General features: G+C 43.5%; 1 protein-coding gene across 1 annotated transcript; it reads left to right on the plus strand.

Moving 5' to 3' along the window:
* Positions 1-15,007: 15,007 nt before the first annotated feature.
* Positions 15,008-54,881, plus strand: LOC311232099 (uncharacterized protein). The gene is made up of 4 exons (XM_084318786.1): positions 15,008-15,066; positions 26,846-26,959; positions 48,286-48,500; positions 53,310-54,881. Exons 1-4 carry the CDS (start codon positions 15,021-15,023, stop codon positions 54,096-54,098), a joined length of 1,164 nt encoding a protein of 387 aa, XP_084174912.1. The 5' UTR covers positions 15,008-15,020; the 3' UTR covers positions 54,099-54,881.
* Positions 54,882-72,089: the final 17,208 nt, after the last annotated feature.

The raw sequence follows: 72,089 nt of genomic DNA on the forward strand, positions 1-72,089 counted from the left end.
AAATGCATTATATTGATGATGAAATACAGTTTGATAGGAATCTGCGCGAGATAAAAAATGTCAAATGGACATGCTTCTAGAAGTTACTACTGATAATCTGATGTTGACCGGATGGGGCGGGGGTCGTTTATAATTCCGTGGCCAACGTTAGATGATTCATCTAGTGTGGGTGATATGATCATTAGAGCAGTTAGTATCGAACACGTTAAAAAATAATGCTGAATCTTACCGTAGCTTCCTCATAGCGTTGGGCGATGAGCGTGGAACAGAAATATTCCTATTATGGGATGTAGAAATATGCGATCCATTTCCAGGTTGTATAATAGTATATACGTCCAAATCATGTTGTTTATCGAGTTATTGGTAACGGATTGCTATCCGTTGTCTAGCTCGAGTCCTGGGACTATTACCGAGTGATCGGACCGAATTGAAATGAGCACCAGCTTCCATTTCCTGTTTCCGCTCTGGGCGATCCGCTGGAGAGTTGATAGGGGCTCAACAGTAGATCTCAAGTCTCCGGGGGAGAAATATGATTTCGATAACAGATTTTTGAAATATTGATATCAAAGATGTGGTACGGCGTCTTTGGCAGAATGAGCATGGCGGGGAAAGACGTCCTACGGCGTTTTTGGCGATTAAAGTGTTAAGAGGTAATTATATAGTTTACACTGTTTATTTTTCTCATAATTCTCATATAAGCTGTGGGGTCATCTGACCCCTTCCGGCGGGAATCAGTGACATTTTCTCCATGGCTGTTCTAGTGGTAAAGTAAATCTGAAGATTATTATATAGCAGATGCCTTGGATAAGTCGTGGACAACTGTAGCGTGTGCTTGTTTATACAGAGCTGGTATGACTTGCTGGCTGAAATACAGACGAAAGGGAACTAGCTAGCGGGGCTCTATTACCTTTAACATGTGCTTAAACCCGGTGTTCTCGACAACGGAGTATGGTCGCAGATCTGCTGCTATAAAAACACCTATGGTGTTTGTTATTGCTTTGGCCCGGTCTGAATTAATAGCGAGATGCTGCTTGAATGCCACAGGGAGCTGGGTTTGCACTAGGGTCTGTTTCTTCCTTGTACCAGTGATATTCAAATTCGGGTGATGCCGTTTCAAATGCGTGATAAAGTTCGCAATAAAGTTGAACAATGCTGGCACGTAGCCCCTTTCGTGACTGTGTTGCAAGGCTTGCATCACAGTCACGAAAGGGGCTAACCGGCACGTAGCTTTAGTGCGATCCACCCGTCTTTGTCCATTACTGTGGTTAACTGGGAATCCGAAATGATCCCAAACGGGAGACTTGAATGTTGTGGGAGCATCTTCTAGCTCTGGCTTGTCAGTTAGTAATATGCTATGCTGAATTACAGCTCTCGTTCAGCGTGGCTGCGTGCTGAGTGGGTTGAACAAACAACATCCGGTTAGTTGTGCACGTTATATTTGGGACGGGGGGATTTAAGTTCCGCAAAAAAAGGTTTCGTACCGTTGCAATCGTTCGGTGCACAGCACGTACTGTACCGGAGGACCACATTGAGGTGGTACAGTACGGATATGCGTACCGGTACACCCCTAGAAAACACTCATAAACCAGCAGCCAATTAATTAATTTGAGTAAATCAGGATGGACTCACCACTTCACTGTTAGATGAACGTCGGCAACAAAAACGTCTTGCGTTGAATAACTTTAACAAAACTCACAAATCTTCGCCAACCGGCTAAATCCAAGAACAATCACGCAAAACTTTGTACAGTTTATTCCACTCTGCTGTACATTCGCGGGCGCTCTGAAAGAAAAGAATGGCATCCACTGTTGATGGCTTCAGCGCTGTTCTCCTCTCCTCCAGCGTTCTCCCTGCGCTGCTGAAATATCGCTCGCTCAGGCTGCTGCTTGCGGGTATACTCAAAGTACACGAGTCCAGCTAGCAAAGGCAGCTTCTCCATCTCCGACACGCATGCTCTCCGCGGTCTAGCTTGTTGCTTTGATGGACACACTACGTGACGGCGCGATTGTGTGTGTAAAATTAAGCGAGACAAATAAAAGGAGCCCGAGCCCTACCCGAACCCCATCTATGCATAAATAAATTGTCCCCGGCCCTAATCTGTCCATGGTGTCGGGCTCCCCAAACCACCTTTTCAAGTGGTCCCGGTTATCCGTCCCGGGGACTGAACGCAGTGTTCTCATTACACTACTTTTGGGGCAATCGTGCTCGGAAACGGCCCCGGATGCCTTGTGAGAAAGCACCCTCAGATTCCTTTACCAAGAGCTTGGTGTAGAGCAGGAGGAATCCTAATTCCCAGGAGAACGAGTCCTCACTGCCAGTTTCTAACCATATCCCTCTTGAATGTAGAAGGTAAGATTTTCTTTAGTATAGTTGTCCAATTATCTAGCGGTCTCAGTCAATGAGTCAACTAAATGTCCCCATTGGAAGGGTGTAGGCGAACAACTTATAAATTGAACCAAAAGAAACAATTCGGACTTTGCAAGAATGTTAATTTATTGGGACTCCATGTCCAAACATTCCGTTATTTGGATAACTGTCATGCCATCATCACCAGGTGATAAGCCGCAGCAGCTAAATTGAATGATGTGTACATATATAAGCCGCACTGGACTATAAGCCGCAGGTGTTTTAATGTTTAATTACCATATGTAATTAGCATTGGGACACAATACTGTTGGACAAATAACAAGAATTAACTCATTTACAAGTTGTATTAAGTTTAGCAAATAAGGGAACAGATAAATAACATTTCAATGCAGTCAAAAAAGCAATATTTAGATTTTAACATTTTCGGGTTTGGTCACGTCGAGTCACATATAAGCCGCACTGTTATATAAGCCGCAGGGTCTGCCTGGTGTAGGCTCCTTTCCACTCGGGGTCCCTCTTGGGGCGTTTTTGGACCAGTGTCTTTGGTTTGGCTTCTGTGGCGTTACACCTCCCACCTTGACCAGACCGGGCCTGTCTGGTGTAGGCTCAACGCCAATGCGAGGTCCCTCCTGAGGCTTTCTCCGTTCTCAGGAGTGCCGACTGTGAGATTCTATGGTCGTTAGGGAGTGATGCTGGTTGCTCCTTCGCTCCAGGCGGGCGGCCACTCTCGGTCAGGTCTACCACGAGGTGCTACTTCACTTCGACGGCTTTCGTCCCCATGGAGTGCGCGAAGTGGGTCAATGATTAGCGTGCCGTCAACTCTACCCCCTCAAAGAGGTCTGGATGCGCACCACTCACAGTCTTGCCCAGCGGGCCGTCCCACAGCACCAGATCGCAGACTCTCCCCACTCTTTGTGGGACTAAGCGACCTTCCTGGGCGCTGATGAGCAGGTCGATGGTCTCGGGTCGGGTCAGTTCTCCTGGCTGGACACGTGGGAAGAACAGCTCCAGCTGCTCAGAGTCCACCACTCGGTCCACCTTGGCAATGTCCTCAAGGCCATAGCAGAGCATCTCATGGCACCTTGAGGTCCCCTTCGGCAGGGCTGTACGCTAAGCTTTTTCACTAGGGGCACACTTGCCCCTAAATGAGAAATTTAGGGGCAAAAAATATTTTTTAGGGGCAAATTTTTTAATAACAATTTTACCATTATTAAAAAAATATGTTCCTCCTGCCTCATTACTGTGGTCCTTTTATTGAACATTTAAATGCGTTTGTTTTCAGGTTTGTATCTTTTATAATGAACCAACTGAGAAAGTGTGTAAATCACTAATAGAACAAAAACAATGTGTGTGTGCGCGCTTGTGTAGTGCTCCTTGAATGAGATCACCACAACACACACACCATTGCATTAATCAGGAGGACAAGAAACTCTGCATACATTTGTTTCACAATGAAAAGTGCTTTAGAAATCAAATGAATTATTATTGTAAATAACCCCATGAAAGGTTTATTATTTGTATGGGTAATTACCTGCTTCATATTTGTGATGTTACTGGTTTCAGTGTGTGCCTAAAGTGATCAATGTGTTGGGCCGTTTATAGAGATCTATGCCAATTAATGTTTATGTATATCCGGGACTTTTTTTAATAAGAATTGAGAGGTATTTGTATATGTGACCTTTATTTTGAAAACCGTGTTGCGACGCAACCTTATTTACATTTGCGCTTTTGACAGTGAAATGTTCAGTCCAACTTAGCTCGAAGGAAAGACTAATCAAAAAGGTTTAATTGACCCGTATGAGGCTCTTACGGTAGGACTTTGATTGTTTATAGAAGTGGAATGTAATACTATGCTGAACGAGAAATAAACTGATTTTACCAGCAGTAAAGTTGCAAGCCACTTTCATTTCATATAGGGGAACCGTGACAATTATTAGTATTATCTTATTTGCATATTGTCTCATTATTAGATAGATAGATAGGTTGATATTTTATAAATTTAAGTAGACAGTATTTCACGTCCTAATAGTGGGCTACTACTACTCACCTAATGCATGGCTGAACCTGAACGTTAGAAGTGTCCGTGTCCCAAAGGGCGGCTAGGTGGTGTAGTGGGCAAGGCACTCGCCACCAGTGTGGAGACGCTAGGATTCGCGTGTTCGAATCCAGCTCTCCACATTGTTTTCAGTTTAAGCTGGTCGTCCGCAGTAATACACATTGGCCGTATTACGGGGAGGGAAAACTGAAGGGTGGGGATCGAACGTTGTGAACAAGCGACTCCTACAAATCGGTTGGTGCGCCTGCGCAGTAGAATCAGGAAGTGTCGGGGGCAGCGTGAGCCTCCCACGCGTTACTCCTCGACACTGAGAGATCGAGCTGCGCAGGTGAAAAGATGCGACTGCTGTTACCTCAAGTACCGGAGGGGACTTGTGCTATGTATGACTTAGTCCACATTGCAGCCGGCTTGTGGGAGGCAAGAAATAGCGTTCGTGACAGGGGAGGGTTGAATTGGATGATACGAAATTGGGATGGGAGAAAAATATAGAAAAATGGGAGAAAAAGTGGATCAAAAAAAAGAAGTGTCCGTGTCCCCGTCAATCAATCATCACATCATCACGTCAATCATCATCATCTTATCATCTCTCCACATCGGACGTGGTTGTCATAAGATGGACTGATATCCACTCCGTTGTTCTTGCAGAGCAAAATTTGCGTCTTAAATGTATTGAAAGGAGGTGCTTCTTTGGCGATGCAATAGCCCATATTGAAAGGAAGAGAGGCCACATTCAGTTTCGTTTTGCTAGGAATTATGGGATTTGGTGTTGGATGTATAGACTACGCAGATAGGGACATGGTCTTTAATCGCACGATAGACTACAAGTACCAAGTATATAGCGTGACCCAGATTCACTCCACACGCAAATCTTTTTTTTCACTCAGGCTATCGGTGATTGCAGTAAGTTCATTCATTGCCGACAGATTCTTTCATAGCACCACGACATTGTGTCGCACTGTACAGCCTTGGTTGTAGGCTAATGTTTTTAAAAAAATGTATCCAATTTGTATGGATTAATTTAAGAGTGAAATGCGAATGAAGGGTTGAAATCACAACTCGCAACGTTGCTCCCAAATAATATTTCCAACTCGCAACGGCCAAATTAAGGGGCAATTTGCGACGAGATCGTCGCAGTGTACAGCCCTGCCCTTCGGGGTCCATACCTTGATCGCTACCACATACCTCTTGGTATCGACTTTGACTGCCATCTTCCCAACACCGTACACGACCAGTGTGATTGGCTCGCCGGTCAGCCCGAGTCTCTTGGCGGCTCTGTGAGTGATATAGTTGGTGTCGGAGGCGAGGTCCATCAACGCTCCAACACAGTCTCCTCCTCTTGTTGTGACATCCATGAGCATCATGAGGACTGGGTATTCTTTCATGCCGCTTTTGTCCAACAGGCTCTTGCTGGCGCACACTTTGGAGGTCGTTTTGTTCGTGAAGGCCTTTTTGAATGCTTCCATTTGGAGCGCAAACCCAGCGATGACTTCCTCCTGCTTCTCTGTCAGGCCTTGGGGTCCTCTCCTAGCTCGTGGCTCCTCGGTTGCTTCACTCCTCCCTTGCGTCTTGGGGCAGAGAAGGAAATGATGCTCGACAGGGCCGTCCTCTTCCACACACTCTTCCTCATGGCAGAAGAATCTCTCCCTGCACCCGCTGTCAACCCCGTGATAATCGAGACATTTGGCACACATCCCTGCCTTTTTCACCTGGGCTCTCTTCTCCGTCAATGAAGCCTTCTTGAAGGCCGGGCAGAAATAAAGTCTCCCTCCATGTGCTTTGTCTCCACACATGGTGCACGGGTCCCTCTGGGACTACCTCCTGACATCACTCACTGTTGTTCTGGTGAATGACTGTCTTTCACTACCTCTGTCGCTCAGCATCTCACGCTGGGTTGATCTATCGCCAGCGTGGGTGGTTCCGATCTCCAGCTGTGCTAGCCTCTCGAGGATCCTTTCCGGTCCTTTCAGGAATGACAAGAGCCTGTCGAAGTAGCTTCTGGGCGTGACGCCATTTGCGGGGTCACGCTCGTAGGAGATCCACTTCTCTCTCATGCCTATAGGCAGCTTCCTCTCTATGGCGGCGACAGTTAAGTGGTTCTTGATAACATCCTCCATTCCAAGGTCCTTCAGGTCATACAGTGCGGTTTCCACTGCCTGGACCAGGTCTATCATCGGCCTAGGCTGGCTGCTTCGCACTGCAGGCACTTCTTCCAGGTCCTTGAGGATCAGGCTTGCGGTCACGCTCCTGTCCCCAAAGCGGTTGTCTAGGAGCCTGAAGATGTCATCCGCGGTTCTGCAGCGATCCAGCCCAAGCTTCTTCCTCAGTGGCTCTTCCACACTGTCCAGTAGGTGATACAGTTTACACACTGGTAAACCTGAGGGTTCTGCCGGCGCCTGGAGGTCCTCCCAGTTATCCCGCCAGCGCCAATAGGTCCTTCTGTCCCCACAGAATTTGGGTAGATTGATGGCGGCGAGCTTGATCCTAGGTCGGGCCCCCTGGTGGTCTCTGTGGTGAACGAGACCTTCCTGCGTTGCGCCCTCATCACCTGGTGGCGTGGCGCGGTCACCTCGTGACTGAGGCGTGTCTGTGGGGTTGGCATGAATATAGATGGTAACTGATGAACTGAAACGGGGTTCCCTGCTGGGTTGTCTTACCCGTGGGGGTGAGTGCCTTCCAACATGATGGAGAGGCTCACTTCCTGCGGTCCCTACTCCATACTGGAGATGGACGGCGTTGGAGGCCTCCTCATGGCTGCCGGGAGGCAAGGGAGGGCTTCCATAAGCGCCCTCTGCTTGACCGCTGTTACACTGGGGAGGTGAATGGGCATGAGCGACCGCACCTTTATCGTCGGCGGACGGGGAGGGGTCAGCTTCAGTGGCATGTTGAGGAGCGTCCCTGGCGACGCCGGGTGGGCTGGTCACGTCGCCATCCCTTTCAACGTTGTGTACCTTTTCCTCCTCGTCGTCCAGCTCAACACCGCCCTTTCCTCCAGGCTCTAGGAGGGTCGACCACCTGTCCATCAGTGCTGCTCTTTCCTCGTCTAGGTGCCTGTACCGCTTCCCCAATTCAGCTATGTTGGGAGTTGGAAGAAAGTATCTCCACTCTCTCACCATCTGTTCGAAGGCGTTGAGTCTCCTCTCCAATTTGTTCCCCTCCAACGCTCTTTTGTCTTTGGGTGCCCATTGGGTGCTGAGTCTCTTTGTCTCTTCCAAGGCCTACTTGAACTCCACTTCAAGGGGGCCTAACTCTGGCTGAACGAAGTGGGACCATACCTCCGAGAAGATCTTCTTCTCCAGTGCCGCTTTCCTCTGCTTGCTCGCGTCTTTCTTTGCTGTGGCGTCGGCTATCACGGTAGCATGTGCGGCTCCGTCGGCCTCCTCCAATGCTCCAACATAGTCTCCCGTCGTGTCAACGAGCTTAGCAAACTCTACTTGAAGAGCTTTCTTGTCGTTGACCAGCTCCGCTGGCGATGCGGTGTCAACATTGTCAGCTACCTGGTTGGCTCTCCTTGTGAAAGCTGTCTGCGCCGCAGTACGCCTCTTCTTTAGCTCTTCCACATCTACACCCTCCATCTTGTCCCAGTCAGCCGTTGCCCCAACTGGAGCTCCTTTTGCGGCTGAGTCACTGGTCACAGGCAGTAGTAAACAATGGGGTTAACAGTCAGAAGCACAGTTGTACAGTTGGCGTGTAGCAGTGTGATTACAATGACACTGTTCCCAGCAGGGGATAATGACGGGACCGTATAGTGCAGGGCTATTCAACTAAATTGTTCAGGGGGCCACATTGTCAGAAACCCAAGGGGCCAGGGGCCGGACTGCCACGGCGCCTCCCCGTGCTATGAATATATGTACACTTGACACAACACGCAACCACATTTTCACAACTTTTATTTAACTACATTGCAAAAGTAGTATGCTTTTCAAAAAAAGTGCTTCATTTATGTGCCACATCTGCAACATCTCCTGCAGAAAGTGCTTCATTTATGACTGTGCAACAACTGCAACATCTCCTCTTCAACATTTCAATATAAAAATAAAATAAAAAACAAACAAGTGCATGATGTGCATCTGAACATTCTAACATCAACACTTGAACAAAAAAACACATTTATAGTGCAGCTGAGCTTATGAAAAAGTGCTTCATGTCTGTGCAACAACAGCAAATCACAGCATCTTATTAGCACTTATTGTCCACTCTTAACTCTCAAACATCAGGGGGGTGGGGGGCAGACGGGATAGCCTACATACACACATCTAATGAGAGCGATTGCACTTCTTTGACTGGGCAATGGCAGAGAAAGAGGGTTCATAGGAAGTGAGGGCTACCCGCAAACAGTGATGCAAATGCTCAAATGCCAGCGTTTTTATTTTGGGGAATGTCTTGACATGAATACACTTTATCCAAAATGTTGTGGTGGATTCATTCTCAAGTGCCTGCTTCAGAGCAGATGATGCTTGCATGTCAATTATTTCAAGTTGCAGGAGACCTTCATCAATGTGAAGTGATGCAAGGAACTCTTGTCCTTTTGTGGAAATAGCAGCTACATTGGCAAATGGGTTGCTCACAAAATGCATCAATTCTCTGGACATGTCAAATTCATCAAATCGACTTGCAAAGTTTTCCCTCAATTTATCAATGAAATCTGTCATTAATTGAGTGACTCAATTGAATTTGGCTCAATTGTGCGTGTTAACGTTGACATGAAAAAAAAATTAATTTTTATTTTATTTTTATTATCATGTAATCTTTGGCGGGCCGGTCAGAATCATCCCGCGGGCCGGATCTGGCCCGCGGGCCGCCATTTGAATAGCCCTGGTATAGTGGGTCAACGTAGCTTCGCTTCACTCACTTGAAACCTGGTAATGACCACAATGTGAGTGAGCAAGTAGGATAGAGTTGGTGAGCACCGTTACAGCTTTTGGTTAATTCATTAATAGTACAGTTCACGACGTGAAGAGCAATTTGAAAACGGTCGGATGAAACGTAGTTACTTTAGGTCAGTTCATCAATAGTAACGTTCACGGCGTTTGGAGCAACAATATAATAGCAAGGTTCAACACAGCCAAGGCATAGGTGTGTCAATGATAATGTTCACAGCGTTTTGGAGCAACAACGTAATTGCTTGGTTCAACACAGCCAAGGCATAGGTGTGTCCATGATAATGTTCACAGCGTTTGGAGCAATAATATAATTGCTAGGTTCAACACAGCCAAGGCATAGGTGTGTCAATGATAATGTTCACTTAGCTAGCATTGGATGGCTAGCAGTGTTAGCATTGGTTGGCTAACAGCATTAGCATTGGTTAGCTAGCAGTGTTAGCATTGGTTGGCTAACAGCATTAGCATTGGTTGGCTAGCAGTGTTAGCATTGGTTGGCTAACAGCATTAGCATTGGTTGGCTAGCAGTGTTAGCATTGGTTGGCTAACAGCATTAGCATTGGTTGGTTAATGGCTAGCAGCGTTAGCATTTGGTTGGCTAACAGCGTTAGCATTTGTTGGCTAGCAGTGTTATCATTTGGATGGCTAGCGGTCTTAGCAGATAGCACTTTGGATGGCTAGCGGTGTTAGCAGTTAGCATTGGATGGAATTCGGCGACTCCACCACTTCAAGCAGTCAGCATGTGGGCGGAATACGACGATTCCAACCCAGTAAGCAGTCAACATCAACGTTATCACTTCCCTTGAGCTGACTGCGTCCTCTCGATGTGCCCCGTCGTGTGTATCCACTCCGTCCTGGTTCCACCTTGACGCTGAGATGGTATCTCACGCGGGCACTTGCTTCTGCGTTCCGTCAGTCCCGTCTCATAGCGGGGCGCGTACGGTAAATAATTGTCCAATTATCTAGCGGTCTCAGTCAATGAGTCAACTAAATGTCCCCATTGGAAGGGTGTAGGCGAACGACTTATAAATTGAACCAAAAGAAACAATTCGGACTTTGCAAGAATGTTCATTTATTGGGACTCCATGTCCAAACATTCTGTTATTTGGATAACTGTCATGCCATCATCACCAGGTGGTCAATCAAGCAAGCGGTTAGCTGGTAGCAGCTTAAGTCTGTAGATAGTAGTACTTGTTTAGCAGTTAGCCAGCAGTAGTAGCATTTAGCCAGTAGTAGTAGCATTTAGCCAGTAGTAGTATCACTTAGCCAGCAGAGTCGATACAGTCAGTAGCATTTAGCATCGGTCAGTAGTCAGATTATTTACCTATACAAAGGAAAGGAAATAAACGGCATCAATTAGTAACTAGATATATGAATCAAAGGATAAATGCGGATATTAACGGCGCATACAATGCAACGTACCGTTGGCCAGTCCGAGTTCGCCCACAGGGCTTTTCACCTTACAGCCTATGGTCAAGAGTGTCTCTTAAATAGTGCCTCACACAGACGCTGATTCAGTCTCACCTGTCCACATCTCAGTCCCCTGGCGTCCTACAGTTGCAGTAAACGCCCACTAGGTGGCACCAGATGATAAATAATACTTGTATAATAAGTGCCCCTATAATAATGATAATAATAATAATATCTCTGTAGGAAAGGCGCTGGATAATTCTCCAATAGTGGCACAGAGGCTAGCAAACCACCTAGAAAAGAATAGTTTAATAGATACCATACTGCAGAAAGCACACAAGTATGATATGGTGCCAGATTCACCCAAGATGGAGAAAAGAGATTAGCAGGTGAAATGAATGAATGAAGGAGGAATCAGACCAGCAGGACCTCTGTAAATCAGAACAAGCCTTCCTACTGAAGATACTTTATTTCAGTGTTTCTCAACTGGTGGGTCATAGGGCCATTTTGAGTGGGTCGCGGATGTGTGTGTAATTTTAGTTTATTTTTTTGCACTACCTATCTTTGTGAAAGTGGCTTCTCAGCTCTGGTCCAGCTGAAGACAAAGCAGAGGAACAGATTGGACATTGAGCATGACCTCAGAGTTGCTTTGTCTACCATCACCTCAGACGTTGAGACTCAGCATCGACGGGGCACCGGTTGAGAGAGTGAACAGTTTCAAGTACCTCAGAGCCCACATATCCGAGGACTTGACATGGACCACACACATTGACAGTGTTGTGAAGAAGGCACGACAACGCCTCTACTTCCTCAGGCGCCTAAGGAAGTTCCAAGTCAGTCAGAAGATCCTTAGGAACTTCTACTCATGTACAATAGAGAGCGTCCTGACTGGCAACATCACCTCCTGGTTTGGGAATAGCACTGCACAAGACCGTAGCAGACTACAAAGAGTGACACGTTCAGCCGAACGCACAATTGGAGGGGGGCTTCCCACCCTCCAGAACATTTACAACAAGCGGTGCAGGGGGAAGGCTAAGAGAATTATTAAGGACTCAAGCCACCCGAACAACTGCCTCTTTGAACTGCTGCGGTCAGGCAAGCGATACCGGAGTCTTAAGGCGAGCACAGAAAGACTCAGAAGAAGCTTCTATCCCCAGGCTATCGGGCTGCTAAACGAACAATAAACACTATGCAACAACCATCAAATGCACACAGCACACACACCCACACGCACACACTCACTTAAACCACACAAACACACTTTATATTTATTGATAAAGGATTTGCACTACAACTCGTACACCCACTGGAAATTGTACCTAAATTGCACCTCATCCCATTTCTGCCTTGCACTATATAGTATTGTATTAGTACACTGCACAGTATTGTATATTATATGGTAACTCAGTTACGTCTATTCTGCATCGAACATTGTACATATGTCTATACTGAACACTGTGACCTAATTTTTTTTACTTCTAATTTACATGCTATACTATGTTATTTTATTTCATACTTATCTTGTCTTGCACAGTCTCTGGAGCGTAACAGTAAGAAGCATTTTGTATAAAAGTATTCTGTACTTCTGTATGACAACTATTAAAGAAACTTGAGACTCTTGTCTTTGACTTTGAGACTCTTGTCTTTGACTTTGAGACTCCTCTCTGGTAAACAAGAATACCCTGAAGACTCTGGCAGGAGCACTCATTCAAGGGTACTACGACTATGCTTGCACCTCATGGTACCAAAGCACCTCAAAGGCGCTAAAAACAAGATTACAAACATCACAAAACAAACTGGTCAGACTTCTACTTGACCTTACCCCTAGAACCCACCTCACCCCTGCCCACTTTGACAACCTAGGATGGCTTAGAGTAGACGACAGAGTACAGCAACTTGCAATGGGCCTGGTCTACAAGATACACTATACGACTAAGGTACCCATGTACATGTCAAAATACTTCCCAAAGGTCAGTGAATACCACGACCACAACACCAGAGGAAGCTCAACAAATCATGTTAAACCCAGATTCGGCTCAAACAAGGGACTAAACACGTTTCGCAATTATGCCACATCAATGTGGAATGCCCTACCCAAAGCTGTAAAGGAATGTGAATCACTACCCACTTTCAAAAACACTCTCAAAGAACACCTACGGGAGGCTGCAATTCGAAACTGGCCACCGTAAATGTCCAAACCCCCCACCCCCTCCTAATAGACAGTCTCCTCCCCACCGCATGTATATATTCTCTCCCCGCCATATGTATATTTCTCTCCCACCTACCCCCTCCAAATGTACAGTCTCCTCCCCACCGTTTGTATATTTCTCTCCCACCAACCCCCTCCTAATGTACAGTCCCCTCCCCATCATATGTATATACTCTGTCAGGATATATGGGTAACAGTACTGCATATTTGAATATCTTATATGTCACAAATGTAACAGTACTAAATACCTGTATGTCCCTATGCCATAAATGTCATGTATGTTGAGTGTCATAAATGTTATGATGAATTGAAAATGGGGGACCCTGATGTAAACAAGACAAACGTCTTTCTCTGGTTTGCATCCCCTTAACAATTGTGTGTATTGAGCCATACTGTATTTTACCCATACTGTATTTTACCCATTCTGCAATCTGTTAAATAAAGTTTCATTCATTCATTCATTCATTTTCAGGAGCAAACAACATCCCCAGTTATCCCATTAGTTCCCTGGGAAGAAGTCTGCTAAGAAGGATATATTATTTATTATTATTATTATTTTATTTCATTGTGTTTTTAGCCCGAGTTGCACTTTTGTTGCAACCCCAGTTATCTCTTTAGTTCCCCCAAACTTAATGTAGGTCTGTTATGTTAAGCTAAGAAGTCTGCTAAGAAGCATTATTATTATTATTATTATTATTATTATTATTATTATTATTATTATTATTATTATTATTATTATTATTATTATTATTATTTTATTTCATTGGGTTTTTAGCCCTAGTTGCACTTTTGTTGCAACCCCATTTATCCCATTAGTTCCCCCAAACTTAGGTATGTTATGTTAAGCTAAGAAGTCTGCTAAGAAGCATATATTATTTATTATTATTTTATTTCATTGGGTTTTTAGCCCTAGTTGCAACCCCAGTTATACCATTAGTTCCCCCAAACTTAGGTCTGTTATGTTAAGCTAAGAAATCTGCTAAGAAGCATATGTTATTTTAGCCCTAGTTGCACTTTTGTTGCACTTTTTTGTGTTTATTTCATATTTTAACAGTGCATGAAAGATTGTGTATTACTGCAACACTTTTTTTTTAATAAATCATAGTGGTTAAAAAATGTGGGTCGCGACTTAATAACTAAGGAAAATGTTGGGTCCCGACTCCCGAGACTAGACCAGTTGAGAACCACTGCTTTAGTTTACTCTCCAGACCCAGACGTAAATAAAGACTAGTATGTTGAGTTGTGTTTCCCTCTGTCCCAGATCCACCCAGAGACCTACTGATTATTAAAGAAGAAGATCAGGACGCGCTAGAGCCGCCCAAGGAGACTTCCTTTGAGATGAAGGAGGAGCCCACAGACCACCAGGATATCAGTATGTTGTTTCTTTCTCTTATCTTGATTTAGTCTTCTCCTTCCTCTGCTCCAACATGTTTGTATGTCTCGGTCTTTGTCGCCATTGCTTTCTCTCCTCTCATTCTTTAATTTGATCAAACTCTTGTTCACATTCAGCCTAACTCTTTGGAGCACTTTATTCTGGTATCTCTTTTATAAATGGAACACCTTTGTCCTGGTTCCCTGCTGGATTGAATAGCAACCAGGAGAACTAAGCTGATGGAAGGGATCCCAACTGTGATGTATTAAGCCTTAGCTAAAGGGGTCAGTGTTCTTGTTTAACTTAAATAAATGTAATTGAGGAAAAGGACGTATATGTTTGATAAATAAAGTTCAGTATAGAAATATAATAATTTGTCAAATAAGACCGTAAATACTGGAGTATTTCCTTAGTTGCTGTCTCCCTCTGCTCCAGATCTACTTCCAACTTCCTATCAATCATGAAAGAAGAGGCTCAGGACTCAATTACATCCTGTATTAGATTTTGTATAAAGATAAAAAAAAAAAGTGACAAATCTGTAATTACAGAAGAAATCAGAAAGTGGGCAAATACTTTTTCATGCCACTGTAAATACTTTTTCCTGGCACTGTAAATACTTTTTCATGGCACTAAGTACTTTTTCTGTCTCCCTCTGTTCCAGATCCACCCAGTGACCTACTGATTATTAAAATAGAGGAGGTTCAGGACACGCTAGACCCACCCACGGATATGTCCACTGGGCTGAAGGAGGAGCTCACAGACCACCAGGAGACCAGTATGTTACTTTTATTTTTCTTGTCATCTTTCTTTCTTTTTCTTGGACATGTTTTTAAGTCTCTAGATGTGAGGTTAAGAATTTACCTATGCGAATTCTTAAAAATGAATATTTTTTGTCTGCCCCAGCCCGGCCCAAGCCTGTAGCATTCCCTAGCCTACTCTAGCCCGCAAAGTTAAGCAATTATTCTGGTATCTCTTTTATAAATGGAACACCTTTGTCCTGGTTCCCTGCTGGATTGAATAGCAACCAGGAGAACTAAGCTGATAGAAGGGATCCCAACTGTGATGTATTAAGCCTTAGCTAAAGGGGTCAGTGGTAGGGCTGGGAGATTAATGGATTTGATCAATTAATTCGAATTCATGATTAATGACTATTTAATAAAAATAATTTTTTCTTTTTCAAGAGTCGCCTTTTATTTGACAAGAAGTGATGTTTGGTGAAGTTAGATTTGCACTTTATTAATCCCAATAGGGAAATTCATTCTTGTTTGATGATCAAGAGGCACCTTTTATTTGTTTTAAGTGAAGTTTGATGAAAGTTATTGCACTATTAATCCCAATAGGGACATTCATCTTTGTTTGATCAAGAGTAACTAGGACTGGGCGATGTGGCCTAAAAATAAAATCTCAGATTTCTTCACACCACATCCGATTTACGATTTGAATCGATTGTTTTCTCTTAACACTGTCCCGGCCAACCACGTATACGTTATTGGGATCCGCCCGTTGGAGGCCAACCACGTATATATACGTTATTGACTCGTTTTGGATTTTATACCATTTTAATATCCTACTCAATGTCACGGAGCTGTATGTTGGCTGGAAAATGCCTGTTGGGATTCAGAAAGTGCAGTACCGGCCAGATCCTGGTAGTGGCGCTGTCTCAATAATGCAGTGTTCCCTGTTGCAGACCGGGTGTAACTTTTTTTTCATCCCGGGTTAATCTTTCTGTTAGCCTGAAGCTATGGCTTCAGCCGATCGCCTGGAATACTTATTGCGACGCCGAATACAGTATGCAGTAAAGGAATATAGCATCAGCCAATGGACATATCGATCTACCAGATGGCGATCAATAACTGGGAAATTATTTTTGGAATCCAACCGGCCACAGGTAAGATCGATTTGATGTCAATTTTTGCCTGATCTGGCCTTGTTCTTATAGTCAACCCTCTCATCAGCGTATGTTGTTGTAATAACGAATGCCGTTATTGGTAATCAATAATCAGAAACGACTTCCCCCTTTTCATGCATTCATGGTGGACCATGATACCGATCATATGCATTTTGATTTTTAACTCTAGCTTGTGTAGGGCCGAAACGCCATTAACGTTTTTAGCTTAGCGCCCTATAACTAGCTTTGCAGAAATTACCCTAGACCAGGGGTTCCCAAACTTTTTCAGCTCGAGACCCAAAAGAGAATTTTGGTGTTTCCCCGGGACCCAAACTTACAAAAATACATCATGAATTGCCATAACATACATTTATAGGGCGGCCGGGTAGTGCAGCGTACTAAGCGTCTGTCTACCACCACAGAGACAGTGGGATCGAATCCAGCTGTGGTGCTTCCGGGTTGGCCGACCGTCCATACTAACACAATTGGCAGTGTTAGCGGGTGGGAAACCCGGCGAGGGTGGGTGCTGGTCGTTGTAAACAGAGACTCCTACAGTTCGGTCGGGGCGCCTGCACAGCAAGGGAAGGATCTAGGAGAGGTAGTGTGACCTTCCACACGTTACACTCTCCCAGTGAGAGTCCGCACTGCCAGGTGAAAAGAAGCGGTGGGCTGGGTACACATGTGTCGGAGGAAGCATGTGATAGTCTCCGCCCCCTCCCGGACGCGTCAACATGTTAGGCATCCGACTTGCGCTAATCCCCCCTCTTTTAACATCGACGGTTAGCTCAACTCGTTCGCCGCCTTGCTGTCGAACCTGCGGTGCGTTGGTGACAAGTTCGAATCACTTCAATTTATTTTTTTTGTTTTTTAACATGCATTCTTTCGCCGGTTAAGTTTAGGCATTGTTTCGGAGTTGGTTAAGGTTAGGGTGAAGTTTAGGCATTGTTTCGGAGTTGGTTAAGGTTAGGGTTAAGTTTAGGCATTGTTTCGGAGTTGGTTAAGGTTAGTTTGTCGCAGAGCATGGCAATAGAATGCAGCCTATTTCCGCACTGCCGCTCTCTCGCGCTGCCGCGGTCACATGGGCGTCGTGGCCAATCAGAGAAACGCTGAACGCAAGTTGGTTGCCTAAAATGTTGACGCCTCCCGGACCGACGGTAGGGGGTAGAGTGCGCAACGACTAGGAAGGGGATTGGGAATTGGCATGACAACTAACATTGGGATGAGAGACAAAACAGAAAAAGAAGCGGGGAAAAGATCATTAAAAAAATATATACATAAATCCTCAAATATAGGACGGGGCTTCTATTTACCTCAGCTGCAAAGAGCACCAGGCCTTTATTAGAGAGAGGCTTATATAAGAGGCAGGCCTTAATTTCTAAAAATGACACTCATGGACATAATCCCTTCATTTTCAGACTTTGATTGCATTATTATTATTATTATTATTATTATTATTATTATTATTATTATTATTATTATTATTATTATTATTATTATTATTATTATTATTATTATTTAAATCTTTTAATACGTACATTGTCTGTCTACATTTATTTAGACTAGCATTGGTATTTAAATATTGAGTGCAGTTGAGTAATTGTGGGATTAATGTAATTCACACTGAAGTTGGAACTGTCTATACTAGGTGGTGGGGTCTGGGGACGGTTTAGCGTGTGGTACCTTCTCGACTTCCTCAATCGAATCAACTTGTTGACATGCAGTAGCTTTAGCTACTAACGTTATCATAGCCATCATGGTCTGTAATGTGTCAACTGGCCTGTGTTTGTCTAAATGCATCAACACCCCCGTCCATTATAAGAGGCCCCTCCTTTATTGGAGGTCCCTCCTCTATTTCAGTGGTTCCCAAAGTTGGGGTCGCGACCCAAAAATGGGCCGCGAGCAGCCACGGGAGGGCCGCGAGATGATTTAATTTTTTTTTCAGGCCACTGAACTTAGAAGCAGGCCAGGACAGTGTTTTCTAGTTGTATTCTAAAATTCTATTCTAATGTATTCTAAAATGTGACTATATGGTTTTATATTAACTTAATAAATAAACAAAAACGAAAAATCTACTTATTTCAACAAACATTTCAAACTAAATAACAGATTATGCACATAAAATGCTGAAAACAATCGAAGCAACAATAGTATTTTAATGAGGCTATTATTATTATCATTATTATTTAGTTAGCCTTCTCATAAATAGCACATATAAATGAATAACTAACTTGAACTAACTTAATAGGATTGAAGTGATATTTGGCTTAAAAAATCGGTCGCCTGGCAAAAAAAATAAATAAAAAAAGCCTGACGATGTGCATTGGGCCGCGGCTCTCTGACGCCTTATTTTCTGGGTCCCGGCCTGAAAAGTTTGGGAACCCCTGCTCTATTTGAGGATTTACGGTAAACTACTGATAAAGAACACAACAAACCATGAATTTCAAATGTATATGAAATGTATTTATTTAATTATAAAAGTACATCACAGCAATAATCAGAGTGTAATGTTAAGTTGCTCACCACCTCATAACATATGTACATACAATTTTGTAATACTTTTAAAAACAAACCTGTTCTACTCTCCTTTCTATTTCTCACCCCTTTTTCATCTCTCCATTTCTTACCCCCTCCCTCCATCCCTCAACCTTAAACCCCAACATTGAGCAACATTCTGATTAATTTGTACTGACTTATTTAAAAATTATACTGACCTGACTTGCTAGAAGGGGTATAATATTTCATCTATGGCACAATGAAATCTAATGAGAGGTATGTGGCTGGTTGAAGTTTTCAACCAGCAGATCTATTCTGGGCTTGGTTTTTGAAAGTGCTATTATGAGGTCATGCTGAGCATTTAGTCTGTTTCTGTATTTGTTTTTCAGGTATGCTAGAGAAAACCCAGATTCACATAAGTATGTGGTGCCAAACTGAATCAACACATCTACAGCTTTAAGAAGATTTTTTTTTTTTTTTTACTTTTTCCCTTTTTTTTTAAAAAAATTTTGGCGACCCAATAAAAACGGGTCCGCAACCCATTTTGGGTCGCGACCCAGACTTTGGGAAACACTGCCCTAGACCATTGCGGTATAATGTTCATATTCACGACGCTATAAATGGGAACGTATTGATGAAACAATTATTTCTTTATGGCATATTGAAGGGAAGGTTTATACTGTCAATTGACAATGACAATGGACACATGGCAATAATATAAAATATAGATTTAGCTCTACAAACAACCTCACACACAGTGTAACGTTATGAAAGCTGGCCTTATAGAGTGATATTAGACGGCGCCCAATGGCCGCGAAAGTGTTAAACTAGAAACGCCAAGGAAATCATTCAAATAAGCTTTATTTTTATTTGACACAAAAAAATTATCAAACCAAGAGGATATTGGGATTGAAGTGCAAACCTAACTTTCACCAATATTCACTTGAAAAAATAAATAATAATAATAATAATAATCTATATATATATATATATATATATATATATATATATATATATATATAAAAGGTTACTCTTGATCAAACAAAGATGAATGTCCCTATTGGGATTAACACTTTGAGCGCCTAGAGGTCGCTGTTTATCTTGTGGTAAGAAGGCCAGCGCTTTATATAATAGGGGTGGGTGCAGTGTTTGCAGGGCTAAAAACTATATTAAATAGTATAGCTATGGATCTAATAAACATGTCGATTTGTCAGTGAGTTTCTTCTGGTCAACATGCAAAAAAACAGATAATTTTTTCATACATTTCCGTTATATTATCATACTGGCCAATCGCGTCTCGCTCTTCGCCATTATGAGATATCTCTTATCTCCTAGCACCTACTGTGCTCACGAACAAACAAATGCACTCGCATGCACGTGACCAGGCCACGCCCCCGCGTCCTACTATATGACGCCGGACATGGTCACACTCTACCTTCCTCTTTTTTGTTTCCAACACGGACATAGCAGTGCACTCCGTGAACTAGCTGTTATGAAACGCAGGGAGAAATTACACAATGTTTGGTATTCGCCGGAGGTTCACCAGCCCCTGGAATCTTCTCGGCACATCCTAACAGCGCATCGGGCCTGTCCTGGGGTTTCCTCATCTCGTGACAGCGGAACGAGGGACATCGCGCGACGGTTAGCAGTCGAGCTACGTCGCGCACAGGTAGGGCCTGCGTTAACAGGCATTGATACTAGCATGAGTGATACTGCTCGTTGTCCCCCGTGAGACAGCCGAGTTTATGTATTGGCGCGAGGGGCAGGATATTTGGGAAAACATGGTCGTCATGACTCTATCCTAGAGCGCGCGGCTAATGCTAATGCTACAATGCTAGGACGCTGTTCCTTTGTTCCCTGCCGAGGGATGTCTTTACTAAAAGGTCTTCCCTCCTCTTAACCGTGCATGCTGCCGGTCAATCGGTGTCTAATGTTGGGGGTTTAACGGGGGCTTGTTTACCATTTACATGGGTGGATGGGCTGAGGCTCAGGGCTGGTGTGCTTTTTGTGAATCTATGAATTGTGTGGACGGGACTGGTGTTTTTCTCTGGTCTGCATCCCCTTAACAATTGTGTGTAACTATGGGCTAGCCCATTCTGCAGTGTGTTAGTGGAGTTTTCGTTCATTTATTCATTTATATTGTCAGACAGGGAGAAGTGCGCTCCCCCCGTCTGCACCGGGCGGCGGTCGGGCTCTGGCTATGGGCGTTCTCCACATCCCCGGCAGGGAGAATGTGGGTGCAGGTGTGATATCGCGGGGCGGTCCTCACCCTGACGAGTGGCGACTACGTCCAGACATAGTCGGACAGGTCTGGGACTGATTCCGTGGCCATCCGGGATTCTGTACGCATTCCCCCCCTTACACCTGATAGCTCAGCTGTTCGGGCGGGTACGTCGGGAGCGCGGGATTTGGTCCTGATCGTGCCCGGCCGGGGCTCAGCTGTGTGGTCCCCGGCCCTGATTCAGCTCTTGGTGGCCCCGCCGTGGCCTGTTCCGTGGTCACTGCGGGCCCTCTTTCAGGCACGCAGAACTCTGTTCTGCCTCCTGTTCTGGGGCTGCCTCTAGGCTTGACTGCTGACAGTGTGAATCTGGTGGGGATGCGTCTTGACTATTCTGTGGTTAACGCTATCCGGTACGTGCACGCTCCGTCCTCTACCGCGGCTTATGCTGGGGAGTGGCGTATGGTCGAGTGTGGGGGCAGAACGTTGTTCAGCCACCCTCTCGTGGAACATTCCTGCTTGGCGCTCGGCGTCTCGAGCCTGTGGAACGTTCTCTGTCTCCGAGTGGGACCTCCAACTGGTCTTGGGCCGGTCGTCGGAGGCCCCGTTTGAGCCTCTTGAGCAGGCACCATTGGATCGGCTGTCTTGAAGACCGCGTTATTTTTGGCCATCACCTCCGCTTAGCACGTGGGTGAGCTGTGTGCTCTCTCGGTGCGGCCTGAGTGCCTGTCTATTCGGCCGATAGCGGTGTGACTCTGAGGCCTAGTCCAGTCTTCGTGCCAAAGAATGTCCAGAGCTCCGGGGATATTGTGGTTCAGGCGTTTGTCCGCCTCCTCACGCTAGTGAGTTGGAGGCGGGCCTTCACCTGTCGTGTCCTGTCCGTGCACTGGGGGTTTACCTCAGGACTCGGGCTCTCGGGGCTTCCGTTCAACTGTTTGTTTGTTACGGTGGCCCTTGCACTTGTCACATTGGTTGTGCGGGGGCATTGCCTTTTGTTGCACGTTGGCTGGACAGGTCCCCCCTCAGGCTGCTGCCCTGTTAGGGGGGGCCTCGGTGGAGGACATCTGTGCTGCGGCCTTCTGGTCCTCCCCGGGTCCCTTCGTTAGGTTTTACCTTGTGGATGTGACTGGGGGTTCTGTCTCCCAGGCGGTTCTGAGGTCTGGGACCTCTCCTGCGTCCCAACATTGGTGGGCTAGCAGGCTGTGTGGGTGTATGCCACAGGGTGCTGTGTCACACGTGGTCCCGCCTGTGCTGTGCGTTTTCAGGGGTGTCTGGTTCCCCCTATTTTCGCACTTTGTTGGAGTTGACTGCCTCCCCCCCTTCGTTAGGACGGGCGGGTGGACGGGACTCCCCTCCTCCCTGATTGGGGCTTACGGGCCCTCAGGGGGTACACTTGTCGGGCCAAGCGCCTGCTCTGCCCAATATCTCATAATGGCGAAGAACGAGACGCGATTGGCCAGTATGATAATATAACGAAAGGTTATCCTATAACCTAGTTATATGAATACTGGCTGAGCGTCTCACTCTTAGCGCCCTGAGGTCCCTTGGATGGGTTTTCAGTGTTGGAAACCTTTTCTGAGGAAGGTAGAGTGTAACCATGTCCGGTAGGCCTGCCGTGATAAGCAATAAATCTATTAATTGCTGCGATAATTCTCATTCCATGCTAACAACATTAGCTAAATAGCTAACAAACGAAATACAACGTATAGCATAGCTACAAGTACAACACAGAATAACGTTAATACAATTACATGCATCATTGTTTACAATGAACGGGTGGGGCTAGTCAAAGGACTGGACACGGGGACAAGTTAAACATGAATTAATTTATTATAACACTCCGGTAGTTTCGAGTCGTGCTGCAGTGCTTACGCACCACAGCTATTCTATTATATACTGCTTTGACGCTTCCTCCTCATCGTTGATTGCCTGTAGTAGCTGCATCTAACGTTAGTAGCTAACGTTAAAACTAACCTAAAGTTAGTTGTTCACCAACAATTTGTTTTATCATTAGCTCAAAAACAGAACCGGACGAGACAAGTTGTCGGCTCATAGGTTCTGCTTAGGATAATCACAACAATACTTCCGGTCCGGTCGGTGGGCTTCAAAATAAAAGTCTAAAACACCGGAAAAGACGGAGCGGTGGGCTTCAAAATAAAAGTTTTGGGAAATAAATTTCTCAAAAAAAATTCTCTAACCGGTCGGTCGCAATAATATCGCTTATCGCGATATTTTCGGGGGCAATTAATCGCCCAGCAAAATGTGTTATCGTGGCAGGCCTAAAGTCCGGCGTCATATAGTAGGACGCGTGGGTGTGGCCTGGTCACGTGCATGTGAGTGCATTTGTTTGTTCGTGAGCACAGTAGGTGCTAGGAGATGAGAGATATCTCATAATGGCGAAGAGCGAGACGCTCCTCCAGTATTCATATAACTAGGTTATAGGATAACCTTTCGTTTTATACCGTGGTGGATATGAGTATAGTTTTAGAGTGCTCCTGTCGAATCCCAATAAACCCAGCAAACGGCACTTCAATGCATTTCCTTAGAAATCGTGCTATTTGTCGCTTGATTTATGAATCGTTCTGAAATAAACACTAGATTATCTGTATTATATTTCATCATGCATGCACGGAAGCGGGGGAGGAAAAGTCGCCCCTCCGTGCTTTGGTCGGCGCCAACGGCACGCACACACACACAGACACGTTGTGATTGTTATGAAAAAAACATCGGATTAACCCAAGATTGGTAACATAGAGTCCTTACCTCACATCTGATGTACTGCAAAAAGAATAATCCAATTCCTGATCACTATTCCAAATATTGATCGGTCGTCTTTCCAACGTTTCTTAACCGCTCCCCTTGCCCAAGAAGGAAAACCTGGACCGGACTTCTTAGATCACTGCACAGCCCCAGCCAGAGGGATGCCAATGATGTGCAATACCGGTCGCAAGGCGTTAGGCGGCGGTATTGGCCGCTTGCAATCTCAGAGCCATTCCCAATGATAACATCAGGCTGGATGGATGAATTATGAATGGATATAGCGAACAAAAGAAATAACGATTAAAACCCGACTTTTCTCATCATTGGCGCTCAAACGATGGTGAGTTAACCCGACTTATCTTGGGTCTGGCGTCCAATGTGTCAATAGTGCAATAACTTGCTTTTTCACCAAACTTCACTTAAAACAAATAAAAGGTGCCTCTTGATCATCAAACAAGAATGAATTTAATAATAAAGTGCAAATCTAACTCTCACCAAACATCACTTTTTGTAAAATATAAGGTGACTCAAAAAGAAAAAAGAATACGTTTTTTTTTGTGGAAAATCGATTTTTTTAAATCGTCCTAAATCATGAATTTGCATTAATCGATAAAATGTATTAATCGCCCAGCCCTACTTTTATATATATATATATTATATTTTTTTAAGTGAAGATTGGTGAAAGTTAGGTTTGCACTTCAATCCCAATGGGGAAATTCATCTTGGTTCGATAATTTTTGTGTCAAATAAAAACAAAGCTTATTTGAATGATTTCCTTGGCGTTTCTAGGGGGACCCTGCTTTTCTTTATCATAAATCGATCAATAGAGACCATATTAGATCCCCAATTATCATATCATGGGGTATCATTGGAAAGCCACACGCATTGGCTACAACCCTGTGCAAATATTTTCGAGATTGCGAAATGATTGACGGAGCTAGAGCCCGGCGAGTCGGGGGTGGTAATGTGTACTTTTGCGTACGTTGGGGCACGCCTCACATATCGGCATGTAACTCGAGAACCGCTGAACGGATTTTGTCACCTGAAAGGGCAATCGACAGGCAACAAATAGGGCTTTAATTCTATCTATATATTGTATTAAAAGAAATGCACACCCGAGCCACTAGAGGTCGGCAAAGAATCGTCCACATGTAGGCCCTTTGATGTTAAGAGGTTAATGTTTAAAAAAAAAAATTGTAGCCAAGAGTAAAGACCATAACCCTATCAAAAACAGTAGTCAAAGTGTATATTTTCATTTTTACCGATGTTTTATATGATTTATCGGAAATAAGAATTTATCGGAAAAATGCTAATTATCGTAAAAACCGCAAGGAAATGACTAAATCCAGATTAAACCCTGCCATTGGAAAGAGGAGCATTTTCCCTATCCATAGATGTATGATTTGGCCATAATAAGGTCAAGGTCAAGTTCAAGGTCAAATATGTATTTATAATTAAAATCGATTATCATTAATTACTGTATCTACAAATCCTTCTGTTTAATCATCTTCCCACGGTTCATTTGCTTAGATTTTTTGTACACATGATCTCAATAAGGTGGTGAATGAGCTCAGTGAGCATTTTCTCGTGCCCCGCAGATTTAATATGATCAAAGATGCAAAAATCATAAATCATAATTTATATTCTCCTTTTCTTCATTACAATTTACTCGGCCTAGTAACAGACACAATATTTCTGACACTGGAAATACATAGAAGTGGAGAAATCTTCCATTTACTTAGGCATGTACCTTTAGGTGAAATACAGCCTACAGGTTAAGAGACGTTTTTTTATTAAAATCGTAAATCGGATGTTGTGTGAAAAAATCTGAGATAAAATTTTTAGGCCATATCTCCCAGCCCTAGTCAGTGGTCTTGTTTAACTTAAATAAATGTAATGGAGGAAAAGGACGTATGTTTGATTTAAAATAAAGTTCAGTATATAAATATAATAATTTGTAAAATAATACTGTAAATACTGGAGTATTTCCTTAGTTGCTTGCTGTCTCCCTCTGCCCCAGATCTACCTTCAACTTCCTATCAATCATGAAAGAAGAGGCTCAGGACTCAATTACATCCTGTATTAGATTTTGTATAAAGATGAAGAAAAAAAAACATAGTGTGACATATCTGTAATTTAGGGCTGTCCCCGACTAAGGATTTGGATGGTCGACTATGATTGGCAAAAATTTGTCGTTAGTCGACTATTGGTAAAAAAAAAAAAAAAAAGTATAATTAGAAAAAAATATTACTTTTTTTTGTATCATTCCATGTCTGAAGGAGTCGACTGAAGGCTTCTTGTCCTCTGCAAAAGCATGCAATTGGTCCACTGATGGATACATCTTGATATTTGTCTAGTCTAGTGCGTTCATTAGATGGGTGAAATCCTCTTTCAGTGCCTCTGTGCCTGTTTTCGTAGGCAGTTAGCCTCTGGTATGTGTGCCATTCGCGTTAGCCACGCTTCTAGGCCCCTTTTCTTTTGGAAAGTGATAAAAATAAATATTATAATTCTGTAATTTTATTTTTTATTTTTGTATTGATCTTTTCCCCCCTCCTTTTTCCTCCGATTTTCTCCCATCCCAATGTTAGTCGTTGTGCCAATTCCCAATCCCCTTCCTGGTCGCTGCGCACTTACCCCCCACAGTCGGTCTGGGAGAGTGGAGGCTATCACGTGCTTCCTCCGACACACGTCTAGCCAATCAACCGCTTTTTTTCACCTGGCAGCGCGGACTCTCACTGAGAGGGTGTAACGTGTGGAAGGATCACACTACCCCCCTTAGATCCTATCCAGGCTGAGCAGGCGCCCTGACCGAACTGTAGGAGTCGCTGTTTACAACGACCCGGACCCACCCCGCCAGCTTTCCCACCCTCTAATACAGCCAATTGTATTAGTGTGAACGGCCAGCCAAGCTGGTGACAACCCCGGAGCTGGGAGCTGGATTCGAACAGGCGAATCCAGCGTCTCCGTGGTTGGTGACAAACGCAATCTCCGCTACGCCACCTGACCGCCTTAATTCTGTAATTTTGTATATTTGACTAAGAGGTTGGCTAGTCGACTACGGCTCCTTTCGACCGATTAGTCGACTAATCGACTAATAGGGGTCAGCCCTACTGTAATTACAGAAGAAATCAGCTTAATCGGAATAATACTTTTTCATGGCACTGTAAATACTTTTTCTGTCTCCCTCTGTTCCAGATCCACCCAGTGACCTACTGATCATTAAAATAGAGGAGGTTCAGGACACGCTAGACCCACCCATGGATATGTCCACTGGGCTGAAGGAGGAGCCCACAGACCACCAGGAGACCAGTATGTTACTTTTACTTTTCTTGTCATCTTTCTTTCTTTCTTTTTCTTAGAGATCTTTTTAAGTCTCTAGATGTGAGATCTTTTTAAGTCTTTAGATGTGAGGTTAAGAATTAACCTATGCGAATTCTTAAAAATGAATATGATCATTTTTATTCTGTCACCTATTGATTAAGGCTGTAGGGTAGACGTCTGCCGGGGCCTGACATGTCTGCCCCAGCCCGGCCCAAGCCTGTAGCATTCAGGCCCGGCCCTACCCTAGCCAATTATTCGGCCCTAGCCCGACTTAAGCCTGAGGCCAATATTACAATGTGATGACAGACAACACACACACACGCTACCTACGTTACACACACAAATGCTACATTACGACAAAAAATGCACAATGCAATAACGACATAGCTTTGAAGGAAAAGAATGGCATCCACCGTTGATGGCTTCAGCGCTGTTCTCCTCTCCTCCAGCGTTCTCCCTGCACTGCTGAAATATCGCTCGCTCGAGCTGCTGTTTGCTTGTATACTCAACACATAGCACGCAAGTCTAGCTAGCAAAGGCAGCTTCTCCGTCTCCGACACGCACGCTCTCAGCGGTCTAGCTTGTTGCTTTGATGGAAACACGACGCGAGGGCCTGATTGTGTGTGCGCGCATGACTCGCATGTGTAAAATGAAGCGAGACAAATAAAAGGAGCCCGAGCCCTACCAGAACCCCATCTATGCATAAATAAATCGGCCCTGGCCCTAATCTGTCCATGGTGTCGGGCCCCTTCGGTCTTGCAGACCTCTATTGTAGGGTCCTTGTCTATACAACACAGGTATGTTGATTATATCACAGGTATAGTGATTATAGATAGTACCCCTCCTCTTCAAAATATCAGTCCAAAGCACATGCAGTATATATATTTTTTTAAACGTTAATCGTGGCAAAAAATAGTGGCGTTAAAAGAATTGTGCGTTATTTAACTTTGACAGCCTTAGTAGCAACACTTGTAAAACTGACAAACAAATTCCACAGTACAGTCTAGGGCTGTTCGATTACGACAATTCATAATCATGATAATTCTTATTGATATTGAAATCATGATTATTAAACACTATTACTTATTGATTTGAGAACATCACAGGGCTTGACACTTACTTTTAGACCCCATCGGTGGCTGGCATGCGTTAACACCCCATTATAGGAGGGGATGTAGATGGTACTGAGGCCAGCATGCTGGTCAGAGAGAAGAGCTGTGGGCAAAAGGCTAGAGTTAAATGATCTAGGGCAAATGAAAGGAAGGAATGGGAGACAGTTAACAGGGCTTTGAAAATGGTGTTAGGTGGAGTTAAAGGGGACCTGCATTGCTATTCCTAGCACTATTTGGGCAACTTTACACAATTCCTGTGAGTCTATGGAAGACATCTGTAAGGTTTATCATTGTTTTATATTTCTAATGGAGTACTCAAAAGCATCATTTTCCAGCCTCAAGATTTCAGCCTGATATTGGCTGGGGTCTGCCCATAAGCACTTTCAGTGGCAGTCATCCACAGAGTCTGCGACTGGTAGACAGAGAGAGATAGAGAGAGAGAGAGAGAGAGAGTGGGTGGGATAGAGAGAGAGGGGGGAGAGGGAAAGAGAGAGAGAGGGGGTGGGATAGAGAGAGAGAGGGGGGAGAGGGAGAGAGAGAGAGAGCCCCGGACTCAGCGGGACTGAGAATGAAACACTGTCTAAACAAGCACACGCAGATGCGGGCTCTCTCCTCTCTCTCTCTCTCTCTCCCTCTCGCTCTCTGTCTCTCTCTCCCTCTCTATCTCTCTCTCTCTCTCTCTCTCCCTCGCAGAGTGCATTCAGTCTAGGTGTCGGGTTTCAGTATCTGCCTCGCAGTTTGAGGAAGTGGTTTCCACTCGCTCTGCTATTGCTGTGTGGGCTGTCCGTTTAACCGGCGCCCACTGACGTCAGCATGCGCCTCAAATCAGAACGACCTAATTAAATCGAGCAGGAAATGGTCTGAGCTGAATGAGAGCAATCCGCCAATATGGTATTTAGACACAAAAACACATTGATACTACCGGTAACTCCTATTACTATAATACAATGCTAGAGACTGAAGAATGACATTTATAATGCATGTAACCTTTAAAGGAGCAGTGGTAAATTAATTGGAGAAGGTGGGAGACATTATTTATGAATATGGTGCTGAAAGATTTGGAATCATTGAGAGAAAGAGGGTGGAGAGATGGCAGTCAGTTAGGTCCAGATGGCAGAAATAAATGGAGAAATTGGTGAAGGAGAGGAGATGGCTAAGAAAGCAGTGGAGAGCGGCGTTAGTAGATGAGAAAGAGGAGACGGCTAAGAAAGCAGTGGAGAGCGGCTTCAGTAGATGAGAAAGAGGGAATTAATGTTTCACAGGAAGAGCTAAGAAATCGGTTAGCAGTACTTGTCTCTCTCTGGAGAAGACGATAAGCTAATTTCACAAAATGTTGGTGTGTTCCTTTTAAAGGTATGTTCAGCCAAGGACAGGGAGAGCAAACGGTAGTAAGTGGAGTCTCCTACCAGGTTTATACAAGCTGTAGTAAGTGGAGTCTCCTACCAGGTTTATACAAGCTGTAGTAAGTGGAGTCTCCTACCAGGTTTATACAAGCTGTAGTAAGTGGAGTCTCCTACCAGGTTTATACAAGCTGTAGTAATTGGAGTCCCCTACCAGGTTTATACAAGCTGTAGTAAGTGGAGTCTCCTACCAGGTTTATACAAGCTGTAGTGAGTGGAGTCTCCTACCAGGTCTATACAAGCTGTAGTGAGTGGAGTCTCCTACCATGTTTATACAAGCTGTAGTAAGTGGAGTCTCCTACCATGTTTATACAAGCTGTAGTTAGTGGAGTCCCCTACCAGGTTTATACAAGCTGTAGTAAGTGGAGTCTCCTACCAGGTTTATACAAGAGTGCCTGATGTACTCGGGGCGTTTTCTCATTAGGAACGCTTGCCTCTGTTAGTCTCCACTCCCCCGCTGGCCAGCTTTCACACTACCAATCGCTACCAATCTCGTCTCGTTCCCGAGCACACTTGAGGGAGCAACACCCCGATGCTGACACTGCCTCATGCTATGCACTGTAAAAACTGAGCGTCATCTGGTAATTTTTTTATGATTATCAGCTCATCTTTTTTATTCAACCAAAACTGTGTAAAATGCAATTCATAAATGGTTCAAATTCATTGAATTCAGCTCGATTCGATTTCAAATGGCACATAGTATTTTTTATTATGTATAGGTTACTAATAATTATTTAATAAACATTAAACATTAACCCCAATCCCAGTTTTTACAGTGTAGCATGGCGCTTCAACCCTTCTTTGCTCTCAGAGAAAGCATTTCGGGATCAAATGAGATGGAATAGAATAGAAATACTTTATTCATCCAAAGGGAAATTTGGCACTACAAATCGCTCACAGTAACCAGTAAACATTTAGGTAGACAAAAACAATGAGATCTCTACTCATTTAGTTCATGGAAACGAATGATACCGGTGAGGTCTCTGACGCTACATTGTGGGAGTCTGATCATGGCAGAGGAGAGGCTGATTCTTGCGGTGTCTGACAACCCAGTAATATACGACCTATATACAACCTATAACGCAGGTGACGCAATAGTGTTGTCACGATACTGGGATTTCGAACTTCACTACGATACCTTGAAAAGTATCTATATTCGATACCATTTTCGATACCACGGGGAAAAAGGTTCAATCTTAAAATGTAAACACTTTTTTTATAAATTTTGCTTTTGTTGCTGGTTGATCCTCCTCAGCTTCTCTTTGGTACTATAAGAGAAGATAAATATAACACTTTTAAAACCCTTTGTTTATCTTTAGATCACACATTTAAAAATAACTAAATGATATAATCTTAGAAATTAAGTAAGGGATAATGTATAGCTACGAGGTCATTGTCGCAAAATAATTGACTGACACAGAGTTCTGGAACACCAAGGCGCAGCCGAGGTGTTCTAAACGCAATGAAGGTAAATTATTTCGCGACAATGACCGAGTATAGCTATACATTATCCCGCTTATTACATGGCTAACTTACTAACAATATACATAATTCATTTTACACCATCGACAAGACGAGATCAAATGCAGATGCAGTTGTTCTGTGGCTCCTCTGTCATCGCCGGCAGGTGTGTGTGGTCTGATTGCACTGATGTAGTGCAGCTGTGCATATGCTGAGCTTAGCTTTCGTGACTGCAATCAAAATGCTTGATTGTGATTGGTCAATAGTGCTCTGTTGCCCCTAACAGCGGTCATTATTGCTTGTTGCCCATGACAGCGGTCATTATCGAGAAATAATTTACCGCTGTCAGGGGCAACCGAGCGCTATTGACCAATCACAATCAAGCATTTTGGGCGAATGTTAAAACGCCATGTAATAAGTAAAGTTAATAGTACTGCGTGTTAAGCATAACAGATTGATTGATTGCAAATTGTATTAACAGATTGCAGAATGGGTACAATACAGTACAGCTCAATACACACAATTGTTAAACTCACGAGTTTTCTCGGAATTATTAATATCTTGTTGAAAGCCACTCACGAGATTTCTCGGATTTTTTTCTTTTTCTTTTTGCGATCTGAAATCATATTGCATCACGCCAGCCTACCCTAGTCTACCCGAGCGCCGCCGGCGATCAGATGTGGAAAAAAGCGCCCCCTATCGTCTCCCAGATGACATAAGGGATTTTGGAATGGACTCAATGAAAATGGATGGGGGAAAAAATCCTGTACTCCACATTTTCCAGTCCACTGATGCAGCCGGAGTACCAGAGTTCATTCAGGGGGCTCTGAGCCCCGCGGAATCATGTGTTCTACTGTATCACGTTGGATCTATACACTTATCGATTTTTTCGAATGGTGATCAGGAATTGGAATATACCAGTTGGATACCATCTGATGTCAGGTAAGGAATCTATGTTATCAGTGTTAGGATAATCAGACTTATTTTGATGAAGATATAAGCTGTTTTGTGAAATGTCCTCTATCAGTTTTACTGAAAAAATCCAAGAGGAAATGAACACTGCGATTATCCGTGCGCAGCTCGAATGGGCGTGCGTGTATGTATAATATTGATCATCTAGCTTTTATTTGAAAACTATTCATAAATAGGCCGACCAATATCAACGTTCTGGAATATTCCAGTAAAAGACGATTATCATAGAATGCCCCAGAATGGACTGTTTTTTACCTCAAAACGGGTGCTTTTCAAAATGCTCTCAAACGGAAATGAAGTGATAAAAAACCAATCTGCCTTGACAGCACTGACTGGAAAAGGATTCTTTGATAAGCGACGGGCAGATTAGACACATAGCCATAATTTAAAACATAGATTAAGCGATATTAACGATAACATTGGCGCCGATGGTGGCATTCAAGCGCTAACTCTGGCGCCACCTCGTGGCATAGAAAGTGTTAAGGGGATGCAGACCAGAGAAAGACGTTTGTCTTGTTTACATCAGGGTCCCCCATTTTCAATTCATCATAACATATATGACATTTTTTTTTTTTTTTTTTTTGATCCAATTTAATTTATTACCTTTTTTCAACCTAAAGTAAAACTTTGTTGACATGTTTTATCTAATAAAATAAAGTTCAGTCTGTTCATCTCACTTCAATAATATTTATTGCAGAACATGGTATTTTCTCAAGCAGACAGATGTAAACACTGTAATCTGTGTTGCATGTACCTGACAAACTGAACTGTTTGTATTCCAGTCATATTCCAACTTAACTGAATGCACATGTGTGTGTGTGTGTGTGTGTGTGTGTGTGTGTGTGGACTACTGTACTATTACAGGTATTGAAATGAACAATGCAACTTCCTTATACAAAAAAAATAATATTTTTTTATGAATAATTAAATATCGATATTGCGAGGAATGAGTATTGAAACGATTTTAAATATTCAGAATCGATATGTATAAAAAAATCGATATTTTTGACAACACTATGACGCAACAATAAGCGCTCCCTGCGCTTTGGAAGCGCTCTGGGCATTCATATTTTTTATATCCAAAGCTTTTTAAGACTGCGGCAGAGTTACATGTGCATAACGTTAAGTGGCTGGAGCAGTCATCATAACTCGGCAGTGGAAATAGGGGTTTGTAATGTTAGCGTTGTAAGTATAACAACTCCAAAATTACACAATGAATCAACACAGTACTATAACTATAACGGCGCTGTTAAGGTGGTATTGAGAGGGCACATTATATCTTATGAAGCCTCAGAAAAGACAGAGAGTAAGTGCTTGGCTGAAATTGAAACACGGCTTCCTCGAGCAGGTTACAGACTCAATCCCAAACGGACCTAAATAATATTTAAAAATGGAAGTATGAATACAACTCTATTCTGGGCAAGCAGGTTAGCACGCTGATTCGCTCCCCAAACCACCTTTTCAAGTGGTCCCGGTAGGGCTGACCCCTATTAGTCGACTAAGGCCTAACAAAATTAATAGTTGGTTTCAGGTTGGTTGTCAGTTTGGCCATGGGTAGGTAGGGAATTTATTTTATTTTATTTTTTTATTTTATTCTTTCCCACGGCGACTATGGATAGGGAATTTCTTTATTTAATTAAAATGTTCACAACAACATGGATGCATGTACTCTGCCAGCATGTTTAATATCCATAATACTAAATGTTTGACTAAGATTTCTATGAAACTTTATTCTAAAAAAAAAATTTTTTTTTTTTTTTTTTTTTTATATATATATATAATTTTTTATTATTTTTTTTAAAAAACTCATAAAATATATTGGGTCGCACCTAAATCGGCAGGGTCGGTCGGCAACCTGAAACCAACTATTAATTTTGTTAGGCCTAATCGGTCGAAAGGAGCCGTAGTCGACTGGCCAACATCTTAGTCGAATATATAAAAAAAATATTTATATATATATATATTTTATCATTCTTTCCAAAAGAAAAGAGGCCTAGAAGCGTGGCTAACGCTAATGGCACGCATACCAGAGGCTAACTGCCTACGAAAACAGGCACAGAGGCACTGAAAGAGGATTTCACCCATCTAATGAACACACTAGACTAGACAAATATCAAGATGTATCCATCAGTGGACCAATTGCATGCTTTTGCAGAGGACAAGAAGCCTTCAGTCGACCCCTTCAGACATTAGGCACCCCCCACAGCCCAAATGGAATGATAAAAAAAATATATATATATATATATAATTTTCTTTTTAAAATACTATACTTTCATTTTTTTTTTTTTTTGACAAATAGTAGACTAACGGCACATTTTGGCCAATCATAGTCGACCATCCAAATCCTTAGTCTGGGACAGCCCTAGGTCCCGGTTATCCGTCCCCGGGGACGGAACGCAGCGTTCTCATTACACTACTTTTGGGGCAATCGTGCTCGGAAACGGCCCCGGATGCCTAGTGAGCACCCTCAGATTCCTTTACCAAGAGCTTGGTGTGCTCAATTGCTTTGGATAGTTTTAAATGATGAATAAAAAAATAAATGCGAATTGCTTTGGAATGCTGAAATGTATGTATCCCAAATTAACGTTCAGATTAAGTTCGGATTAACACTTTGGCTGCCATGGGTTAAATTCATTATCAACCGTAGGTTGCCGGCTCTATTTGTCTATAGAGAAAGTCCCCTTCTTTGCAGGGCTATAACTTTTTAAATTATATTGCTACATTGCCATTATTAGGGCCCATTCAAAGTCCTATATGTATTGTTCATTGTGTAGCAACGTTAAACTTTTTCATTCACATATTCATAGTAAAGTATGGTCTAATGTATAAGTATGTTTTCATCTCTTTCTGCAGCTTTCTCCAGAACGTGATCTATAGCCCCAAATACATTATATTGATGATGCAATACAGTTTTATGGCAATCAGCGCGATATAAAAAATTCCAACTAGACGTACTTCTAGAAGTTACTACACGTCATCTGATGTTGACCGGATGGGCTAGGGGGCGTTTATAATTCCGTGGGCAGCGTTATACCAATCATCTAATGTGGGTCAAATGTTGATAATAGCAGTTAGTATCGAAGACGGTAACTTTACACGCTAAAACTCACCCCAGTCTCCGCGCGCCGTTGGGCGATCATCGTAGAGTAGACATTTTATCATTATGGGATGTAGATTTACCCGGTCCATCTCCAGCTTGTATAATGGTATATACGTCCAAATCATGTTGTTTATCGAGTTATTGGCAATCGATCGCTGTGTATTGTGACGAGCTAGAATGCCGGGACCTATAGCGAGTGCCCGGAAGTAATACGGCCGTCCAGCACAACCTCTATGGCACTTCCTGTTAAGCGATTGCGCCGATCGGCCACCAGATGGCACTCCTGAACCGCCAGAGAGCTCAGTGGGTCCTCCTGGTGGATCTCAGGCCAGCGGAGGGGAAATATGAATCCGGTCCCAGATTTTTGAAATATTGATATCAAAGACGCTGTAAAGCGTCTTCGGCAACTTGAGCATGGCCGGGAATGACGTGTTTAAGCGTTTCCCGGCACCCAAAGTGTTAAGTTCTGCGGGCAGTCAGCGTCTGTCGGCATTCGCTCCGTTATTGTCCCTCAACCAATACATAGGTTGAATGCCATATTTTTTCATATTTATTACAGTATTATTATAATGATTTAATTCAGAAGATGTCTGTAGAATCAACGTTATTATACTGTACACATGAGGCGTTAAGAACACACGCGACTACAACTACAAGCCTCAGTCAATAAGCATCATGAGTATTCGCGCTGCGTAATCATCAGCGGGGTGCCATGCACGTAGCACGGTCAAAAGCCTACACGGTTTTGATACCCCCATGATCCCCCTCTGGAATGTTGAATTTAAATGCAAATGCAAGCAATTGCGTGATGCAACCATCACTCAAAAGCGTGATGCCGACAGACGGCTGTAAATGTGCGGTGACGTGGGGCGGGCCGTCGGAATTTTAAGAGGTTAAAAGATTAATGTAAGATGAATAGATCTGGAGGCCAGGCCTACATATATATATAAAAAATAATAATAATAAAATAAAAATAATTCAACCTGCTTTATTGTAATATACAACGTGAGATTCTGCTTTGCGCTGCCTACTAGAGGGGCTCGCAGCTCAATAACCATTTGTAGGCAGTTATAGTGTTATGAGTTTAAAAAAAAATCATGGAACATAATTGTTTGTGCATGTACTGTTATTATGAGCAAATTAAATTAGGTAGATTGGACATTTAATTTTTGTATCCACTTTTTCTCCTTTTTCTGTTTTTCTCCCATCCCAATTTAGTCGTGCCAATTCCCCCCTCCCCTGTCTTGATCGTTGCTTGCATGTGCCCCCCACTGGTCGTTGTAGGGAGGGTTGAAGAATCTATCGCATGTCCCCTCCGATACATGCGGAGTCAGCCAGCCACTTCTTTTCACCTGCCAGCGCGGACTCTCATTGGCGAGGTGTAACATGTGGGAGGCTCACACTACCCTCGACATCTCCTGTCCTTGCTGTGCAGGCGCCCTGACCGGCCTGTAGGAGTCGCTGTTTACAACGGCCAGATTACCACCCATCGACTCCCCTCCCGCTGACTCTGCCAATTGAGTCAGTATGATGGCCGGCCCAAGCCGGAGGCAACGCTGACAGCCGGATTCTATACCGGTGTATCACGCGTTGGTGATGAGCGCTTAGACCGCTGCGCCACCCAGCCGCCCTGTAGATTGGACATTTTGATTAATTATATCAAGCGAGGAACTGAGAAATTCGGTACTACTTATGAATTAAGTTATTTCAGAACTATTGAGTAACAGACAAATGAATGAATGACACAAAATGCAATGGATATACCATATTGTGTGTGTGTGTCCACCCAGAGGGGCGCTCCTGTGTTAACCTTTTAACGCCCGGAGCCCTATTTTCTGAAAATCCGCCTAAAATACATACCTAAGTAAATGGAAGATTGCTCCACTTCTGCAAGGTTAATTTGCATGTTCTTGGTATCTAGGGACATCTATGGACCTGAGTGACTGTATTCCCAGTGTCAGAAATAGTGTGTCTATTACTAGGCTTGCTTAACTCATTCCCCGCCAACAATGAGTTTACTCTTTATTTGGAGCCGACGCTTGAACGCCAACAACGAGTATACTCGTTATTTGATCGTTTTTCCTTTTTTCCGATATTTGTATTCATTATTCATCCAGGGACCTTGGTGTTACCATAGGGAATGAGTCTGAGTTCGCCAAAGTGTAATACCGGCCGCATCCAGCTAGATGGCGGTATCGAGCACCCTTTGAAACCTTGTATCTTGTCCTGTGTAATGGCCAAATGTCTCCGGTTTCACTTTTCCTTGTCGGGCGAATGGAGCGGTTCTCGCGGTTCCATTGAAGCGTGTCAAATATCCCCGATCCATATGTTGTGGTGGGTTATGCCGTGGACCAAATGGACATCGGATGTACCAGATGGCGATCAAACAATTGGAATATTATTTTTGGAATACTCCCGATCACAGGTAAGGACTATCTGACGTCAATTTTAGCTTGATTCTGCAATGCTTTTATACCGATCGGGCTGATGAGCGTTTGTTGATTTCTGACAATCAAATAATCAGAAACGACCCCCCCCTTTCATGCATTCATGATGGAACATAATACCTATGATATAGGTTTTATTTGCGAATAATAGCGTGTACAGGCAAGAAACGGCATCGCTTAGAGTAGGATTCACGTATGAGGCTATAACACAGCCTTTCGGGAATTACCCCAGGCCACGCTATAGCGATACTTATATTCACCACGGTATAACACGGGAACGTATGGATGGAATCTTTTTTTTCATATATTGAACGATAGGTGATGTCAAATGGGCCATAGTATTGTATTCATAGCTATAATATAGAATATACCTAGTTATAGCTCTACAAACAAGGTGACACACTCCTATCTTTTAAAGCGTGGCAGTGTTATGACAGGCTCTGTCTAATTCCCGGCGGGAATGAGTTAAATTGTGATGAAACTAAGGAGAATATGAATTATGATTTTTCTTTGCATCTCTGACAGTGAATAACACCATGCAAAAAATACATAAAAAACTGCCACTGAGCTCGGTCAGTACCTTCTTGAGATCACTAGGGCTGTCCCCGACTAAGGATTTGTATAGTCTATTTGTAGTCGCCAAAATTTGCTGATAGTAGACTATTAGTAAAAATAAAAAATAGTATCTATTTTTATCTATAATTTTATTAATACTTTTTTTTTTATCATTCTATTTGTGCTGTGGGGGGTGCTTAATGTCCGAAGGAGTCGACGGAAAGCTTCTTGTCCTCTGCAAAAGCATGCAATTGGTCCACTGATGGATACATCTTGATATTTGTCTAGTCTAGTGTGTTCATTAGATGGGTGAAATCCTCTTTCAGTGCCTCTGTGCCTGTTTTATTAGGCAGTTAGCCTCTGGTATGCGTGCCATTAGCATTAGCCACGCTTCTAGGCCTCTTTTCTTTTGGGAAAACTTTATTTTTATTTATAATATTATTATTATTATTTTTTTAACTAAGAGGTTGGCAGTCGACTCCTTTCGATCGATTAGTCGACTAATAGGGGTCAGCCCTAGAAATCACGTGTACAAAAAAGGGAAGATGATTAAACAGAAGGTTTTGTAGATACAATACTGAATTCTGCCATAATATTATTATAGAATATAGAATAGAAGGCCTATAAATAACATTATTATAGCGATGTTGCACATTTATGGATCGGGGCAAATCTACTCGTTCCAATGAGTTCAATTTGGATTTAGTATCTCCAGGCGTGCATGAAGAACCGAGAATGAAATCTACTCTAAATACAGTCAGCTTTTTATTTTTGCGACAGGTCCGCCATTTTGAATCCGTTTGCGACGGCGATTGTTGTTAAATGTTCACAGAAGGTAGACACACTAACTGCGCTCCAAACTATGCCAATAACGTTCAGTGTTGTGGTATATAATTCAGAGAAATTTCAAATAATAATCAGGAAGTCATTTGATTCCAGAAAGCTGGAGAACCCTAGGAGATGTAGTTTTTCGAAATTGCAACGCTCATTTAAAGCCCTGTCTTTCCTTCATCATAATGACTACAGCAAAATGGCCACTCGGATTTATTTCCGGTCGAAATTTGCGATCTTTTGAATACAATTCCTAAACTCATATTTCATTAACTCATTCTGCGCCATCGCTTAATCCACGACATGGCGCTAGTACGCCACCGCTGTAAGTCAATGGGCGGACTGCGAGATTTGCGAGTCCTTAAAATATATCTTAAATTATAGCTATGGGTCTAATACACCCGTCGATTTATCAGTTAGTTGCATCCAGTCAACATGTACAGAACGGATTGTTTTTTCATCTGTACATTTCCGTTTTATAGCCTTTTGAATATGAGTGTAGGAGCCATTTCATTGGAATTTTGAAAAACGACACTACCCAGCTCAAGCCAGCTCCTGTGGTGTTACAATATACTATATAGTGCAAATTAGAAATGGGATGAGGTACAATTTACAGTAAGGTGTAATGAGGTATTGGTTGTAGTGCAAATTCTTTACCAATAAATATAAAGTGTGTTTAGGTGTTCTAAAGTGGGTGCTGCAGTGAGTTGTTTGTTTAAAGTGAGTGTGTGCGTGTGGATGTGTGTGCTGTGAGTGCATTTGATGGTTGTTACATAGTGTTATTGTTCGTTGAGCCCCCGCCATTTCCTGTCTCTGCTGTGCAGGCGTCCCCAACCGACCTGTAGGAGTCGCTGTCCACAGCGTCCAGATTACCACCCATCGACTTCCACCCGCTAACTCTGCCAATTGAGTTAGTATGACGGCCGGCCTAAGCCAGAGGCAACGCCGACAGCCGGAGTCGAACCCGGTGTCTCTTGCGTTGGTGACGAGCGCAATGTCCACTGCGCCGCCCTTATAGGCCTTATATTCTATAATCATATTTCAAATAGCATGTGTCTGGATGGGTCTATGATGTACTGCAAAAAGAATAATCCAATTATCTGATCGCCATTCCAAATACTGATCGCGATCGTTTGTCCAACGTAATCCAGCATTGAATATGAACGGGGGGGGGGGGGGTTACTTTATCAAAGTAAATATTTCTGGCTCTTGAAAACAACATAAATATTGTGTTACTAGCATTAAAGGGGACATGCATTGCTATTCCTTGCACTATTTGGTAGGGATGGGTACCTTTCACATTTGAACCGGTACCGGTACCTGTGAATCGATACCGGTACCCAACGGTACCTTTTTTCGGTACTTTAGTCTCAAGAAATTTAATTTACCTACCTCAGTCGTAAAAAAAAAAATCCAAACTTCAAATAACTACAATTTCGACAGTTTTCGGCTTGTCATTGCTCCGACTGCTTTGTTGTTGAATCAAGTCAAATCCTAGGTAAGCATATATTGTGCGTGTGAACGTTGACATGAAAAGAAAAAAGGTAAAAAAAAAAAAAAAAAAAGTAAAAAAAAAATTTAATACAAAAATATTTTTTTTATTTTTTTTTGGATTCTCACTTGATTCGATACTCGGTAGTACCGACGTGTTTCGGTTCGGTACCTCAAAAGTACCGAATTCGGTACCCATCCCTACTATTTGGGCAACTTTACACAATTCCTGTGAGTCTATTGAACACATCTGTACGTTTTTTTTCCAAAAAAAATTCATTGTTTTATATTTCTAATCAAGTACTCAAAAGCCAAATTTTTCTCCCTTTGGATTTCAGGCTGTGTTGGCCTGGCTCTGCCCATAAGCACTTTGAGTGACAGTCATCCACACAGTCTGTGACTGGCACAGAGAGAGATAGAGAGGGAGGGAGAGAGGGACACGGACACGGAGCATGAAGTTATCTCTCCACTGCTTCCCCGCGAGGTCCAGGTTGTGTGTAAATGAGTATGTGCTACTGCTTCCCCGCGCAAGATCCAGCCCAGGTTGTGTGTAATTGAGTATGTGCTACTGCTGCTTCCTCGCGTGCGGTTTGTTTCCCCGACAAGCTCCTCTATCTCTCTCTCACCCGCTCGTTGTCTGCCTCGCTCTGTTTGAGGAAGTGAAGATAATTCCACTCGCTCTACTGTCGCTGTCAACCATAGAGGGCGTTAGTTATGCAAATCAGTGCTATATTCACGTCAGCAAAACTGTCAAATCGGAACAGCTTAGTTGAGTGAGGGAGGATCTCGTGAACTCGAGACTAGACTGATGAGTCAATATGATAATTAACGACACAGACCACATTGATATAATCTCCAATTGCTAGGAAAACATGCTAATCACTGGAAAAGGCTATTTATAATGCATGTCCCCTTTAACACTTTCTGCACCAAAAACGCTGTCCAGCGTTATTGGCCGCCATGCGTATTCTGCCAATATCGCTGTCCAGCGTTTTTTGAGATCAATATTTCATTTTTTCGCCATGGCATTCATAATTATATATACACCCACGGTGCTGCAGCTGGACCCTATAGGTGACGCAACGACGGCTCAATACCGCCGCCTGGTGGATGGTCAGGCGAGTTACACTCGCCTACAGGATGTGCCCGATGTGCATCGATGAAACTCATCCGGCTGTCACATCTCGTTGCGGGACTCCCGACAGACACTATGTACATAATGGATCGCTTTCTTTTTTTATCTACTTTTTCTCCCATTTTCTATTTTTCTCCCATCCCAATTTCTTATCGTCCAATTCTACCCTCCCCTGTCTCGAACGCTGTTGGCCATGCCTCCCACAAGCCGGCTGCAATGTGGACTAAGCCTTACATCACGTGTCCCCTCCAGTACTCGAGGAAGCAGCAGTCGCATCTTTTCACCTGCACAGCGTGATCTCTCAGCGTCGGGGGTCTGCGTTTTTGGATGGCACGCCGCCCCCATCGCTTCCTGATTCTGCTGCGCAGGCGCACCAACCGACCTGTAGGAGTTGCTGTCCACAACGTCCGATCCCCACCCATCAGCTTCCCAGTTCCCACCCCCTAATACTGCCAATTGTATTAGTATGAACGACCAGCCAAGCTGATAGCAATGCGGAGAGCTGGGCTCGAACCCAGCGTCTCCTGCATTGGTGGTGAGCGCCTTGCCCACTGCACCACCTAGCCGCGCATGGATCGCTTTCTAAACGTAATAATCTATATGATTTCGGCGTTTATTGCGACATACAAACCGGAAATGGACCTAGGCGATCGGCGTCGTGTACTTGGGATCTTTCACCGCCAGTCTCATTGACCCACGGTAAGAGGAATATAACGTTATTTTCAACCCGATTGTGAGTTTCATTGTTTGCAAACCATCTGATCAATATATCACCCAACCTACATAAAGCATTTACTGATGATCGGGGAATTATAAACGACCCCCCCCTTTCCTCCGCGCATGATGAGGCATAATGTATACCGATCATATACATTTGAGTTTTTTGGTGTAGCGTGTATGGGGGGGAAACGGCAATCGATAATCTATATAATGCGTTTGGGCCTATAACTAGCGTTTTTGGAATTACAGCAGAAAAGATTAAAAACATACTTATATTCTAGAAGGTATTAACACAACAATGTATGAATGAAAAAGTATAACGTTCCCACATCCTGAACGATAGATAATCGATGTTGAATGGGTCATAGTAATGTCAATATAGCAATAAAATTAAAAAAGTTATAGCCCTGCAAAGAAGGTAAACATCTCCATAGACTTACAGCGCTGGCAGAGAGGGTACTTTGATGGGTACAATCGCTAGCACAGAAAGTGTTAAGAACTAATTCAAGATTAACAAGGGCCTCCTGAAGAGCATCAAAAGAAAGCTGCAATTTCTCAATGGCCAACTGAACAGAATCAGCAATACAGTACACAATTGTATCATCAGAATACAAATGGAAATTGCATCCGTACAAAGAAGAAACAATATGATTGATGTAGATCGTAAAAAGGACAGTACCCAAAACGGAACCTTGCGGCATACCTTTAATAGTTATTGTGACATCCTCGGGCACGACGCAAAACACAAGTTGATTTCTTGAAATGATTTTAATGAAGAAGCATCCAAACCTTCATCCAAACCGTAAAATCTGTATGAGTACAAATGCATACAAAAGATACCATTACTATCACAAGTCCATTACCAATGGTTGGAACGTCGCTATCTCCATCAATCAATACCTTATTGGCTGCGTGCCAGTACATGAGAATATCAATGCTTTACAGTAGTGTGTCTTCTGTCAGTTTCTTGGAAGATTGTCTTGATACGTTGGCTTGATGGATTGTTCTTTAGTTATTAGAACGGCAGGTCATTTCGTTACCACTCAAGTTCATGGTTCCAACGCACGAGAGAAGACGGAAACACGTCACCGGATACCAGGGGTGTCAACTCTCGTGAGATGTGGTAATTGCACAAATAAAATAGAAAAAACAGTGCGCCACTAATATATATCTTATATAAAACAAATAAGAAATACATTGAAAAGCAATTGAGTGTATTATTACTATTATACAAAATAAGCATATAAATTGTAAACATAAATAACTATTAACCAACTGTTAACCATAGCTGCAGTTACAGTTATGGACAGAAATTCAGATTGGGCTTGACCCAACTTCACACACTGACGCCTAGAAGATAGATAATCCCAAAACCAGACACAGGCATTACCATCCAAGCCAATGGTAGATTTTAGAAGCAGGTAGTGATTAACTGTATCAAAGGCTTTTGACAAATCTACAAAGAGGGCAGCACAGTGTTTCTTCTTATCTAATGCTGAGATCATATCATTTGTAACCAGAGGGATGCCTGATGTAGTACTGTGTTTGGCTCTAAAACCAGATATAAAAACATAACAATAAAATAAAGAACAAATTACAGAATAAAAAAATATTCATCACAAGTCATCCAATCCAACTTTATTTATAAAGCGCTTTAACACATTGTGTGCCGGCCGGATATGACGAATTATCGCTTGTATGCCAGCACGTTAATCAATGGGAGGACAACCACATTTGCAAGCGATTAAACTATATCTTAAATTATGGCTATGGGACTAATACACCCGTCGCTTATCAATGACTTGCTTGCAGTCAACATGTATGAAACGGATAGTTTTTTCATCAGTACATTTCTATTTATACCGTTTTGAATACGAGTATAGTTTTGGAGATTTCTAGAAAGAAAAAAAGATTCCGCGATAATAGCCATTTACTGGAATACACAAAACATGTTGTCATTTTCCGGCTTATTTATATATGAAATAAACGCTAGATTATCGAGAGTATTTGTGTTCTTATGCACGATACAAAAGCGGGCTGAAAAATCTTTTATTCGTGCTGCGCTCAGCGCCTAACGCCACACACACACACACACACACACACACACACGAAAACTCTGATTAACCCAAAACTGGTAACATAGAGTCCTTACCTCAGATCAGATGTTCTGCAAAAAGATGAATCCAATTCCTATTCCGATATCGATCGCGTTTATTGATCCAACGTTATACTCCGAAACACATAATCCTGCTTCCAGTCCCCTCAATGAATGCACTAGTATCAGGTTGCATGCCCCAGAAGTAAAATGTGGACCGGAGTTCTTTTTTCTGATGCAAGTCCCATCGACTCCAATCCAATGATGTGCAATACCATCCGGGAGACGATAGGGGGCAGTATTTGCCCTTTTCGAGCTCAGCCATTCCCAATGATAACGTCAGGCTGGATGGATGAAAAATTAATGGATATCGCTAATAAAAGAAATAACGATCAGATAACGAGAACTCGTTATTGGCACACAACGCATGGCGAGTTAGGATGAGAAATCTTGTTGTTGGCAACCAACGTGTTAACAGCCACAGGGGCACAAAGTGCTGTACAGAGGGATCATATTAAAAAACTATAAGCAGCACTAAAATAGATAAAAAAAAAAAACAGTACCAATTTTTTTTTAGATTTTAATCAAAAAAATAAAAGTAATCGACATCAGGGTTCATACAGGGGCAATATAAGTCAGTCAAAACATCTGCAGCCAGATGTCCCTGCCTCAAAGTCACTTTGAGTGCCACGGATGAGAATTCTCGTTATTTCATGCCGACCGTTGAGTGCCACGGACGAGTTTCCAGTTATTTATTTAATTTACATTTTTTAGATTTATTTTTTAGCGTTTATCGCTTTATTCTACTGGGCAGTCCAGTAGAGAGAGAGAGAGAGAGAGAGGAGGAGGAATGGGAGACAGAGTGGGGGGAAGCCATTCGGCAAATAACGACGGGTTCGAGAACCCGGGTCGGCCGTGCCGCGGCTGAGCGCTCTGTGGTTCGCCACTGGGGCGCCCCCCTCGTTTTGTTTTTTTTTAAATGTATTAGCGATTTCATCATTCTAGCCTCACGTTAGTGCTGCAAACTCTCTCTGAGCTCCATTGGGAAAATACCACCCCCTATCGTCTATCCCTGTGGTACTGCACCCCTTTGGAATGGATTGAATGAAACGCATAAAAAAAGAATCGTGCTCCCTCATTTTACTTCTCAGGCAAGTCACCCGAGACGATCGGATTAATTGCCGAGCCCCAGAACAGCGTGGAATACATATTTCCAGTATCCAGCGTTGGATCAATAAACGCGATCGATATTTGGAATGGCGATCAGGAATTGGAATAATCTTTTTGGAGAACATCTGATCTGAGGTAAGGAATCTATTTTACCAGTCTTAGGATAATCAGAGCTTTTTTCACATATCAACGTGTGCCCTGTGTGTGTGTGTGTGTGTGTGCTGATCAGGAAATGAGATAATCGATTTTCAGCCCGCTTCTATAGCGTGCATATCGATAATCTAGCGTTTATTTGAAAACTATTCATAAATAGGCTGAAAAATTACAACGTTTTTTGTGTATTCCAGAATATAACAGTAAAGGGCGTTTATCACAGAATCTTTATATTTTCCTGAAACTTTCAAAAAACGAGAGTTTTTCAAAATGGTATAAAACGGAAATGAACCGATAAAAAAAAATCCGTTTCGACAATGTTGACTGCAAACAAGTCATTGATAAGCGACGGCCAGATTATACACATAATTTAAGATGTCGTTTATGCGTGCGTTCGCAAATATGAGAGTGCTATCATTGAAGTGGGTGGTGGCACTCAAGCGCTAAATCGTGCGCCCCCTGCTGGGACTCAAAGTGTTAAGACTAACTTTAAATGCATCCAATGAGCCCACCTACCAAAGATTCTGATCATTTTGCAACCGTTTCCAAGTAGAGGGAGCAACATACTTAAACCCCCTTTTTCCCCAATTCAGTACAGGCTTTAGGGACAGATAGTAGGAATAAGTCCTGCGAGTAAACACAATAACTTCCCATACATTTTTTAAGAATGTAGATCCATAGGTATGATGGAAGCAAACCAAGAATAGCCTTAGAAATAAAAATATGCCTATTCTAACAACACATCACGCATATCACTCCGGCGTCCAAAGAGTTAAAGTAGAAAAACAAAAGTAATCTGTAAAATAATAAGTGAATTTCCTGTGAGAATTACATCTTTTACAGTGTAGGCTGATGAATGAACAATAATCCACTTGATAAAGTCAAATTGGATGCAACCAAATAACCACGGCTTGGGTCGAGTGAAAACAGACTGACGAGCTTAAAAAGTAAATAAAGACACAAGGTACAACTGAAGACTAAATATTGGGTCCTCCTCTACTAGTCAATGAAAGCAGGTGGATTTTATTCAACAAAAACACGATGCAGGTGCAGATAACGCTCAGCGTTTGCTTAAAGTCAGGACATTTGCACGAGGTGCGCTTGATTTCTATCACAGGCCAGTTGAATTGCTCCTGGGTGAGGCAGCGGGCCGGATGAAAATTTCAGGCGGGCCGGCATAAGGATACTAGTAAAACATTTTAAAATATTAAATGGCATATAGAATCAATTGTTGTTTTTCTGGTAAATTAATAGTTTAGATGAATCGATAACAAAATAATGGTTAGTTGCAGCCCTAGTGTTGGTGCAGTGTACAGGAGTTCAGTCGTAGGTGAAGAGGTATTCAGTACATTGTTCTGGGTCTGCAGTAAGAAACATGAGCATCGCGTTCTGTTCAATGTTGCTTCCAAATAAAGAGGAAATGCCTTTAATTTGTATTTAGTTTAAACTCTGGATTATTCAAAAGTAGTCATGGATTATGTGGTTATTTTGTAGACAAATGTTTCATCCAATTTACAGAAAACATACTATATCGTGATATATATTGTTACAGATATATGAAATTTCCCATAGCGTGATGTAATATTTTATCCATAAAGTGACACTTAAATCTGTCATAACCTGAGACTAAAGGGGCTTTAGTCCTGGACTAAATTAAACTGACCTTAACCATAGCCATGATAACCACTCCTGCTCCAGAAACGGTTGACTAACTGGTGCTAGAAACAAAGTGGTTTAAGTCTATAACTGTAGATGACTCTGGACTACACTGTTCTTAAACTATAAAACCAAGATACATACTAGGGCTGCGCGATTAATCGTAAAAAGACCGCAATCTCAATTCATAGACCTATGCGATCTCATTTCTAAATGACGGCGATTCTGATGTATTTGCATTTGCGTCAAAATGGAGATCAATTGCATTAAAAACACTCCTATTATCCTCTCTTCCTCACTCACACAGCGCTCACTGCCGCTGCCCTCCCCACAATGCCCCTCCCCCCCAGGCTACTCAGCTGAGTAAACAGCTGAGCTCACACATAACACGGCACATGTCGAACGAGCAAGACAAAACATTTTCAAGCTAAAGAAAGAAAAAAGAAAGAAATTAGTGACACTGAAGAAAATCCCTGTGGTGTGAGTGCTGTATCCACTACTGTGCGCTTATACCGAAAAAAGGAGCACATTCCAGTGTATGGAACTTTTTCGGGTTCAGCAGCATTTAAGTGAATCATTTTGATTAAGTGTTCTAAAATAAGAGAGGAAAAGAGACTAGTTATTTTGTATTACAAGAGACTTTTAAGTTTAAGTCAAGCACTTTGTTTTAAGTTAAGATATAAGTTATGTTAAGTCAAGCATATTGATATATGTTATGTTGTCCGTTTAAGAAAGTGCAATAAATGTTTTTATAAAATAAAAATAAAAAAGAATCGTGAGAGAATCGTGATCTCAATTCTTAGGGAGGAAAATTGTGATTAACATTTTAGCAAGAATCGCCCAGCCCTAATACATTTATTATCCCTGCTTTATGGGAGCTCCTGATCTGCTCTTTCTCTCTCTCCCTCTCCCTGTATGTATCTCTCTCTCGCTCTCTCTCGCTCTCGCTCTCTCTCGCTCTCGCTCTCTCTCTCTCTCTCTCTCTCTCTCTCTCTCTCTCTCTCTCTCTCTCTCAGGAGTGAAGACCCAGTCTCCAGTGTTTCCATGTCCTGAGTGTCAGTACTGCTACACCTCTGAGATCTTGCTCCACAAGCACATGAAGAGGATTCATAATGATCTGTACTTCCAGCTGCTAAGAAGTGGACAGATCCGCCCAGAGAGGCTCCTCCGCTCCACAGCCTCTCAACCAGGCACTTCCTTTGGGACCCCGTCTGCCCCGCCCCCCTGCAAGGTAATGAAATGAAAGGTCATTAGTCAAATAGCATCTGCAATTCATTTTAAGTGTTTGTTTCATCCTGTTTGGAGCACCAGGTATGTGGGGTTTACAACATAGGACAATACAATACAACCATGACTAGGAATCTGACTAGTTTACTGTTGAATGCCGACGGGTTGTCTCTTATCTATCTCAGATCACCTACTCGAGATAGAACCCTGTGGCCGCCCGATATCCCCCAGCGAGGTGCTAAACTCGCTAAGTTCTCGGGTCAATTACTATTCCTAATCACGCTTACTTCATAGTCACTAGTTAGTTATAACCAGTTGATATGAAATATAAGCATAGAAGAGTTGTTAACCTCTTCTTTGTTTGTAATAAACCGAATGTATGTCTGGGAGAACTCTTTTGCCTATAATAATAGTAATTATATTATCACCATCACCGTCACCACCATTATCATAATTTTTTTGGAAAGGCCTGTAATGCTAATCATTTGAAAGCCTGATGATATTACTACTCTTTTAATAAGTATTACTACTGCCAATAGTGTAATATTAGCGCAATAACACTTAATAATCATTTGCAAGCCCCAGTACCTCAATTTGACAGGTCCATCAATCCGTGGCCCGATCGTCCGGCCCTGCAGTGGCTAGACTCTCAGTTTCCCACAAATCCAATGGAGCCCGTCGAACACAGAGATACCGGTGCCCGCAAACAACAAACAGTGCCATATATACATATATATTATATCCTTTATATAACTTTAGCTGAAAAGCAGTAACCAGCAATTGATTCAATCTGCATGGCTTCCAGAATATAGCTATACCGAGTTACCTCAGATGAGAGCAGGGCGAGGCCAGCGTCGTGGCACATTGTGATAGAAAGCAGTCCACGAATTCAATAAGTATTTCAACAAAGTTGTTTTAATTAGAAAAAGTAAGTTACGGGCGGTTAGGTGGTCGAGCGGAGATTGCGTTCGTCACCAGCCCCGGAGCTGTGAGCTTGATTCGCCTGTTCGAATCCAGCTCACAGCTCCGGGGTTGTCACCAGCTTGGCTGGCCGTCTGCACTGATACAATTGGCTGTATCAGAGGGTGGGAGAAGCTGGCGGGGTGGGTCCGGGTCGTTGTAAACAGCGACTCCTACAGTTCGGTCGGGGCGCCTGCTAAGCGCGGATTGGACGTGAGGGGGATAGTGTGGTCCTCCCACACGCTACGCCCTCTCAATGAGAATCCGCGCTGCCAGGTGAAAAGAAGCGGTGATTGGCTGGACGTGTGTCGGAGGAAGCACGTGGTAGCCTCCACTCTCCCAAATGATCTGACTGTGGGGGGTAAAGCGCAGCGACCAGGAAGGGACTGGGAATTGGCATACGACTAACATTGGGATGGGAGAAAATCGGAGGAAAATGGAGGGGGAAAAAGACCAAAAAAAAAGAAAAAGTAAGTTACAAAGATTCTGTCTTGAAAATTTCCAATCCAGTAAAAATAAGTATAAAACAAAACATCTCTCATAGCATAGCAAAAACTCTCTGTCGCTATCATTTAAAAGATTTAGCTAAGAGCTTAGCATAGCTCTTCAAAATCTAAAGAGTATTCTTCCTAGGGAGGTTTACTCAAAAATTGCCAGGCCATGCCCCATACACCACTCGACATTGCCTGGCTCTATAAAAACTCTTCAAAGTGGAAAAGTCTAAAAAACGAACTCGACGAGACTGGAGCAGTCACTTATATACAGGTTCTGTATCATATCAAGACCTTACTATTGGTCTAAATACAGTGATGTCATTTCTACCATCCAATCAACACATAACACAACACACTCAGTAAGGATGAACTCCTCCCTTTCTAGTCGTTACATTTACTGGAGAAGTAACAGATTACTTTCTTTTGGGAAAAACCCTATGTCTTCATCTGTATCTAGCAGGGGCCCACAAGGTCATAGACACATTCCTAAAGGCGTCCAGCATTATTGAATGAAACAATTGCCCTGCTGTAATATACAGTACATGGTCCTTCTAGCATGAATAGCCTAATACGCTTATATATATATACAGATATATACAGGTATATATATATATACATGTACAATACAGTACTCGTATACATTGGTGGATATGTTTTACACATCATACATGTGTTAAAACATCATACAGAGGTTCTCCCTCTGCTTCTCCCTCTGCTTCTGTCAAGGTCAGCGCTCTGTGACCACATTCCTGGTTTTACTAACAGTAAGAGAAGAGGCCCACACAAAGACATTCTTCATAATCACTGACGCTTAAGTCATATCTTAACGTATGCTTAGTGTAACTGAGGGGTACAATTCCCTGACTGTATTGATAAGTATGGTATCATTAAACCACTACCGTCTTATGTACATTCCTACTGGCCATACAGTACACAGGTATCTAATGATGAACACTTCCCACAATGACTCGGTTCCACACAAAACTGGATTTAAGTATTTATTAGCAGCAAATGGTACATAATATACTTTACTTTACTTTACTTTGGATGCGCTTATAAGGCAAAGGAATGTGCGTAGGCAAATCAATAACGAATGTCCATTCTCATATTACGCAGGAGATAATAATACAACCTGAATCTTAGGAATTATATCTATGGTACTCTGGTAATATAGCGGGAGATACTGGTAGGGTCCCCCCGGTTGTAAGCCAGCAAGGGTAGAGGATTTGTCGGTAGTAGAGTCTGGGTCAACGATGATAAGGAGACTCCAAGTACAGGAGACGGTGCAATAAGATCTTGATCCGCAGACGAATACAGCTGTTCTCCGTAGCATGCAGCTCCACATGGAAGAAAGCTAGCCGGCCTCAGGCTTCTGAGAGGCGGACTCAACGTGGCTCCTCACAGGGTAAATCCCACACAATTGTGGGTGTCGGCGATTCTCCGCTCCATTAATTACAGGACCAAAAGCAAATATAATCCAGCCGAAAAGGGCTATGCAGTCGTCGGTAGGTTATCCAGTGTACATAATCCACACGGTCCTCGTCTAGGGCCCCTCGGGTGAAAGCGCCATGGTAAGCAGCCCAGCCTGGATAAGCACTCTAGCTGGTACGAGGAAACGTTGGTGATGCTGGTCACTGTAGAACTTTAGCCGCACGATACACTATACACAAATAGACTATTACTGACTTAATAGAATCGGTCGAACTCGACGGTACAGCGTTAAACTCTGACACTTCAGTTATTAATTCGCACGCGGTCTCAATGCTCTATTTGGGGCCAAACAGGCCATACTTCACCACACGTCGTATCGTGGGTGAGGCTTCAACTTTAGTTACTAAGTGCTTCTGTATTCACCTGCGCCGTATTTATACGCTACGTCAGTGGTCACCAACCTTTTTAAGCCCAAGATCACCTTTATTTTTTTTGGTGAAGGCAAGATCTACCTATTGAAGCGTTGAGAGAAAAAGACAGCCAAGATTGTACTTTAAACTAAATGACTTTTATTTGCCTGTATTCTAATTACATGCAATGCTTTGGTCCAACATTAAAACGTCAAAGTAGAACTATTATGTACTTTCTCAGTCAGTGCTAAGTGCAGTCATCTTATGCAGCATCACTTTTCACATCAAAACAAAAGTAGAACTGTAATGTGGACTTTCTCATATTATTAACATTGACAAACATATTTACAATTAGCATTTTATAAAGTAGAACTGTAATGTGTACTTTCTCAGTCAGTGCTAAGTGCAGTCAGTACTAAGTGCAGCATCACTTTTCACATCAGAACAAAAGTAGAACTGTAATGTGGACTCTCATATTATTAACATTGACAAACATATTTACAATTAGCATTTTATAAAGTAGAACTGTAATGTGTACTTTCTCAGTCAGTGCTAAGTGCAGTATCATTTTCACATCAAAACAAAAGTAGAACTGTATGTGTACTTTCTCAGTCAGTGCTAAGTGCAGCATCACTTTTCACATCAAAACAAAGGTAGAACTGTAATGTGGACTCTCAGGGTAAGATCTAAATTTTTTTTTTTTTTTTTTTTTTTTTTTTTTAATTTTCATGGAAAGATCTACAGGGACAGTCTCAAAGATCGACCAGTCGATCAAGATCGACGGGTTGGTGACCACTGCGCTACGTGAACAAACTAGTACCAGCTTTATTCCTGTCTCATATCCTTGCGCAGAACCGTTCATGTCCAGGCAAGTCCCCGGCAGTGACTTTGAACCAGACCTTGAAGGTATGGCCATGGCGCCTGGTGGACCGCTGTCCAATAGGAGAATGAAATATTATGGTCTGTACTAGGCTAAAGGGATATTCCGTGTATATGTACAAGGAATATACAAGGGATATCAAACGATATACAAATATTATGCAATATATATCAATCAATAAATATATATATTCGGTTTAATCTGATCCTTCGTAACACTTAGATTTAAAACAGATATATACAATAAACATATGCTTAATCCTTTACATCTTACAAGTGTCAGAGAGAACAGGATGTCATAATAAAAAGTGTCACTAGTTGTTTGTGGCACTTCAACATTTACCAGTATAACTTTCAGCTTACTATCTGAAATATTGTGATCATAATCACCAGCAGTTATCTGGTTCCGGTCCATCATCTGTGGCTTTGTTTCTCTACATGGAACACTGTCAGCTGGCTACTTTTACTATGTGTGTCCACTAGTCTCATTCAGAGAGCTATTTCTTTCCTGTTGTTTTAAGATGTTACCCACTCTGCCCCTAGTGGTGACCAGGAGACATAGTCTTCTGCTCCGAGCAGTCTGACCCCTCCTTGTTTTCTGCTCCTAGCAGTCTGACCCCTCCTTGTTTTCTGTTCCAGCTGACCCACACAGGAGAGAAGCCCCACCAGTGTGAAGAGTGTGGGAAGGGCTTCAGTCATTTAGGTAACTTCAAGAAACACCTCCTGACCCACACAGGAGAGAAGCCCCACCAGTGTGAAGATTGTGGGAGGGGCTTCAGTCAAGGATCTAGCCTGAAGACACACCTTCTGACCCACACAGGAAAGAAGCCATATCACTGTGAAGAGTGTGGGAAGGGCTTCAGTAGGTTAAGTTACCTGAAGCAACACCAGCTGACCCACACAGGAGAGAAGCCATATCACTGTGAAGAGTGTGGGAAGGCCTTCAGTCAAGTATCTAGCCTGAAGACACACCAGCTGACCCACACAGGAGAGGAGCCCCACCACTGTGAAGAGTGTGGGAAGGGCTTCAGTCATTTAGGTAACTTCAAGAAACACCTCCTGACCCACACAGGAGAGAAGCCCTATCACTGTGAAGAGTGTGGGAGGGGCTTCAGTCAAGTATCTAGCCTGAAGACACACCAGCTGACCCACACAGGAGAGAAGCCCCACCAGTGTCAACAGTGTGGGAGGGGCTTCAGTCAAGTAGGTAGCCTGAAGACACACCTTCTGACCCACACAGGAGAGAAGCCCTATCACTGTGAAGAGTGTGGGAGGGGCTTCAGTGAGTTGGGTAGCATGAAGCGCCACAAGCTGACCCACACTGGAGAGAAGCCCCACCAGTGTCAACAGTGTGGGAGGGGCTTCAGTGTGTTATCTAACTTCAAACGTCACCAGAGGACCCACACAGGAGAGAAGCCCTATCACTGAAGAGTGTGGGAGGGGCTTCAGTGTGTTATCTAACTTCAAACGCCACCTTCTGACCCACAGTGGAGAGAAGCCCTATCACTGAAGAGTGTGGGAGGGGCTTCAGTGTGTTATCTAACTTCAAACGCCACCTTCTGACCCACAGTGGAGCGAAGCCAGTCTAAAGGTGCTCCCATAGTCGAGCAGACTGTACACGGACTGAACTCTGCGGAGGTCCACTGGACTCTTTTAGCTTTCATAGTCGAGCGGATCTCCGCGGACCAATTTCCTACATGTCTCGCGCCAGTTTACACCAGTTTACACCTCGCGCCAGTTTGTGTGACACCAAGTGGGCGCCGCGGACGTCCGCGCGTCAGAAAATAGGAGCGTCGCTCTTGGACTCTGCTTTGGGTCTGCTTTGAGTACCCTTTGGGTCAGCTTTGAGCCCGCGGGAGTCTGCTCCGTGTACGGTCCGCTCGACTATGGGAAGACTGAAGAGTGTGGGAGGGGCTTCAGTGTGTTATCTAACTTCAAACACCACCAGAGGACCCACAGTGGAGAGAAGCCCTATCACTGAAGAGTGTGGGAGGGGCTTCAGTGTGTTATCTAACTTCAAACACCACCAGAGGACCCACAGTGGAGAGAAGCCCTATCACTGAAGAGTGTGGGAGGGGCTTCAGTGTGTTATCTAACTTCAAACACCACCAGAGGACCCACAGTGGAGAGAAGCCCTATCACTGAAGAGTGTGGGAGGGGCTTCAGTGTGTTATCTAACTTCAAACACCACCAGAGGACCCACAGTGGAGAGAAGCCCTATCACTGAAGAGTGTGGGAGGGGCTTCAGTGTGTTATCTAACTTCAAACACCACCAGAGGACCCACAGTGGAGAGAAGCCCTATCACTGAAGAGTGTGGGAGGGGCTTCAGTGTGTTATCTAACTTCAAACGCCACCTTCTGACCCACACAGGAGAGAAGCCCTATCACTGAAGAGTGTGGGAGGGGCTTCAGCGTGTTATCTAACTTCAAACGCCACCTTCTGACCCACAGTGGAGAGAAGCCCTATCACTGAAGAGTGTGGGAGGGGCTTCAGTGTGTTATCTAACTTCAAACACCACCTTCTGACCCACAGTGGAGAGAAGCCCTACCACTGAAGAGTGTGGGAGGGGCTTCAGCCAGTCTAACAATCTGAAGAGACACAAGTGTGAAGGTGAGCGCTCACACCTCTAGGTTCTGTATGTAGATACAGGTGCAGCTCAATCAATTAGAATATCGTGGAAAAGTCTATATATTTAGCTGTATTGATGCAGTCATTTGTGCAAAAGGAGCCCCAACCAAGTACTGAGTGAACATACATGAACATACTGTTCAGAAGGCCGACATTTCTATATACAAAAGAAAAATACATCTATTTTTATTGGTGATACAGAATTTTGGGCTTTCATAAGCTGTAAGACATAATCATCCAAATTAAAACAAATAAAGGCTTGAAATATTTCCCTTTGTGTGTAATGAATCTATAATCTACGAGAGTTTCGCTTTTTGAATTGAATTACTGAAATAAAATAACTTTTCCACAGTATTCTAATTTATCGAGCTGCATCTATATATATATCAGAATCGTATTTAAGACTTTTTATGGCCTAACATTGGGTCTCATTCCCGAACGAAGTTACGACAAAATATTTCGTCTTAGCCAGATTTCGGCCCATTTAAGACATATTAGGGCTGGGAGTGGGAGTCCCCAAATTTTCCTGAGATCTTATTTGATCGTGGCTGAGAGCAGATTTAAGAGAGCTGAGGAGCACACTTAAATATGCTCTCAGCCCACGATCAAATCTCATGATTGATACACAACTCGGGTTGTTAGGGTCACGTCCCACGAAAGGTCCCGATAAGTCAGACATTATTGGACGAGGAGCAAAGGAGCAACGCGCGCATGTAAACAATGGGATGATCGCACGCACAAAGGACCGGACCGAGCCAGCATACGTCAACGGATTTGCGGTAATGTAACCCGACCCGTTGCGCAGTGTGGACCCATGTTGGTTCGTTTGGAACTATTTTGAGCTGGTTCTACCGCTGAGTGGAAAACTGTTATTATGCTGAAACACGCTGTGGATGTGTGTGCGCGGTTTGAAGAGGATGAAAGAGCAGGCCGAGAGAGAACAACGCAGCCTCAGTGACGTGGTGTCTCAGAGATATGGATCCATTGAAAAGTTTCAGAATCGAGAGCAGCACATGGAGAAAGGAGAGGAGGAGAAAGAGAGGAGAGGATGGCAAGAGGAGGAGGAAGAGAGGAGGATGGAGGATGGAGGAGGAGAGGAGAGGAGGATGGGATAGAGAGAAGAGGATGACATACAGTACTCCACGAAGTGGAATCAATTCTCAACAGTAGACATCACACATACCTGCCACAATTACGGGAACGACAGAACAAGGATCAAGCGGAACTTCATCCCCGGTGACATAGTGCTCAATAATGGACGATTCCGCACCACGGAATTCCTGGATCGTTGGGAGGATTACAGAGACGATGCCAGACAAGATCGGACCTGTGCGACAGGTCTGGATTAAGACGCGGACCTGCAGCTTTCTCTATAGACCTGTGACAAAGATTTGCCTTCTTCAGCAGTCATAAAGGCTTTGTTTCTTTTTCATGATTTTGTATTATTTTGACTTTTTCGTGACTCTGACGTTTGAATTGACTTGACTTTGGTTGATTTAAGAAGAGTATCAAGACCTAATGAACTATGAACTCCTTGCGCACAAAAAAAAATCGAAAAAAAGGACAAAAAAATGGGAATGAAATTTGTATTGTGGTGTTTTATATTAATTGAAGTGTTAGTAATTATTATTGTGAAATGAGATTATGTAATAATTAGGGGCCGGGATGTTGGTGACAGGTATACACAACTCTGGTTGTTAGGGTCACGTCATTGATCATGTCATTCACAAATGGGTCACGTGGTGTCGTAGTAGTAAAGTCAGCTGTTCACCTGCGGGTTTCTGGAACAGTAACAATGAGGGGGTGAACGGGGAAGTCACACTTTGCTGACCGCACGCACGCTACACTATGATGAATCAAACCGTGACTCATTCTATTTTTTGATACTATATGAACTGTTTTTAACTCCAATAAACTAACCAAACACAGTATCCTGGATCCGTGATTATGTGACGAGCGGCGCGTCTGGCAGGTACCATTATTTCCCCGTGTTAGTCTCTCTGTGACTGCAGTATGTTTGGACAGTCGCCATACAGGCCTCATTGGAATTAATTACTTAATCATAATTAAAATAAATATGACAATATGACAAATTTGTATGATAAGAAATTACGCATTTGATGTCGGAAAAATATGGATTCATCTGATCACAGGGCAGCTGCTTAACCATATCTGAACCAGCTATTTTGGACAAATGTATAATTACTTTAATTACTCAGATATTCAAACACAATTATGCAATTATTGTGAAATGATTGAAAATAATAATTATTTAATGCCTTCTGTGGAATTTGTATTTCTTATTTGTTACACATCTGTTTTAATGATTAATTATATACATTTGAAAGAATGCAGGTCAACATGCAATGTATCCCATTGATTGGTATACAATGGGACAGACCTTTGTTTGATTGATTGATTGATTGATTGATTGAAAACTTTATTAACAGATTGCAGAATGGGTACAGTACAGTACAGCTCAATTACATAAGGGGATGCAGACCAGAGAAAGAATTTCGTCTTGTTTACATCAGGGTCCCCCATTTTCAATTCATCATAACATATGACACAGATAGACAGTACTGCTACATCTATACATTTATGACATACCAGATTTGCAAATACAGTACTGTTTGTGATACAAAAAGAGTCCAGAAAAGAGAGTACATTTGACGTAGAAACTGTTGGAGGAGGTTGGTTATAGGAGGGGTGGGTGGGGGATATACTTACACTGTACATTGGAATATTGACAACCATACTTGGTAATTTACTGTACATTGGAGGGGGTTGATATAGCTATAAACCTGCATTCCTTCGAATATATCATTAATCAATTAAACTTATATTGAAATACACTATGAATGAATGAATGAATGAGAACTTTATTTAACAGATTGCAGAATGGGTACAATACAGTACGGCACAATACACACAATTGTTAAGGGGATGCAGACCTGAGAAAGACGTTTGTCTTGTTTACATCAGGGTCCCCCATTTTCAATTCATATAGAGATATAGCCTATACACCAACACTGAAATGACAGTGGATAAATAAATAAGAACTAAAGCTAATCGGTGGAAATAGACTGCATTAATATTCCATAACAAGTCTTGTGTGCGCCTACGAATGAACAGTAGCCTATAGGCTTAATTATGGAATAATAAGCCATACTGCGTTCATTCATTACGCCCGCCGTAGGCTATATATATTATGTCATTCGTTCATTCATATACAGTACTGCGCGCGCTGCGAGCTGTATATGATGCCAATACATTAATCTAATCTAGTTTTGATGGCGCGTAAGCGTGATTACGAAACCTAGCCGCATTTCTCGGAGACGCTCTCTGATTGGCACTGACTGGCGCTAGGTTTCGTAATCATGCGGCTCGCAAGACTCGCAAAGCACTTCCGCCATTCCATTTCACACAGCTGCGTCACTAGTTGCCTTATAAGGACCTCTGGAGGCGTTGTTTTGTATGCAAATGAGCTGAACGGGAACGCGCTTTCGAGTTTAAGACAGAATGCCATTCTCCAAGCAGATATCAGATAATATCATTTGTGCGACTGTTTCAGCCACTTAAGACATATTACCAGCACGTTCAGGACTCGGAGTGAACTTGTCATAGATTATGTCTCAGTGGTTCCAAGATAAGTCTTCCAGAATATATCTTTGAAAATTTTTCGGGAATGAGACCCATTCTGATTCAATTTAAGACTTTAGAACCCTGCAGAAACCCTGCATAAACAGTTTGACTAGTGCCGTCTTGAATGGTGCTGTGGTCATGTGCTCCTGTCTTCCCAGCCAGCAGGCACAGTAGGCAGGGTTTGCACAAGGTCCTTGAAGTGCTTAAAGTGCATGAAAGTGCTGGAATTCCTTGAAAACAGATTTTTTTTTAACAAGGTGCTTAAAAAGTCATTGAAATTAAAATCAACCATTCGCATTGAACGTTTTGTTCATCCATGATAAACATTTTCGAGAAATCTAATCTTTTTATTTTATTTAAAGTCTAACTAATTGTCAGAAATTGGTTTTAAGCCATAAATATTGGATCCGATAAAAAAATGTCTATAAAAAAACAGCATTTAAAAGTTAATTGAATTTTTTAAAAGCTATCTGGCTGCAAGCTAGTCTAGCTTAGCACAAATGAATAGAAGCAGATACTGACCATTAGCCTAGCATAAAACTCAGTGAGCGGTGTTTTGGCCAACAGCTGGGCTAATCCGCTTCCATTCATTTGTGCTAAGCTAGGCTAGCTTGCAGACAGATAGCTTTCTACCGAACACACAGAGAGCTCGAACACACAGAGAGGAAATGTATCTATCTTCTTGTCTGACTCTGGAGAAGACGGTAAGCGCATTTCCTATAATGTTGCATGACATGTAGCCTATTAACCATTCAAAGGGCGTTTCCTGTTTCATGTACTAAAATGGTAAATGGCTGCATTTATATAACAGCTTTTATCCAAAGCGCTTTACGATTTGTTCCTCACATTTTACCCGTTCACTCACACATTCACACACCGATGGCGGAGGCGACCATGCAAGGTGCCAACCTGCTCATCGGGTTAGTTAGGGGTTAAGTGTCTTGCTCAAGGACACTTCGACACACTGCCCGGGAGGTGCGGGAATCCAACCGTGAACCTCCGGATCTACCTCCTGAGCCACTGTCGCTCACTCACCTGGCTTCTGTGTGTTTGTTTGTGTGCATCCAGGACGCGTGAATACTTTACCCAAGGCAGTTGTCCTTCCGTGTTTGGTTTGCGCGCCCTGATTGGCCTCTCAGCGCCCAATCGTGTTAGCCTACACAGAGCTAGCAGAGTATCGGGAGAAATGTAATATTACTGTGAAGAGAATCACGTCGCTGCAGATGCTCGCAGTTAGTTGACCGTGGAGATGGTAAAGTACTACGGATAGTAGGGCTAACGCGATTGGGCGCTGAGAGGCCAATCAGGGCGCGCAAACCGAACGCGGAAGGACAACTGCCTTGGGTAAAGTATTCACGCGTCCAGGACGTGGACCTGAGGAAGACTGTGGACCAAGACCACCAGGATCCAGCTACCTTCCACCTGACCACCAGGGGGCCTACAGCCACTACTTCCACCTGACCACCAGGATCCAGCTACCTTCCACCTGACCACCAGGATCCAGCTACCTTCTACCTGACCACCAGGATCCAGCTACCTTCCACCTGACCACCAGGGGGCATACAGCCACTACTTCCACCTGACCACCAGGATCCAGCTACCTTCCACCTGACCACCAGGATCCAGCTACCTTCCACCTGACCACCAGGATCCAGCTACCTTCCACCTGACCACCAGGGGGCCTACAGGCTACAGCCACTACTTCCACCTGACCACCAGGATCCAGCTACCTTCCACCTGACCACCAGGATCCAGCTACCTTCCACCTGACCACCAGGGGGCGTACAGCCACTACTTCCACCTGACCATCACCAACGACAACTTGGACAAGGCCTTGGAGGCTGCCGTGGACAGACTGTGCTCCGAGCCCCAGTGGGTCCCGGCAGGGGTGCAGTCGTAATATGGGCGGAGGCCAAACGGTATCCTATTATTATGCAAAGTCTAGGCACTTATCACCTAGACTTTGCATAATAATAGGATGTGCGCACTTCGAAGCCCAAACGCCGTTTGACCGCGGTTGCCCAGCACTGCACCACTGGGTCCCGGTCAACTGGCTGTACTGAGCGACCCGTGACCCCATGGCCAACCTCTCTTAAACTCAATCAGCGCAGTATAGTTGGGTTTTCATCGTTATTTCTTTTATTCTATATTTCCATTCATTACAGGCACACGCACTCGGGGTTAACGTGGGGAATCATCCTGAGAATGCAGTTAGCGTTTCAACCATGCAAGGTGCCGACCTGCTCATCAGGAGCAGTTAGCTTCAACCATGCAAGGTGCCGACCTGCTCATCAGGAGCAGTTAGCTTCAACCATGCAAGGTGCCGACCTGCTCACCGGGAGCAGTTAGCTTCAACCATGCAAGGTGCCGACCTGCTCACCGGGAGCAGTTAGCTTCAACCATGCAAGGTGCCGACCTGCTCATCTGGAGCAGTTAGCTTCAACCATGCAAGGTGCCGACCTGCTCACCTGGAGCAGTTAGCTTCAACCATGCAAGGTGCCGACCTGCTCACCTGGAGCAGTTAGCTTCAACCATGCAAGGTGCCGACCTGCTCACCTGGAGCAGTTAGCTTCAACCATGCAAGGTGCCGACCTGCTCACCTGGAGCAGTTAGCTTCAACCATGCAAGGTGCCGACCTGCTCACCGGGAGCAGTTAGCTTCAACCATGCAAGGTGCCGACCTGCTCATCTGGAGCAGTTAGCTTCAACCATGCAAGGTGCCGACCTGCTCACCTGGAGCAGTTAGCTTCAACCATGCAAGGTGCCGACCTGCTCATCTGGAGCAGTTAGCTTCAACCATGCAAGGTGCCGACCTGCTCACCTGGAGCAGTTAGCTTCAACCATGCAAGGTGCCGACCTGCTCACCTGGAGCAGTTAGCTTCAACCATGCAAGGTGCCGACCTGCTCACCTGGAGCAGTTAGCTTCAACCATGCAAGGTGCCGACCTGCTCACCTGGGCCCTCATTGATCAACGTGATTTACGCACAGATATGTGCTTAAGCTGTGCGTACGACCATTTCTAAGCAGAGTGTGGGATTCATCAATTTCAACATGAACTTGACTTCGTGCTTATATTTACGCACAGCTCGGACCATGCGTACCTGGCGCCCGTTGGTAGAATATATTATTACAACAAGGAAATGAGCTTCTGTGCATTAGTTTCAACACTCCATGTTCTGTATGAACCGTAATTCATTATAGTTCATTGTAAAATAGCAACAGTAGTGTAATTATGGTCAAAACCCTATAAATAGCATTTGGAATAATAGATCTTCCTCTCGGAATGAATGCAGCATGGTTTATATAGCGTTATCGGAATATACGGGGTGTACTGACTGACTGCGCTCCGCGTAGCTCAACTCGTTATTATTTTGCACACAGACCGCAGAAACACGGGAACGTTTTGATTATATTTAAAAGGCTTTACGTTAAACGAAACAAGTGGAATTTCGAAGCTGTAAGCAGAATACAAGTCATATGAACACCCACGATATAGTGTTCTTCCCCCTTTTTACTGTATAAGAGAATAAAAAACGCATTGCAATGACACCAGATAGTGGACAGACTATGTAAATATGATGATGGGATTCAAGTTTGCGTTTTTGTTGATCATAGGCATGCTGTCAGAGTATGATATCTTAATCAAACATTCTAGAACATTTGTCGTCACAGATCATGTCATAATAGAACATAGGCTACATGGCATGGTCCATCGTGATATTGTGTAGACTGTTATTACTGTACCGGTACCACCCATTGTGACAACAGCCTTGTGAGTCCCGCACACAAACATGATGGAATTCAAGTTCATGTATTGAAAGGCAGGCTACAGCAGTGAGATTCATTGTTCTTGTATATGCTCTCGTATTATTGTTTATATAGGCTACCCAATACTGACATCAAAATAGATTGTAGTATGCCTCTAGAAATCATATGCAGCAGGTAGAAAATTGACGGAAAATCCGTCGCGATTTGGAATAAAATTGAGGAGAACTTTAATCCCTGGGTATTAATCAAACAAAACGGGAAAAGGCAGTCATATTCCAGCACGGTCTTTATTAGTGTTTGCGCTGCCCAGGCAGCAATGGTTAATAGATATCATATCCGACATCACCGTACGTGTACACGTCTGTCAGCCTGTCACATAACACGCTTCCCTCGGCTTAGTCCATTTTTCCACATTTCATGGGGGTATTCCATTACCGTATATGGTTAATCGGGGCGGTTCTGGTATGCAAATACTTAAAACAGTGCACGAGCTCAAACGTAGGATCAAAGTCATATTTATCAAGACAGGTGTGCGTAGAACCTGTGTACGCACGTGTGATAAATCCCGTTTTTTTTGTGCGTGCACAGATTTTAAATTCTGTGCTTAAGTATGGAAATAGAACATTTTCTACGTCACGTTGATGAATGAGGGCCCTGGAGCAGTTAGCTTCAACCATGCAAGGTGCTGACCTGCTCATCAGGAGCAGTTAGCTTCAACCATGCAAGGTGCCGACCTGCTCACCTGGAGCAGTTAGCTTCAACCATGCAAGGTGCCGACCTGCTCACCTGGAGCAGTTAGCTTCAACCATGCAAGGTGCCGACCTGCTCACCGGGAGCAGTTAGCTTCAACCATGCAAGGTGCCGACCTGCTCACCGGGAGCAGTTAGCTTCAACCATGCAAGGTGCCGACCTGCTCACCTGGAGCAGTTAGCTTCAACCATGCAAGGTGCCGACCTGCTCATCTGGAGCAGTTAGCTTCAACCATGCAAGGTGCCGACCTGCTCATCTGGAGCAGTTAGCTTCAACCATGCAAGGTGCCGACCTGCTCATCTGGAGCAGTTAGCTTCAACCATGCAAGGTGCCGACCTGCTCACCTGGAGCAGTTAGCTTCAACCATGCAAGGTGCCGACCTGCTCATCTGGAGCAGTTAGCTTCAACCATGCAAGGTGCCGACCTGCTCACCTGGAGCAGTTAGCTTCAACCATGCAAGGTGCCGACCTGCTCACCTGGAGCAGTTAGCTTCAACCATGCAAGGTGCCGACCTGCTCATCTGGAGCAGTTAGCTTCAACCATGCAAGGTGCCGACCTGCTCATCTGGAGCAGTTAGCGCTTCAGGGTCTCTTTGTCGGGAGGAGCCGGAATCAAACTGGGAACCTTCCGATTACCGGACGGCCTCTACCTCCGGGGCGACTGTCACCACTTTGTACTGGAACAAAGGAAATAATCTCACCCTTTTGGTACATTTTCTCTTTCTTAAAAAAACAATAACTAAACAAATTATTTTAAGACTAAATTTTTTTTTTATAGAAATAGATGTTTTTCTAGTGGATGGGAGACGTCACCTGAGTCTCCGTCAGCACAGCTGTGTGGCAGCGCAGTTTAGCTGCTTGTTCTGACGGCCTGTCGGAGTCTCTTATCAGCGTCACACCACTCTTATTAAAGGTACCGCAATATTTAATGGTGCTATATATAACATTCAGGTTTTTTTTTTTACAAATGCATTGTTTGTTATTTAATGTGTTTGTTGTGGTTGTTTTTTTAATACATTATTTAATTATGTTTGTCGCGGTTGGTTCGATTTTCTTCAATGTTTGTATGAAGGCAAAATAAAGTGTTTTTTGAAGTACGTTGCACAAACAATTGTCTCTGTGCCTGCTCACACAAATACCACAAACACAACACAACTAGAATTAAATATGAAGAGAAATATAGAAATAAAGTAAATAGAAAATGTAAAATATGAATATGTAATTATCTATAAAGATGTTTTGGAGGTATTGTGTTATTGGACTAAAGAGTGATTTACAGAAGATACAGTAACAGCAGCGTAATAAATACACCGGTGTTTGCAGGGTTTAACCCTTTCACTACCAAACGGTTAACCCTTTCACTGCGACTATACACAGAAGGCTAACCCTTTCACTGCCACACAACTGCAGGGTAGTTGATAGTAAAGGGTTAACCTTCTGTAGTGTGCCAGTGAAAGGGGTAAAAGAATATCTTTGCTGTACAGGATGTACCGGTGCATCTCAATACATGTGAATCTTGAGGAAGTATATTGTTTGCCTCCACGCCGCGCCTCATTGATTCATGCAGAAGGAGCCCTGACCAAGTAGTGAGTGATATACTGTTCAGTAGGCCGGCAGTTCTATAATGTAGATATTGATTTATTTATTTATTTGAACTATGTAATATTCAAATGTTCTCAGATACTGAATTTGGGGTTAAAGTTCCACCAGTGTGTGTAAACTGTCAATGGAGGAGCTTTTGTCAGGTCACCATTTCTGATGGGTCACAGATTCCAGTGTAATGCCAGTGATGTCACTAACTCGTTCACTCATTCAAGCAGTCAGTCACACTTAGCCATGTTGCCCCTAGTGGCGAAGTGAGACCAGTCCACGCTATGTGAGCACGCTTTGCATCTATGACACTGTTGTTAGGTCATGTAGCGCTTTGAGATTTTCACAGATATAAAGTGTTACAAATTGAATTTATTATTATTATTAGTTTACAGTCGAGGGGATCCAGCAGAAGATGGAAGGAATAATGTAATTGTAGCAGGGTGGATTATCCCTGCTTTATGGGAGTGGTTGTACACGGCCACCTGGTAGCGGGACGCAGCAGAGCTGAGTCTAACTGGACCCCCGACTGTAGGCCAGGAATGTCGAAATGGAGGTCGAGCAGCAGGAGCGGATGGGGCCTAGGATTCACTGACCTAGAGGTGGTACTCTGGTCCTTCTTGCCCTCCAGGGCGATCAGCAGTAGCTCCCCACACACCCCCACTTCCCCCAATACTTCCTTAGCCCTCCCACACCTGATGGCAGTAAGATGGATAATGTTTTCGCTCCCCAAAGCAGTACCCTTCCTTAATGACCTGTAGAGACTTTTAACAATGAACTATAGGCAGGGGTGGAGAAAGGGTTAAATAATAATGAGCATTACCCGGTCAAAAAAGGGTTAAGACAACCGACTCGGTAACAGACACACACAGTGCTCCCATTCAGTGTTCTTTAGTAAAGTCTGCTTCAAGGTACAATTAATTACAGTCGGATTCAAGTTATTTGCGCCCTGGGCACCTTGTGCTCTCACTCTGTAACACCGACTAAAGTGCTTCCCGCACCGGGCTAGACACAGTAACAACACCTTCCCTTCAATGGTTTATATACTGAACACAGACTAAAGTGCTTCCCGCACCGGGCTAGACACAGTAACAACACCTTCCCTTTAAGGGTTTATATATACTGTTCTGCTACTCCATAGGTGGGGAGAGAGGGAAAGGATAAAGGGGTTACTGAATGGGAATTTTATAAAGGAACACACATATTATTACTAGGGATGTCCCGATCACGTTTTTTGCTCCCGATCATGTGATTTTGAGTATCTACCGATACCGATCTTTCCCGATCCGATAAATTTTTATTAAATTTTTTTTTTAACTTTATTTTTTATTCAACAAACATGACCATGTTCACGTCTTAAACTCATACTGAGGCCTTAGTTTTGGTTTTAAATTGCATATCATCATTTATTTATTGTCACAGAGCAGAAGAATTTTGCCAAAACAAACCAATAGTATCCAGCTGCAGAACGGCAGACAAGCCACACTCTCAGACCCAAATGCATTTCCTTTAATTTAATTATACATCAAATGATTTATGTCAAGGATTGCAATGCCTCGCTTGAATGAAGTTAACTTTTCACTTGGATAACGTCAACACTCAGGGTGAATGTAATGTGAGAAATTGGGATTACATTTTTTTTTAAATAATAATTTAATTTGGGTCTGAGATTTTGGATGGTCTGCCGTTCTGCAGCTGGATACTATTGGTTTGTTTTGGCAAAATTCTTCTGCTCTGTGTAACAATAAATAAATGAATGATGATATGCAATTTAAAACCAAAACTAAGGCCTCAGTATGAGTTTAAGACGTGAACATGGTCATGTTTGTTAAATAAAAAAAATGGCAGATTTTTTTATTTTTTGCCGATCCCGATCTTCGGAAAATCACGTGATCGGCCCCGATCACGTGATCGGATCGGGACATCCCTAATTATTACACTCAAAAGAAATGAACAGTGGGCCCACATTTAGCAAATAAAGTCCTATCTAAAGCCGGCTTGAAATGTTTGGGGCACCCATATACACTGCTCTCCAGTGCCCGTTCAAAGCACCGTTTATCTTCACTCTTACAGAGCCTGCTCCCCACAGTAGACTGTCTACCGAACACGTTTCAACAGCACCTCTGATACTTATCCAAGATGAGGGGCCCAATCTCAGCACCACTAGTCCGGATGCTAAGATGGCAGACGGAGATCCCGCGATAACAGCCAGCGGGGCGGAGTAGACGCTGGAGCAGGTGATGCTGAGCAACGGCTGGGAGAGGCTGGAGAAGCGTGCAGTGTAGTGGCGTCCTCTGCTGGGCTGCTGAGGTGGGCCGGCGCGCGGGCTAAACTGTGATGCTCGCCTAAACACAGCTAAACTGTGGGTCGTGTTGCACCCTCTTACTATGACGCCTATAAACAGCTAATGCAAGGTGGCTAAGGTCTACCACCTGCTCTTCGACGATGCTCTCCTGTTGATTCCTTCAGTGTCTCTGGCACATGAACCAAACGCTAAGCTACCGCAGATATTTCTAGGATAACCCGTTGTGTAACTGAGCTTATCCGGCGCATTAATCAAACGCTCAACTACCGCATGTATTTCTGGAATAACCCGTTTCGTAGCTGAGTCTGTTCCTCGCACGCTTGCTCGCTGGTGCTCTTGTTGCAGACGTCCTCTCTTCTCTGTTTAGAACGCCAGAGAGAACCAGACTCTGTTAGGGCCCGGGGGGTGGGGTCGATCGTCGAGAGTTATCCACCGGCTACGAAGACAATTTATCCAGCCGTCCACAGGTTCCAGTAGCGTGAGGAGGGGAGGCTTACCCTCCTGGAGACAGATAGGGACGGGATATAGAGGGTACTGAGTTACCTCGCTCCTAAAGACATTATACTCGGAACGTCCTTGTGGACACCGGGTACGATTGCTATGTTACAAGTCAACTACAACCTGGTGGACCACCGTTCGCCGGAGCATTCGCCCGGAGAGTTGGACGGGGTCCAAGCACAGACCCTCGGGGGGGTCGCGCCGTGCGGCGAGTTAAGTCCACTGTTACCCACATTGTACTTAGTATAGGATTTTGTATTATGATCTATTTTTATAACTGTATAGGCCTACTGTATATATATATTGTATATGGTATCTTGTGTATCTTCTAGTTACATTATCTGTATTATATCGTGCCCCTTAATTAACCTGCATATTGGCTAGTCCTTCATATGCCCTATTTATTATATAGCCTAGGTTGGTATATTTTATATATCGTGTGACCAATTGAAGGGGAACAGGGGAAGCAAGAGGGAGGGGTAGTTAGGACCTGGGGAGTCTTCCATAATTAGTGTACAGTTGATCTATTGTCTATGAGTGCCTATTTGAGAGGGTGATTAGCGGGCCGTGTGTGTGATTAGACATATACTTTGTATAAAGCGCAGTGCCTCTTAAGGAGGGTGTTTAACGTGTGTGATAGGACATACCGTGTTCACATTTGCGTGCCTCATAATACCTCACCAAATACTGCGGCATGGTCATGCTGGACCTACAAAAGGCCTTCGACACTGTCAATCACTCCATTCTGATTGACAAGCTAAAAGCAATTGGTTTTGATAGCTTATCAGTGAGCTGGATGCAATCCTACCTGGAGGGGAGAGAACAGATGGTAGAGGTAAACGGTACTCTATCACCCCCCCTCACAGTGAGCTGTGGTGTTCCACAAGGAAGCATACTAGGACCGCTACTCTTCCTAATTTATGCACATGACATGTCGTCAGCCTGTGACTGCAACTTGTTCCTGTTTGCGGACGACTCAGCCCTGCTGGTCTCTGACAAGAACAAGTTGCAGGTTGAAAAAACCCTCAGCTCGGAACTAGGCAAAATCTGCATATGGCTCGCTGATAACAAACTATCATTACACATGGGCAAAACAGAGTCCATTCTCTTCGGTTCAAATAACAAACTCCGCAAGACCGATGGCTTCTCAGTTGCAGTGGGTGACAATATTGTCACAAGGAAAGACGAAATTACCTACCTGGGTTCCATCCTAGAGGCAAATCTTTCCTGTGACAAAATGGCATCCAATGTAATAAAAAAAGTCAACCAACGAACTAGATCCTTGTACCGGATCTCCTCTCTGGTAAACAAGAATACCCTGAAGACTCTGGCAGGAGCACTCATTCAAGGGTACTACGACTATGCGTGCACCTCATGGTACCAAAGCACCTCAAAGGCGCTTAAAACAAAATTACAAACATCACAAAACAAACTGGTCAGACTACTACTTGACCTTACCCCCAGAACCCACCTCACCCCTGCCCACTTTGACAACCTAGGATGGCTTAGAGTAGACGACAGAGTACAGCAACTTGCAATGGGCCTGGTCTACAAGATACACTATACGACTAAGGTACCCATGTACATGTCAAAATACTTCCCAAAGGTCAGTGAATACCACAACCACTACACCAGAGGAAGCTCAACAAATCATGTTAAACCCAGATTCGGCTCAAACAAGGGACTAAACACGTTTAGCAATTATGCCACATCAATGTGGAACGCCCTACCCAAAGCTGTAAAGGAATGTGAATCCCTACCCACATTCAAAACCGCTCTTAAAGAGCACCTATGGGAGGCTGCAATTCGAAACTGGCCACCGTAAATGCCCAAAACCCCCACCACCTCCTAATAGACAGTCTCCTCCCCATCATATCTATATACTCTGTCAGGATCTAGGGGTAACAGTACTGTATATTTGAATACCGTTTATGTCACAAATGTATCAGTACTAAATACCTATATGTCCCTATGCCATAAATGTCATGTATGTTGTGTATGTCATAAATGTCTATATGAATTGAAATGGGGGACCCTGATGGAAACAAGACAAACGTCTTTCTCAGGTCTGCATCCCCTTAACAATTGTGTGTATTGAGCCGTACTGTATTGTACCCATTCTGCAATCTGTTAAATAAAGTTTTCATTCATTCATTCCTATTGTGCATGAGGCCTGAGTACTGATGTACCTAGGGTGATGGTGGCGGAGGATTTACAGCGAGAGAGAGTTGACTGGTAGCGGGAGGTGACCCCTAAATATTCACGTGGACCAGTGGGTCGGATAGAGTGTGTGTGACTATTGTAAGTGCATTGTGTATGTACCGTACCTCATTCAAACTAAGGGTTGTTGCCTATATAAAAGTGTGCTGTGATATGTGCTCTACCTAGAGGTGAAGGGTTTACCTATATATAAGTGCTGTAATTTATAGTGTGCTTAACTTAGAGGTGATATAATTTACCTAAGTGACGCCTGGCTATACCTGCTGCATTCTCTGGTTCTGCTAAACCCTGTCATGTCTCGGAGGGGAAATTCATATCGGCTTCATGGCTCATAGGTTTTAATTAATAGATCCCGTGTCCTCTGTATAATTGTTTAGCATAGGTACATTTATGAAATAAAGTTGTTATTCCTTGTACCCCGGTTGTGCAGTTGGTTATTTCAGGGCATTTGGATAAATAGCAGTTTCCCTGCTACTGGTATAACTCACGTATTTATTACATTCCCATCACTGCCCACTTTACACACAGTCTCTGTACCAGTGTCCCTCCTCTCTGCCCGGTCTCTTTGTGGACAGTCTCTGTACCAGTGTCCCTCCTCTCTGCCCGGTCTCTTTGTGGACAGTCTCTGTACCAGTGTCCCTCCTCTCTGCCCGGTCTCTTTGTGGACAGTCTCTGTACCAGTGTCCCTCCTCTCTGCCCGGTCTCTTTGTGGACAGTCTCTGTACCAGTGTCCCTCCTCTCTGCCCGGTCTCTTTGTGGACAGTCTCTGTACCAGTGTCCCTCCTCTCTGCCCGGTCTCTTTGTGGACAGTCTCTGTACCAGTGTCCCTCCTCTCTGCCCGGTCTCTTTGTGGACAGTCTCTGTACCAGTGTCCCTCCTCTCCGCATCTATACTTTCCGCAACGGAGCTCGGTTTCCGGGTTCCTCTGATTGGCCGCGACCCCCACGTGACCCGCGCTAGCACGCCCCCTTATCCACCGCTGCCGCTCGCCGCTGTGTTTGATGCTTGCTTCCTGAGTCAAGAAACGCGCCACTTTGAGTCAAGAAACACGCTGTTGGTAACACCACCCACTTCAATGACAGAGCTCTCTTGTTTAATAATATTGTCGCGTCATCTTAATATGCTGCTTATGCAGTTATCAGCTGTATTTGGCGCAGACGCCTGAGTCAAGAAACGCAGTCATCTTAATCTTAATATGCTGCTTATGCAGTTATCAGCTGTATTTGGCGCAGACGCCTGAGTCAAGAAACGCAGTCATCTTAATCTTAATATGCTGCTTATGCAGTTATCAGCTGTATTTGGCATAGACGCCTGAGTCAAGAAACGCGCTGTTGGTAACACCACCCACTTCAATGACAGAGCTCTCTTGTTTAATAATATTGTCGCGTCATCTTAACACTTTCTATGCCACTCACGAGTTTTCTCGGAATTATTAATATCTCCTTGAAAGCCACTCACGAGATTTTTTTTATTTTTATTTTTTTTAGCGATCTGAAATCATATTGCATCACGCGAGCCTACCCTAGTCTACCCGAGCGCCGCCGGCGATCAGATGTGGAAAAAAGCGCCCCCTATCGTCTCCCAGATGACATAAGTGATTTTGGAATGGACTCAATGAAAATGGATGGGGAAAAAAATCCTGTACTCCACATTTTCCAGTCCACTGATGCAGCCGGCGTTATTAGAGTTCATTCTGGAGCCTCTGAACCCCATGGAATCATGTGTTCTACTGTATCACGTTGGATCTATACACTTATCGATTTTTTTCGAATGGTGATCAGGAATTGGAATATACCAGTTGGATACCATCTGATGTCAGGTAAGGAATCTATGTTATCAGTGTTAGGATAATCAGACTCATTTTGATGAAGATATAAGCTGTTTTGTGAAATGTCCTATCGGTTTCACTGTAAAAATCCAAGAGGAAATGAACACGGCGATTATCCGTGCGCGGCACGAATGGGCGTGCGTGTATGTATAATATTGATCATCTAGCGTTTATTTGAAAACTATTCA

The sequence above is a fragment of the Notolepis coatsorum genome (assembly GCF_963971535.1).
Source record: "Notolepis coatsorum genome assembly, chromosome: 7".
NCBI classification, from domain to species: domain Eukaryota; kingdom Metazoa; phylum Chordata; class Actinopteri; order Aulopiformes; family Paralepididae; genus Notolepis; species Notolepis coatsorum.

Bases quoted from the DNA above. Each gene is read 5' to 3' on its own strand.
- LOC311232099 (XM_084318786.1), top strand. From the start codon at position 15,021: ATGTCCACTGGGCTGAAGGAGGAGCTCACAGACCACCAGGAGACCA. The intron at 15,067-26,845 runs GTATGTTACTTT...CCTCTGTTCCAG, and splicing joins CACAGACCACCAGGAGACCA to ATCCACCCAGTGACCTACTG. The intron at 26,960-48,285 runs GTATGTTACTTT...TCTCTCTCTCAG, and splicing joins CACAGACCACCAGGAGACCA to GAGTGAAGACCCAGTCTCCA.